Below are 68,422 nucleotides of genomic sequence, written 5' to 3'. Positions count from 1 at the left end.
ATTTTGTTTGAATAGTTTGAGATGATTAAAAAATAATAAATGTTTATAATTTTTTTTTAATCTTAATCACTAAAAATGTATATAATTTATAAATGCAGTTGATTGAACTTAAAATTATAGGGAAGTAGAGAAGAACAACATTCTCTTTAACTATAACTCAATTTTTTTATTAAACGTGTAAAGTTATAATTTAGCTATCAACGTATTAAAAAAATATAAATTAAGCAGAAAAATATTCTTTTTAAGTGGTAAAAGAGAGTATTGTTCTCCTTAGATGTTTTAAAGTTGAGTCTCAAATTTAAGTAGCTACGTCGGTGTATGCATTGTTACTTGGTAAGGAAAATTTTGAACATATATCTTATAATCATTTTAGATCAATTTTTTGTGTTTTTAAATAATTTAAGAAAAATTTAAAAACTAAATAATTGGACAAATAACACCATTTGAAGTAATGTTTGTGAAACTATTTTTTTTATTAAAATTACATTTATTGTAATGGAACAATGTTTTCTGAAAATTAAAAATTATTGAAAAAATATTTTTATGTTTGTACAAAATTTAAAAGAATCAATTGATTATATTAAAATATGGGTAAAATACACCGTTTCTCATTAACTTTACTCTCATATTTTATTCACGTACTTTCATTTTGTTAATTTACGCATTTAACTTTTAAATTGGTTTTGTTTTGAGCATTATAAATTATTTTATTATTATTTTGGTATGATGTGTTTTTATTATTATTTAATATAAAAATAATTTAAAATATAAAATAAAATCAAAAGGTGTGTAACACCCTAAACCCGATTGGGCCTAAAGTGTCACACTGAGCCACCGAGGTAACCCCTGATTTTCAAAACCTGATCATTTTCTTTTCAAACATACTGAATGATATCATAATAAAACATAAATAATTATTATAAAATCATTTTACAAAACTGGAGCTCTGTGACACATAATTTAAAACCAAAATAATACAACATTGAGTTTAATAAACTGAATACATGAGTAAGGTTCTATGAATACACATGGCCACTAAATCTACAATACATTACTCTGTCGGAGATGCTGGAAGTCTTGCTATGACGGTGCTCCACGAACTGCCCAAACTACTGACATGTCAACAAAAAAATCCGAAGGCTGAGCTTACAAAGCCCAACAATATAGTCGCTAATATAGAGCAACATAAGAATTTCATAAACATAAGCATGCTAAAGACATGACACTAAGTAGTAGGTACATGCATGACCTAGATCAAGTGCTACCTACTTAAGGCTTTAATACTCTATCACTGAAGTACATGTCTCACGCTTCCCTTAGTCCTCGGCTAAGGGTCTCGCCATGAGAACACCTCTAAAGAGTCTCTAACCCTAACGACTGAACATGCGACGCATTATTTGAATGCAAACCTGACATACTGTGCATCATCTGGATACAAACCTAACTAGTATCTGGTCTCACATAGCTCTCAGACACTAGTTACTGAGGAACCCCGGTGTCACATAACATCAACGTAATTCCAACAAAAAATCAACGTAATTCCCATAAAACATACTGAATGATCTCCTGGTCCTCACATAGCCATCAAGTAGATCACTAAGGGAACCCGATGTCACATAGCATTGGTACAATTCCCGCCTAACTAAAACATTAGCTCGGTCTCATATAACCTTTAAGCCAATCTCTGACATATCTGACGTACAGAACATATGAGACTAACATGCATGATTGACACAAACATGAGAAAGGTCTAGTGGTGTGGTAAAAGAAATTTTATGTGCATTTCAGGACAACACACTAGCTTACCTTGTATACTCAAAAGCCTCGGGGTAAGAATTGAAATTTACGTGTATCGAAAGCTTACCTAACTGAACTAAAATGACATAACTACCCATATATATCTAAGGCCCACATACCACATAACATGGACATCGCTAATAAACTCCTCACGAGTATAAGTGCCTCACACCCTAGTTAGCCCTTAAAGTGCCTCACGCACTGGTAATGCCCCACTTAGGCAACTAAGGTAACCTAGGTATAACTTAACATAGTTGTACTCACTAAAGTGAAGTCAATGACACTCAACTACTATCTCGCTCGTTCTCTAATCTAGAACGTTATACGAAGGCATACTTATTAACTATGGAACTGGCTAGCCTGATACTTGGCTCGGTTCATTTCTGAGTAGCGGTACTTTATTCAATCTTATCATACTTCCCTTTAAAACCTCTTGAATTGAAAAAGACATTACTCTTCCTGGTTTCATTGACATTATCGAAACTCATGCTTTTCGCTACCACTAAATCTGACATGCTCATCGTATCGCTTATCGAACATCTCCTGTAATGATCCTCAGTACCAATTATCTGTATATGTCCTCGATTGAAGATACTTCCACGTATTATGCGTAATATGGTTACACCTGATGTAGCCTATCTTTTGAGTATTTTTTGGTATGCACTCGAACCCTTAAATAATTTATTTAGGCTCAAGAAACACTCAAAATTCATCCCAAATGACTTGGTTTGGTTTCTAAACTTATTTTGAATCTTTAGAGAGTTATTTTGGGTCATAATATAACATCCCAAACACCGGGTTAGTGACCAATTTGAAAGGTTTTAAAATTTTATGATCAAATTAGATAAATTAAAAAGTTTAGGGATTTAATTAAAATATCTTTGTGTATGATTGAATAGAAAAGAATGGAAGTTGGAAGGGCATATTAGTCATTAGACAAGGAAAATAATAAAAAATTTGTTATGGTTATTTTATAGCCACATGGAGCTTGTGGAGGGAAATACAAATATTTTCCAGAAATCTTTTCACCCTTCTTCCTCCTCTCCAGGTGAGCTCCATAGCTAAGGTGAGTTATGTTTTCAGCTGGTGATTTCTTGAAATTCGTGAATGGTTTTGATTGTTGAAGCATTAGGAAGGATTATGGAAACTTAAAGGGATGTAGAAATTAAAAGAATTGTAAGTTATGGAGGATTGAAAATAAGAGGTTTCTAAGTGAAATTTGAGATTAAAATTGACTTATCATAAGTTATAATAAGAGATTTTAGTGGTTAGAAAGGCTTTATAACAAAGTTGAAAATTTTGGTATGATTTTTTATTCCAAGTATGCTATTGAGAATTTAGATGTTTAGAAGTATTAAAGTGAAATAAGTTGGTTTGGAAGAGTATAGGTGAGTTTAAAAGCTTTAAAGAAGTGTAGATGAGAAAGTTAGCCAAGTTTGGATAAATTTTTGGGTTAAATGAGTTATATATGGGCTAGGGGTATCGGTACTGTATGAACAATACCGATACTTCAAAAAGAAAACGAGCAATATTTGGGGTATATGTATCGATACTGTTTGAATAGTATCGATACCATAAGCTAAAAGTTGACAAATTGTTCAAGGAGTACCGATACCGAAGGGGTAGTATCGATACCAAGGGTACCAATACCATTATGCAAGTATTAATACCATTTTAGAAATAGAATTCCAGAATTGGAAAAGGGTATCGATACTCAAGCACAGTATTGATACCACAGTAAAGGAAGTATATGTATTGTATATTGGGTATCGACACTACTCAAAGAGAAAATGTGAATTAAGTACTTCTATTAGCTTAGGTTATTGAGGATTGATTCATAATGTTTAGAATTATGATATTCACATCGAATTTACATTCATGTAGATATCGAACATAAGCAAGTTTTTGAACAGTCGACGAGTTAAGATCGATCGAGAGAAAGATAAAGAGTTATAGGAGTTGGTTGGACTAAGTGAGGCTAAGGTGAGTGCATACTTTTAGAATGTATGTATTGCTATATGGACATTAGACTTGTGATAAGTCTGTTTCCGACATATTGAATACATGATTGCATGAGTTAAAGCATGATTATGATTTGTACTGTGTGAATATATATTGTTTGCATTACATGATATGATATGCGACATGAACCTATATTATATGTGTTATAAGATAATGATTGAAGTGAACATATGAGAATGTTACATGAACTATGTGATAAGAATCTATGAGATTATATGTCTATGTGATATAAGTCATATGAATTGTGATAAATGGTATAGCCCATGTTATGTGATAGGAGAGCTGAGGGTATAATTGGTATGCCAAGAGTCGAGGGTTCTACGCGGTCCTTTGGATTATATATGTGGTCCTTTGGAACATATATGCGGTCATTTAGGACATATATTTGGTCATTTGGAACATATATATGGTTCTACGAGACAATTCTACATGGACTTTCGGGATATATATATGGTCCTTTGAGACATTTTATGCAGCACTTCGGTGCATTTATACACGGCACTTTGGTGCATTTTATACGAGCTGTGGTGACAATATTTGTGCACAACCTCAATGCACTCACATACCTTAAGTTCTCAATAATTTACCATGGGCTAATAAAAGATATAATATGAAATAACATTGAATATTGTGACAGGTTATTATTTATTAAATGTATGTCCACGTATGTTTTGTTGAATAAATATATGATGATTATTATTACATTATGATATTATATGATTGTATTTTACAAAATTTCATTATTGGATTATTATATATTATGCCTCACTAAGTTTATGACTTAGCGTGTGAGTGTTTCACACGTAGGTCAAAGATACAAGGAGATCCAAGTTAGGGCAAGTGAGCAAGACATCATCGATCAGTTGAAGATCAGATCATAATTGATTTAAACCGTATATATTTTGTTACATGTTATTTTATTGGCAGGTAAAAGAACGTTTAAATCAAACATGCTCTGATCGGTTTTGTAATCCTTTTGATTATACTTATGTAAATTATTTAGTTTTATTAAAATGAAAGTTTAAAACTTTTATCTATATTGTACAATAAATCATTTTGAAAAGTTAATGTGACATCTCAAATTCGTATACGAGTCGGATACGGGTTGAGGTGTTACAATAAGGTGTCATAAAAACACTTTCTTAACACCTAAAATGTGATTTGATCTTGATTTCAAAGATAAACCCTAATATGATCAACTACACAAGTCTTAGCAAAATACTTGAAATTTTTGAAATCTTAATACTCCAAAGGATTAGAAATACGCTATCTTGATGATTGAATCCTGAAATGAACATCTTTTAGCTAGCAAGCACTTTCCTCAAGGCTTGAATGATGAAGACCCCTCTTTTCTTTTCAAAAATAAAACTCAATGCTTGAATCTTCAAAATGAGGTTGTTGGGGGTTTATTAGGACAAAAATGTAGTACAAAAGAGCTAAAGATCTTACATTGCTATGGAACTTGGAGAATGAATGAAGGAAGAAGAGATATGGAGAATATGGAGAGGAAATAGGAGAAACCCAAATCCAAGCTTGATATAAAACATTAAATTTCAACTTCAATTTCCATCAATGGCATAATTATATTTTTAGTCCTTGGCATTTTGTCTCATAATAAAAAATCCCCATTTTAAGGCTAATTGGGCCCAAAACCAAACCTAATTAAGCCCAATGACTTAAATTATGACATTCACAGGGTCGACTTACCCCTTGGGTAAACTCGAAACTACTAGCCTATAATTTAGGGTGTTATAACTTTCCACTCCTTAAAAGATATTTCGTCATCGAAATTTACTTGGTCCGAACGACTTATCATTAGACTAAACACTTAAAAATATTGAAGCACCTATATTCATATCAAATTTGAGTATGAGGAAAGAAGTCCTTATACTCTAACATATGACCGTAAGTCGCCAAATCGACATATGATTTTTAGATGGCGCTACCAATGCCTAACTTTGAGCGAAAACCTTTGAGAAGCAGGAAGCTAAAGAATCACATTCTCGCTATCTAGTATTGTATGCTCAAAACTTACCACGAGGATGACGTTGCTTCAAGATTCACTGCTATCGTTAAATCCTTTTTAGCTAACCTTACTAAATCGAGTTAACTCACTGTATAACCCGATATCCTCTTTTACTTGTTGAACATAGGCAACTCATCATGTTGTACCTTGAGATCTTACGACACTTGCTAACACTGTTTTGATACTAACTACTAAAGATATGATGACAATGCTCGACTAATGTCGATCTCTATGCTTCTGCTACGTAACTTTAATTCAATACTCAACCATAGTACCTGACTTTTTCTCATAAACATTACGACCTACGTTTGTTATGCTCACCTGATCGAGCATTTAAGGGGTCACAACTAAAAATCGATCACTTATGTAGAGCAATTTGCAATATCTGGCTCTCCTGGAGAGCACACGACACAAACGGAGGTCTCAAGCAACTACAATATGATTGGGGCTTTTGAGATTCTATATCTGACACTCACTATCGCTTACCATCATTAAGCTAACTGACAATGACCAATTTCACACACGATACTTAACACACTTGATTTTCTTTAATCTGAAGCACCCAAAATATGCAATACTATACAACGCTACATATTGTTGGGTGTGATATATAGCTCGCGCTCATATACAACAGGAATACACTAATGATGAGGCTTGACTCACTTAGTTAACTCACTTATTGCTCGTGCACGAGTGCACACTGATGAAATCATAGAGGTCTTTGCACCTCGAGACTCGCAACTCACTATTTCACCTAGGTACCCTTAAAACTAAGAGTGGGAGTGTTGAGTTAATCGAATGACGAAATTGGCCAAGAGGGGGGTGAATTGGCAATAAAAATTTTGTGGAAGCTTTTGCAGAAAATTGAAAGCAATTGCACAGCGATTTACAGTGGTTCGACTTTCTCAAACAAAGTCTACGTCCACTACCTTAGCTATCCACACTAAGGATTTTCCAACAAATTCACTAATTTGTTCTTTCTTTTGAGGCCAAAGAGATAACCTTACAATTCTCTCAAGAGTATACCCCAACTCTTGAGAACACTCTTTTCTCAAAGAGAAGATTACAAATTTGCAAACTTACAAGAAAACCTCACAAGGTAAGATGTTTGCACAATTCTAGAACAAAGAAAAGAACACTCAAAGATGAATACAATTGAGCACAAAAAGTGTTCTTGAAAGCAAAATGAATATTGAATGAAAATGGGCTTGAAATGCTCAAACTTGAGGTTTGATGCTTTCTCTTTGATTCTCTCTTGATTCTAGTTGCTTGATGTTTCTTGTTGTTGATCAATGGCTTCTAAGCTTGCTTAAATATACCTTGAATCACTTCTGAACGTTGGGGATAATTAGAGAAGATATTATAGCCGTTTTAGTGTGAAAACATTTAATAAAACAGCTTGGACAGTGGGGGGAATCGGTTCCCTATCATAGGGAATCGGTTCCCTAAGTGTAAAATTCAAATATTTCGACCGTTGAACAGGGGGGAATCGGTACCCCTTGGGGGGAATCGGTTCCCTCCGAGCATTCTGGAAATCTCGGAGCCAAACCATTCAGGGGGGAATCGGTTCCTCCTATGGGGGGGAATCGGTTCCCTCTGAGTATTCTGGAATTTTTGGCTTTGAATTGGTTCGAAATACTTTGTAAAATATTTTGAAATTGTTTTATGATTAAAACTTAATTTTACACTTAAGTAAGGATCAAAAATGATTTTTGAAATATTTGGAGTAATGTTTTGATATTCGAATAGTTATATCGAATATACTTAGAAAATCATTTTGGAAAATCTTAAAATCCATTTAACTTAATTTGTTATATCGAAATATTAAAATGTTTCAACAATCTCCCCCTTTTTGATATAACAAAACATTTTAGTAATTTTAAGATTTTTGAAATCAAGTTTTGAAATTAGAAATTACTCCCCCTTACTTTAACACTTATTCTTCTCCCCCTTTTTGTTAAATCAAAAATTCATTGTAAAACAAGGTTTTGTAAATCATTTAGACAATTGATTTATTAATTATAAGCTTAAGCTGCTAAGATCATAATCAAAAGAGAGGTTAGCCATTAGTTTCATAAATCAATATTCATAAATAATGTGATATGGCAAAATTGGTCATATTGCTAATGATAATGTAAATGATGCAAAAATAAAACACACCAAACATATAAGTTCACACCATTCATATATCCAAAATCCAACAATCCACAAAATCAAACATATCAAAATGTTGAAACAATATTCATTTTGTTCAAAGTTTTAAAACTAAACATAAAATCAAGCATCCGGATCGGTAGGAGGAAAACGGGCTCGCATGGCGGCCATCTCGTGTGTGAGTTCATTGATACGAGCGTTGGTTGATTCATTGTTTGCACGCATCTCCCGAAGAATCTCTAATTGTTGAGCTCCCATTGTGGATAAATGAGACTCTATAGAGGAAAAACGCGAGTCCATGGTAGCGTATCGGTAATCGAATGTCTCCATAAAGGATTGAAAATATGGAGGCATTTGATGCGTTTGTTGTGCTTGCTCCTCGGGCTGCTCTTCGGGCTGATCAGGTTCTTCTTCAACTTCATCAATATCCCTCATTAATTGTTCAAACTCGGGATCTTCGTCAGCTTCGGGTGGAGGTTGTGAAGAACTAGCTCCCGGAGTAGAAGAACGAACCCATTCACCGGTTTCTTTGTCCTTTACCCATCCCGCTCTCGTTAAGGAAAGAAGATTTATTTGTTTCTTAAGAGGAAAAACGGCATCTAGACTTACTCTAAGCCCAGCTTTGGAAAACAGATTACTCAAAAAGCAACCGTAAACTAGAGATGAACAGTGTTTCTTGTTAGGAACAAGATTTACGGTTTCAACAATTTCAGCAAAAATAATCTGAGGTAGGTTAATTTTAATACGGTTTTCGAAACAATGTAACCACCAAAGATCCAAAGCTCTAAGAGTAGAATAACGACCTCCGGATGGTCGAAACCACCAAGAAATCATTAGATGAAGAAAACGCTCATGTAGGTCTAAGACACTCGCACTATCTCTTCTTTTGTAACGAGAACCTAAAATTTGTTTTTCATTCGAGATACCATCATTATCTAATCCAAATGTATTGGCTATATATGCTGGGTCAATATATAAGAATTGTCCTAGGAGGTAGGAACGAATTCCTATAGTTTCTGTTTCAGCTTGGTTTTTAACACATACAGCATTAGAGTAGAATATACGAACAAGTTGATGGTAAACGATGGGTTCAAGATCAAATAGTTTATCAAATTTCCATTCTTGTAAAATGGGAAGATATTTAAAATCGATAGCTAACATAGCTTGACGAGAAGGAATACGTTCTTCCCGGATTTTGTAAGAATCGAAATATTGATAATACCAATATCGGTGATTTCTAGACCCAGGATGATTGAAACACGAATTTTGGATAGTCAAGTTAGGATCAGTGGGATTGGGATTAGAAATTGGAATAGAAGGAGGATTTTGAGGTGGATTTGGTTGACGACTAGAACGACTAGATGAAGACCTAGGACGTTTAGGATTTGACATGGTGAAGGAAATCGGAATAGATATAATAACCTGCAATTTTAAAACAAGTGTATGCAATTCAATTAATCCCAAAACTCAAATGAGTCCTCAATATTTCAAGATTCTCTAAAACAATCCTAATGGGCAAAGTTTTTGAAAAACTTTTGAAAAATATGGTTTTGAGAAACAATATATGTATAGTTTTTCATAATAACAATATAATTTGATCAAAACACAATAATTTGAAAAATAACATTTTTTTTTTTTATTTCGAAAATTTAAAAAAAAAATTTGAAAAATTCTTGTGTTTTTGATGAAATTAGTTGTAACATCTAGTTTCTAATCACTAAATAATCAATGCCCGATCACTATTTCAACCTAGAACTAATTGAAACTAATCCTATGTTCAAAAATAATGAAATAAAGAGTTTAGAAAAATTTACCTTGAAATATGAAGATTGAGTGGATTTAGATGTTGTTTGCACGATTTTAATGATTCCAACAGGTTTGGAAGATGATTTATGAAGCAAATTCCGATTAATATCGTTGATTTGAGGTAAAAATGGAGATTTGAGGGGTTTAGAGGGTGAAAACGGCGGAAGAAATAATAAAAAGAGGGTTTGGGATTTTGGGGTTTTCTGTTCGATTTTAACAGAACCCCAGGGGGGTATCGATTCCCCTGTGGGGGGAATCGGTTCCCCTTCAAAGGAGGAATCGGTTCCCTCAAGGGGGGAATCGATTCCCTCTGCACCAAAATGCTAAAATCCGATTTTTTTTAAGCACAAAATGCTAAATTAATCTTTTCTAGTGGTATTGGCAACTCATATATCAAAAAATTAATTATGTTCAAACAATTAAATTAATCTTTAATCGATTTTTGAACATAAAATTAATTTTCACTAAAAATCACAAACTCCCCCTAATTAATAGCAAGAATGCAATCAAAATTATTATAGTAAGCATTTTTCAGTATTTATTAAAAGTGCTAAAATTATTTTAAACACTAAGTGAAGATAGGTCAGTTAAACCTAATTCTCTCCTAAGTGTCCAAAATCTTTCCTTGTCTAAGGGTTTTGTAAAGATATCCGCTAATTGGTGCAAAGTATCAACAAATTCTAGAACTACATCTTCCTTAGTGACATGGTCTCTAATGAAGTGATGTCTTATTTCAATGTGCTTAGTTCTAGAGTGTTGGATGGGATTTTTAGTGAGACAAATAGCACTAGTATTGTCACACTTGATAGGAATAGTACATATTTCAATTCCATAATCAAAAAGTTGTTGTTTCATCCATAAAACTTGTGCACAACAACTACCAGCTGAAATGTATTCAGCTTCAGTGGTAGATAATGCAACACAATTTTGTTTCTTTGAAAACCAAGAAATCAGCATATTTCCAAGGAATTGGCAAGTACCGGAGGTGCTTTTCCTATCTAATTTGCATCCTCCATAATCCGCATCAGAAAAAGCATGCAAGCTAAAACTAGAGTCTCTAGGATACCAAAGTCCTAAACTAGGAGTGTCCTTAAGGTATCTAAAGATTCTCTTAACAGCTAGTAAATGTGATTCCTTAGGACATGATTGAAATCTAGCACATAAGCAAACACTAAACATAATGTCCGGTCTACTTGCAGTTAGATAAAGCAAAGAGCCAATCATTGACCTATATAATTTAACATCTACACATTTACCTCCTTCATCTAAGTCAAGCTTTGTTGAAGAGCTCATTGGAGTGTTATGAGGTTTCCCATTTTCCAGTCCAAACTTCTTGAGCATATCTTTGACGTACTTAGCTTGATTAATGAAGATGCCATCTTTTCTTTGCTTGATTTGGAGTCCCAAGAAAAATGAGAGCTCCCCATCATGCTCATCTCAAATTCACTTTGCATTAGCTTAGAAAATTCTTGACAAAGAACATCATTAGTAGAACCAAATATTATATCATCAACATAAATTTGAACTACTAATAAATCTTTACCTTTTCTCTTTAAAAACAATGTAGTGTCAACCTTTCCTTTTAAAAAACCTTTTTCAATTAAAAAATTTGACAATCTTTCATACCAAGCTCTAGGAGCTTGTTTTAAACCATAAAGAGCTTTTGTCAATTTTAAAACATGATCCGGAAAATTTGAATCTTCAAAACCTGGAGGTTGTTCCACGTACACTTCTTCTTTTATAAAACCATTTAAAAATGCACTTTTAACATCCATTTGATATAATTTAAATTCATTGAAACATGCAAATGCTAATAACATTCTAATTGCTTCCATCCTAGCTACGGGAGCGTATGTTTCATCATAGTCTATGCCTTCTTCTTGAGTATAGCCTTGAGCAACAAGTCTAGCCTTGTTCCTCACTATATTACCACTTTCATCAAGTTTATTTCTAAAAACCCATCTAGTACCTACAGTAGATTTATCACTAGGCCTTTCAACTAATGTCCATACTTTACTTCTCTCAAATTGATTTAATTCTTCTTGCATAGCCATAATCCAATGTTCATCTTTTAATGCTTCTTTGATGTTCTTAGGCTCTATGCATGAAATAAATGCAACATAATTACAGATATTTCTAAGAGAAGATCGAGTAGTTACCCCTTTTGATAGATCACCTATAATTTCACCATCCTTGACATAGTTGTACTCTCTTGGAAAAGATACTTCCCTTTCTTCAATGGTTGGATTCTCGAGGGGATCATGAGTTTCCTCATCTTTTGTTTCTTCCTTTGATGATGATTCTCCAACGTAATGTCTAACGTCATTTGCTTGTACAATACCTACATCATCATTAACAGAAGAATCCTTCCTCGGAAGGGGATTATCATCGAAAACAACATGTATAGATTCTTCTACAACTAAAGTTCTTTTATTAAATACACGATAAGCTTTAGAATTTAAGGAATAACCCAGAAAAATTCCTTCATCACTTTTAGCATCAAATTTACCAAGATTTTCTTTACCGTTGTTTAAAACAAAACATTTACATCCAAAAGGATGAAAATAGCTAATGTTAGGCTTTTATTTTTGAGAATTTCATATGGAGTTTTCTTTAAAATTGGCCTAATCATTACTCGATTTACAACATAACAAGCGGTATTTGTGGCTTCCGCCCAAAAATATTTTGGCAAATTATTTTCACAAAGCATGGTTCTAGCCATTTCTTCTAAAGTTCGATTTTTCCTCTCAACAACTCCATTTTGTTGAGGGGTTCTAGGTGCTGAAAAATTGTGGCTAATACCGTTAGAATTACAAAACTCAATAAATCCAAGATTTTCAAATTCAGTTCCATGATCACTTCTAACACTAGTGATAGAGTAACCTTTTTCATTTTGGATTATTTTTGAAAATGTGATGAAATTTTCTAATGCTTCATCTTTAGTACTTAAGAATAGAACCCAAGTGTATCTAGAATAGTCATCTACCAAGACAAATGCATATTGTTTTCCTCCCAAGCTAGTAGTTCTAGTTGGCCCAAAAAGATCTAAATGGATCAATTGTAATACTCTACTAGTTGATACATCATTAATAGATTTAAAAGAAACTCGTTTTTGTTTTCCTTTAGCACAAGCATCACAGATTTTATCATTATCAAATTTAAGCTTAGGCAACCCTCGAACTAAATCACCTTGAATTAGCCGTTGCAAAACACTCATACTAGCATGACCTAGTCTCCTATGCCATAACCAACTATCATGCTCATCCTTAGCAACTAGGCATAAATTAGTCATATCAATAGAATCTAAATGCACCATGTAAATGTTTCCTATTCTATGACCAACAAGCATAATCCGATTAGATGCAATGTCAATGACTTTACAACCATTAATTTCAAATAAGACATTGAATCCTTTATCGCATAATTGACTAATACTCAATAGATTATGCTTTAATCCATTCACATATAAAACATTTTTAATTTGTATGGAAGAGGTATTACCTATTGTACCAATACCTTCAATGTGACCTTTTGAATTGTCTCCAAAAGTCACTTCTCCTCCATTTTTGGCGTTAAGCTCAATGAACCGGCTTTTGTCTCCGGTCATATGTCTTGAGCATCCACTATCAAGGTACCATGAGTTTGAATTTGTTTCCCGTGCCTTGTAGCAATGCTCCTTTCCCTACAAACATAGATTAATTTTTGATTTTTGGTACCCAAATTCTTTTGGGTCCATATTCATTAGTTTCCAAAATCCTAGTTCCCTTAGGTATCCATTTTTGTAGGATATCTTTATCTTTAGTAGTAATGAGTCCTTTAGGAACCCATATACTTCTAAATATTTTACCATTTAGGGTTCGTTGAGGATTTCTATGATTGTAGTTTCTAAAATCTTTTCTAACAAAGTTGGATTTTGAATTTTCTCCTTTTTCAAAACGTTTTGTTCCAACTTTTTCAAAAGAGATTTTAAGATCATCAATTTTCTTTTGATGATCATCATTGACCTTTGAAAGTAAATTTTGCAAATCTAAATTTTTCTTTTCAAACTCTTCTAGTTTGATTTGCAAATCTTTAATTTTACTTTCAAGATCATTGTTGGTTTTGGATATGAGTTTATTTTCATTTTTCAATTTTGAAACATCATTTTTATATTTTAAAAATAATTTCTCATAATCCGAAGCCAACCCATTATATTCCTCTAATAGCTCATCATAAGATAAATCATCAAAATCAGATGAGTTAGAGGTTACCTTAGAATCTTCCCCGAATGCCATCAAGCACAAGTTTGCTACTTCTTGTTCCTCTTCATCGGAACCTTCTTCATCGCTCCATGTAGCCACATGAGCCTTGTGCTTATTCTTTGATTGACCCTTTTTCTTCAATTGTGGGCAATCATATTTGACATGCCCCGGCTTTTTGCATTCATAGCAAATGATTGGGTCCTTCTCTTTTGGTTCATTTTTGAGGCCTTCGTTTCGTTTGAATTTTCTTCCTTGGTAAGGTCATCATTTTTCTGAACCGTTTGGCAAACAATGCCATTTCCTCGTCATCATCATCATTAGAATCACTCTCATCTTTTGTGGATTTGAGAGCAACTCCAATGTTTTTCTTCTTCTCCTTCTCCTTTGGTGTCTCTTCAACTTTATCAAGGTCCACCTCATCTTCAAGCATCATCTCATGAGTGAGGAGTGAACCGATAAGTTCTTCAAGAGTTAAGGACGATAAGTCCTTAGACTCGATGATTGCCGTCTTCTTTGATTGCCATGATTTTGGGAGGGAGTAGACTAACTTCCTCACAAGCTTTTCATTTGAGATGATCTCTCCATATGATTTGAGACCATTGACAATCGTTGAAAATCTATCCGTCATAGCTTTGATGTCTTCATTTGGTTTCATCCTGAAATTTTCATAGCTATGCGTTAGAATACTAATTTTGATTTCTTTACTTCATCTGTACCTTCATGTGTGACTTGAAGTTTGTCCCATATTTCTTTGGCGGTTGTACACGATGAAACTCTTCCGTATTCATCTGGTCCAAGAGCACAAAAAATAATATGGATGGCTTTGGAGTTGAGCTGGAACATTCTTGTCTCTCCTTCACTCCACAACCTTGGATGAGTGAGAGGTTTGATGTATCCTTCTTCTACAGCATTCCATGCTCCCATGTCACTTGCTTGAATGAAGTACATCATTCTATTCTTCCAATAGGCATAGTTAGCTCCATTGAAGAAAGGAGGCTTGTTGACGGGCATCGAATCAAGACCGGAGTCGAAGTTTGAAGTGGAGGCCATTGATGACTTTGTAATCGATGTAACTCTTCCCGGATCGACTCAAGAGGCGATTAAACCTTCAAATGAGTTAGTCTCTGATACCAATTGTTGAGTTAATCGAATGACGAAATTGGCCAAGAGGGGGGTGAATTGGCAATAAAAATTTTGTGGAAGCTTTTGCAGAAAATTGAAAGCAATTGCACAGCGATTTACAGTGGTTCGACTTTCTCAAACAAAGTCTACGTCCACTACCTTAGCTATCCACACTAAGGATTTTCCAACAAATTCACTAATTTGTTCTTTCTTTTGAGGCCAAAGAGATAACCTTACAATTCTCTCAAGAGTATACCCCAACTCTTGAGAACACTCTTTTCTCAAAGAGAAGATTACAAATTTGCAAACTTACAAGAAAACCTCACAAGGTAAGATGTTTGCACAATTCTAGAACAAAGAAAAGAACACTCAAAGATGAATACAATTGAGCACAAAAAGTGTTCTTGAAAGCAAAATGAATATTGAATGAAAATGGGCTTGAAATGCTCAAACTTGAGGTTTGATGCTTTCTCTTTGATTCTCTCTTGATTCTAGTTGCTTGATGTTTCTTGTTGTTGATCAATGGCTTCTAAGCTTGCTTAAATATACCTTGAATCACTTCTGAACGTTGGGGATAATTAGAGAAGATATTATAGCCGTTTTAGTGTGAAAACATTTAATAAAACAGCTTGGACAGTGGGGGGAATCGGTTCCCTATCATAGGGAATCGGTTCCCTAAGTGTAAAATTCAAATATTTCGACCGTTGAACAGGGGGGAATCGGTACCCCCTTGGGGGGAATCGGTTCCCTCCGAGCATTCTGGAAATCTCGGAGCCAAACCATTCAGGGGGGAATCGGTTCCTCCTATGGGGGGGGAATCGGTTCCCTCTGAGTATTCTGGAATTTTTGGCTTTGAATTGGTTCGAAATACTTTGTAAAATATTTTGAAATTGTTTTATGATTAAAACTTAATTTTACACTTAAGTAAGGATCAAAAATGATTTTTGAAATATTTGGAGTAATGTTTTGATATTCGAATAGTTATATCGAATATACTTAGAAAATCATTTTGGAAAATCTTAAAATCCATTTAACTTAATTTGTTATATCGAAATATTAAAATGTTTCAACAGGGAGGTCATTTAGGACATATATTTGGTTATTTGGAGCATATATATGGTTCTACGAGACAATTCTACTTGGACTTTCGGGATATATATGTGGTCCTTTGAGACATTTTATATAGTACTTCGGTGCATTTCTACGCGGCACTTTGGTGCATTTTATACAAGCTGTGGTGACAACATTTGTGCACAACCTCAATGTACTCACATACCTTAAGTTCTCAGTAATGTACCATGGGCTAATAAAAGATATAATATGAAATAACATTGAATATTGTGACAGGTTATTATTTATTAAATGTATGTCCATGTATGTTTTGTTGAATAAATATATGATGATTATTATTACATTATGATATTATATGATTGTATTTTACAAAATTTCATTATTGCATTATTATATATTATGCCTCACTAAGTCTGTGACTTAGCGTGTAAGTGTTTCACACGTAGGTTCAAAGATACAAGGAGATCCAAGTTAGGGCAAGACATCATCGATCAGTTGAAGATCAGATCATGATTGATTTAAACCATATGTATTTTGTTACATGTTATTTTGTTGGCAGGTAAAGGAACGTTTAAATCAAACATGCTCTGATCGGTTTTGTAATCCTTTTGATTATACTTATGTAAATTATTTAGTTTTATTAAAATGAAAGTTTAAAACTTTTATCTATATTTTACAATAAATCGTTTTGAAAAGTTAATGTGACATCTCAAATTCGTATACGGGTCAGATACGGGTTGAGGTGTTACAATAAGATGTCATGAAAACACTTTCTTAACACCTAAAATGTGATTTGATCTTGATTTCAAAGATAAACCCTAATATAATCAACTACACAAGTCTTAACAAAATACTTGAAATTTATGAAATCTTAATACTCCAAAGGATTAGAAATACACTACCTTGATGATTGAATCCTGAAATGAACATCTTTTAGCTAGCAAGCACTTTCCTCAAGGCTTGAATGATGAAGACCCCTCTTTTCCTTTCAAAAAGAAAACTCAATGCTTGAATCTTCAAAATGAGGTTGTTGGGGGTTTATTAGGACAAAAATGTAGTACAAAAGAGCTAAAGATCTTACCTTGCTATGGAGCTTGGAGAAGGAATGAAGGAAGAAGATATATGAAGAACATGGAAAGGAAATGGGAGAAACCCAACTCCAAGCTTGATATAAAACTTTAAATTTTAACTTCAATTTCCATCAATGGCATAATTACATTTTTAGTCCTTGGAATTTTGTCTCATAATAAAAAATCCCCTTTTTAAGGATAATTGGGCCCAAAACCAAACCTAATTAAGCCCAATGACTTAAATTATGAAATTCACGGGGTCGACTTACCCCTTGGGTAAACTCAAAACTACTAGCCCATAATTTGGGGTGTTATAACTTTCCTCTCCTTAAAAGAAATTTCGTCATCAAAATTTACTTGGTCCGAACGACTTATCATTATACTAAACACTTAAAAATATTGAAGCACCTATATTCATATCAAATTTGACTATGAGGAAAGAAGTCCTTATACTCTAACATATGACCGTAAGTCGCCAAATCGACATATGATTTTTAGATGGCGCTACCAACGCCTAACTTTGAGCGAAAACCTTTGAGAAGCCTGAAGCTAAAGAATCACATTCTCGTTATCTAGTACTGTACGTTCAAAACTTACCACGAGGATGACATTGCTTCAAGATTCACTGCTATCGTTAAATCTTTTTTAGCTAACCTTACTAAATCGAGTTAACTCACTGCATAACCTGATATCCTCTTTTACTTATTGAACATAGGCAGCTCATCATGTTGTACCTTGAGATCTTACGGTACTTGCTAACACTGTTTTGATACTAACTACTAAAGATATGATGACAATGCTCGACTAATGTCGATCTCTATGCTTCTGCTACGTAACTCTAATTCAATACTCAACCATAGTACCTGACTGTTTCTCATAAACATTACGACCTACGTTTGTTATGCTCACCTGATCGAGCATTTAAGGGGTCACAACTAAAAATCGGTCACTTATGTAGAGAAATTTGCAACATCTAGCTCTCCTGGAGAGCACGCGACACAAACGGAGGTCTCAAGCAACTACAATATGATTGGGGCTTCTGAGATTCTACATCTGACACTCACTATCACTTACCATCATTGAGCTATCTGACAATGACCAATTCCACACACGATACTTAACACACTTGATTTTCTTTAATCTGAAGCACCCAAAATATGCAATACTATACAACGCTACATATTGTTGGGTGTGATATATAGCTCGTGCTCATATACAACACGAAGACACTAATATTGAGGCTTGACTCACTTAGTTAACTCACTTATTGCTCGTGCACGATTGCACACTGATGAAATCATAGAGGTCTTTGCACCTCGAGACTCGCAACTCACTATTTCACCTAGGTACCCTTAAAACTAAGAGTGGGAGTTCCGAAACAGTTGCATTGGAATATGCACCCTGCTAATTTACTCATCCAGGGTACTTAAGGCATTTATACCCAGTTAGCAACTGAAGTGTCGTGACACTAATTGAGGTATATCCTAATGTTTATAGCAATAAAATAATCGACATACTGGCTAGAGCGACTTGGTGTTCTCAACACTCTCGTGAAGATCCTCATCTCCCACGTTGAACTTGGTATTCAAAATTCTCTGCTAGTCGATTACACTAGCCCTCGAAGAATAACTAAGGTAAATTTTGCTTAACCTACTAAAGTCAACCTAGTCAACACTTGGGTTCTCACTCTAAGATCCTCTAAATGAAGACTTTTCCTATTTAGTTCACTTACCACCACAAAAGAATGCATGCACCCATGCTCACTGAAGCAACATGAAAAGCTTAGACATTTGAAAACATATCTGGCATCTCATCTGCATCATCGACATCCTGACTCTACCCTTATGCTATCTGACAAGAGGGATCATATATCGTTGAACTAGAAACAGATCGAACCACTCCTCTACTCTCCTATCTGAGCATAGGACCAACACCAATCGAACTAGGACAATCCTTCACCATATGTGCCAAGGATACGCATCCATAGCACTTTTTAGAAAGCTTGAAGCACATTCCTCGATGGTTTTTCCACAATGCTCGCACTCTGGATACCTCAAAACACTATCAGAGACTCAATAGCTCGAAACATACGGTGAAGCTGGCGGTCTCCTTGAACTAGCAGAGAGAACCATATCTTTAAACTATCTATGTGCTCCTCGCCAATATATTTTCCTCTGAACTCATCTAAGAACTGATCCCACGTAGGCATATCTGGTTATAGAGCCATCTCTATAGTCTTCCACCAATCAATAGCATCACCCTTGATCAAAGAGGTTAGGCACTCTAACTTACCCCCTGGATAAGATAAAGCTACCTCAGAGTTCTCATGGTCACCCTCAACCACTGATCGACAAAAATTGGATCATCATCACCTGAACCGTAGAACTCAACTGTATTATACATCCTTAGTCTCTCTACTAGGGTCTCTAATGACACTAACACACTCTGGGTAGTCGACTGAACAATCTACGCTCTAAGAATGATGTTCACTATCTCTCTGAGAGTGGAGGGCAAACCTCTGAAGAATGTCTCATCTACGACTTCTGAGTCTAACGAAATCCATTGATCTTCTGCCCTAGGTAGGAACTCCTTAATAACACTGACTGGATGAGAGGCTCGACTCTCTATCCTATCCTTAAAACCATGCTCGAAACTAATAACCATCGCAATACACTACAAAACAGATTAAGAAAAAAAGCACCATCAGGATTTCAGACTTATACAAGTGTTTTAAGTACCTAGGTGTACATATTCACTGACACCTGACTAAAACCGACCACTAGGTCCTATGACTGACTCAACCAGGTGTTCTGATACCACTAAATGTAACACCATAAATCCAATTGGGCCTAAAGTGTTATATTGGGCCACCTAGATAACCCCATATTTTTAAAATATATTCATTTTCTTTTCAAACATATTGAATGGTATCATAATCAAACATAAATAATTGGTATAAAATCATTTTACAAAATCAGAACTCCGTGACACATAATTTAAAACCAAAATAATACAACACTGAGTTTAATAAATACACATACCCACTAAAGCTACAGTAAAGTACTCTATCGGAGATGCTGGAAGTCCTGCTGCGATGATACTCCACGAACTGCCCAATCTACTGACCTGCCAACGGAAAATATTCGAAGGCTGAGTTTACAAAGCCCAACAGTATAATTGCTAATCAAGAGCAACATAAGAATTTCATAAGCATGTTGAAGACATGACACTAAGCATTAGGTACATGCATGAGACACTAAGTATTAAGTACATGCATGACCTAGATCAAGTGCTACCTAGTTAAGGCTTTATTGCTCTATCATTGAAGTAGAGGTCTCACGATTCCATTAGTCCTCGGCTAAGGGCCTCGCTATGAGAACACCTTTAAAGGGTCTCTAACCCTAATGACTAAACATGCGATGCATTATATGAATACAAACCTGACGAACTGTGCATATTTTGGATGTAAACTTGACTAGTATCTGGTCTCACATAGCTCTCAGAAATTAGTTACTGAGGGAACCCAGTGTCACACAACATTGGCATAATTCCCATAAATCATACTGGATCATCTTATGGTTCTCACATAGCCATCAGTTAGATCCCTGAGGGGAACCCAGTGTCACATATGATCGGTACAAGTCTCGCCTAATTGAAGCATTGGCTCAGTCTCACATAGCCTTCAAGCCAAGCTTTGATATATCTGACGTATAGAACTGATGATACTATGCATGCATGACTGACACAAAGATGAGGTAGGTTTAGTGGTGTGGTAAGAGGAATTTCACGTGCATCTCAAGATAACACACTAGCTTACCTTGAATACTCAAAAGTCTCAAGATAAGAACTAAAATTTATGTGCATCGAAAGCTTACCCAACTGAACTAAACTGACATAACTACCCATGCATATCTAAGGCACACATACCACATAATAGTGATATCGATAACACACTCCTCATGAGTGTTGAGGCTTCGCACCCTAGTTAGCCCCTGAAGTGTCTCACGCACTGGTAATACCCCACTAGGGAAACTAAGGTAAACTAGGTATACCTTAACATAGTTAGACTCACTAAAGTGAAGTCAACAACACTCAACTATTAACTCGCTCGTGCTCTCATCTAGAACATTATGCGAAGGATTACTTATTAACCGTGGAACTGGCCAACCTAATATATGGCTTGGGTTTATTTCTGAGTAGAGATACTCTATTTAATCTTATCGTACTTCCCTTCAGAACCTCTTGAAGTGAAAAGGACAATTTAATCTTCCTGTTATCACTAACATTCTCGAAGCTCATGTTTTTCGCTACCACTAAATTTGGCATTTCATCATACCGCTTATCATACATCTCCTAGGTCCTAATTATCTATATACATATTCAATTAAAGATACTTTAGCGTATTATACTTATATGGTTACATCAGATGTAACATGCTCTTACGAGTGTTTTTGGTATTCATGGTCATTTGTTTCCCTTACGGACTAAATCTTACTATTACGAATCGTCCTTAGGTCTTAAGGACAAACGGGTCAAATCTGACCATCCAAAGTGAGTAGTACATATATTTTACTTGTAGTATCGATACTCTAGGGTCAAGTTTCGATACCCTTATGAGTATTGGTACCAAAAATACTTTCTGTTGTGAAATTAGGGCCTCTGTATCGATATTGTCACCCTGAGTATCGATACTTATTGGGCAATGTCGATACTCCCTATGGCAGTATTGATACCCCCAACAAAAATCTCTAATTTTTTCCACAATTTAACTAGTAACAATATTGTTCATCCCAATATAGATACTCGAACCCTAAAATAATTTATTTAGGCTAAAAAACACTCAAAATTCATCCCAAATGACTTGGTTTGGTTTCTAAACTTATTCTAAATCTTTATAGAGTTATTTGAAGTCATAAGGAGTAATAAAAACGCTTCCTTAACACCTAAAATATGATTTGATCTTGATTTTAAAGATAAACCCTAATATGCTCAACTACACAAATCTTAGAAAATACTTGAAATTTATGAAATCTTAATACTCCAAAGGATTAGAAATACACTATCTTGATAACTGAATCCCGAAATGAGCCTCTTTTAGCTAGAAAACACTGTCCTCAAGGTTTGAATAATGAAAACCCTTTTTTCTTACAAAAATAAAACCCAAAGCTTGAATCTTAAAAATGAGGTTGCTCAGGGCTTAAGGACGAAAATGAAGTATAAAAGAGCTCAAGATATTACCTTGTTAAGGAACTTGGAGAGAAAAGGAAGGAATAAGATAAATGAAGAAGATAGAGAGGAAATATGAGAAACCCATGTCCAAACTTGATATATAACCTCAAATTTTAACTTCAATTTTCAACAGTGGCATAATTAAACTTGTAATCTTTGACATTTTGTCTTTAAAAAAAATCCCCTTTTAAGGCTAATTGGGCCTAAAACCAAACCCAATTAATCCTAATAACTTAAATCATGAAATTCACGATGTCCACTTACCCCTCAAGTAAACTCAAAACTACTAGCCCAGAATTTAGGGTGTTACAAGCTGGTTGTCCATTGTTCGTCAACGTTAGATTCCATTGTTGAAAGACGTAGATTATGATCATTCGTTCCCAAATTTCATCAATCTCTTCGTTTTGACCCCTTAAGTCTGAATCTGACCTTCATTTTGTCACAACATGCTCTTAATCCGATAAAAAATGAGAAAACTGAAACATCAACCGTCATTAATTATCGTAGATGGTGGCCGTTTGGTCCCAGATTTCATGGGTTGTTTCGCCTCGACCCCTTGAGTTCAAATTTGACCTCCATTTTGTCGGAATATGTTCCAAATTCCACGAATAGAAGATCAAAAGTGAGAATCTGAAATGTTTCAGTCGAGATTCACATGTTTTGGGGAATTTTCCGACGAAACAACCAAGAGATTCTGACTCAAGAGGTCGAGGCGAAGTGACCCATGAAATTTGGGATCGAACGACTTTCGGTTTCGAAGGTCGATTGTGGGTGGTATTTTTTAAATCCCTTTTAAATTTAATAATAAAAAATACTATTTTATTATTTATTTTAAATTATTTTATATTTTAATAATAAAAAATACCATGTCATACCAAAATAATAATAAAATAATTTAGAGTGATCAAAACAGGAGCAATTCGATAGTTCAATGAGTATATTGGAAAAATTGAAAGTACAATGAGTAAAATAGGAGAGAGAGTAAAGTTGAGTGAAGAAAGATGTCATTTTACCCTTAAAATATATTTTACTTTCAATTTTTTTAAACTGTTTGTAGAATCGAACCCTTGCAATACTGTAACTCTTAAAATTTGGAGAATCATACACTTAATTACTTGAACAAAGTGTTTAATCAAACACACAACATCTTATTAATTTGAAACATGGTCTTTATTCTTAAACCATGTTTCAAAGCTCTTCCTCAAGCTCTGAACTGTCCTCGATGAATGAACCTAGTGAGCTACTATGTTTGCGCTGTGGAATGCCACTGATTTTTTCCATTTCTTCCCCACTCAGTGACCAATCAAATATTTCCAGGTTCTCCTTCATCCTCTCCCCGTTGAAGCTCTTCGTTATCACACTCGCCCCTTGCTCGTACACCCATCGTAGACAAATCTGTTACGAGTACGCACACAAGATTTTATGGAGTCAACTTAAAAAAGTATATATATAACTTCTATACTGGTATTGGATGTTGACTCACCTGTGCAGTTGTTTTCCCTTTGGCCTGGGCAACCTCTTTCAAAACAAGGCATTCGAAAATCCTGTTGTCTCCCCATGGTGTGCCTTTGGACCCCAGAGGGGAATGAGCAGAAACATGTATACCCTTTGCCTTGCACAACTCCATCATCTCCTTTTGCTGCCTAAGTGGGTTTATCTCCACCTTTTTTATACCAATTACATTGTTATAATTCGTTCTTTCGGTTGCATTCTTGTATCCATGTGTTGGACTAGAGTAACATAGATTTCGGGTTCTCACCTGGTTGACGGTTGGAGGGATTTTCGCGGACGAAAGGATTTCATCGAGCTTTCTGGCGGAGAAATTCGAGACACCGATGGATTTGGTGAGACCGAGACGTTGACACTCTTCCATCGCACTCCAAACCGATTTGGTATCGATGACGGACACTTCTTGTTTCGGAACCGGGAAACGACTCGGGTCTTTGTTGAACTTTAACGGCCAATGTATCAGATAAAGATCAAGATATTCCAGCTGAAGATTCCTGCAAAACGAATGAATTTACATACACAGAATGAATGGATCAAAAAAAGAAAGTAATATGTAGCATCACTGGTACTCGAGACTCATTTTGATGGCGGGAATGACCAAATCTTGTTCAGCAAAAGTACACCATAGCTTGGAAGTGATAAAGAGTTCATCTCGGGACTTGATGAGGCGAATTTTTATAGCCTCGGCGATTGCTTCTCCGAGTGGCTGCTCTGACCCGTAGATGAAAGCCGTATCGAAATGACGATATCCAGCTCCGATTGCCTCGACGATGGCTGATTTAACGGTGTCCGCATCGGCTGGTGGATACGAAGCAGTCCCCATGCCAATGACTGGCATGGTTAAGCCGCCACCAAGTGAAACCGTTGGAACTTTATTCTCCATAAATTTTTAGAGTTCAAGATTAACACTGTGTACAGCTTAATGATTGAAAATCATCACCTAAATAGAGTCCTAATCACACATCAAGATGATTAAAGGATTTACAATTTTCCACCGTTGATCCTTTCTTTCCTTTTTTATTTTTGACGTTAATTAAGATGCTGGTGAGAGATTTGTCTGGTGCAACAAACACCATCTGCTTCATTCATTGCGCCTTATGGACAATAAAATTTGGGGTCCATGTATTTTTGCCCTTTTTTAACTTTGCTTTTGGAACAAAACAAGTGTCTTTTATCATTTCTTATCTTCGCTGCCAAATCAAGGTGGAAATCGACACTGAGAAAATTACAGCCGAAGCTACGTCCTGGATGGATCGAAGGGACCAGGTGCGAGCGTTTCATTGTGTCGAGTCAAGTCAAAAAATTTCGAGTTATTTAAGTTAATGAGTCTTATTTTACAACTCGAAGTTGACTTGAAATTTTTACGAGTCCATTTTTCAAATTTCTATTTAAATTTAATTATAAATATTTATAATATTATAATATTATTTGATTTCAATTTAATAGCTTTATATAACCATATATAAAATACAAATATATTTCTTCATATTTTTTTCATATGTGATATACATACCATACAAAGTCGAAGGACTCGACTCAAATTTAAAAATCAATCTACTAATTACTAAAAAATTCGAGTTGTATTTTACAACTCAATTTGAACTTCAAAATTTTTTGAGTCGCTTTGAGTTTATAAAATTATAACTTGAAGTTAATTCAAGTCGAATTTTTTCGAGTGGAATCAATTTGAAAAAATCGATTTTTTTTAGTCAAATCGAGTTTTGATTACCATTAAAAAGACCGATAGGACAATTGTCCCTTGAAAATTTTAATTGTTTTAATATATTTTTTATATTTTATATTTACAATTTATTTATTTATGAAATTATATAGGTTCTTATAATTTCATCTCGTAACAGAAAATCTTATATTCGTTTTATATTTTCTTTTAAAATTATTTGGTAAAACACATAAATTTATTTATTATACGGATTGTTGTTGATATCAGTTATTCTCAGCAAGTAGCTGAAACTGCCGATCATGACTCATGAGGTCCAAAGACCATCTGCCGTCTACATTTATAAATTTAATGTAATGTAATGTAATCTTCAAAAAAATTAAAAATAAACGAAAAAATCATCAATTGGAAAACTAGTTATTTAGAAATGTAATATTTAAAAATAATTAATTATCGGATTGGAGATTTTATTTTATATTTACTAATTTAGAAAAATGTGTTACACTGATTTATAGATTTATTAAATTTTGATTATTGATGTTATAGATTAATATTATTGATCGTTATATTTTAATAATTTGGTTGTTAATTTTGATTAGTTTGATGGTATAACAAGTTAGTTAAAAGTTGTTAATTTTTAATTTGACTTTTGAACTTTAGATAAAATATTAATTTGATTTTAAATTTTAGATAAATATCAATTTTTTTTTTTGAAAAATGGTTACTTTGTATTAGAATTCACAAAGTACACCACCCCAATGACCTCATTAAAAAACCTCCCTAATCCTAAGTAGAGGAAAAAAAGTGATCCTTGGGATGGAAGAAGGTCCAACATGAACCCTAGAACAACTAGAACAACAACCGGGAACTACATCACTAGAACAACCCGAAACAGACTACATCAATGTAGCTACACACTACCCCCTGAATGAAATTCAAAAAGGAACTACACACATCCAAAACAAAGAACAAAACCATGCTACAATCTCCGAGACATAAGACAGTTGAGCATATGCCTATCATTGGTTACTATACAAAACACCGAAAAGGAAGATCCAAAATCAAAAGTATAATGAAAAGTCCTTCATCCACTACTGAAAGTGCCAGCACCAACAAGTAAGCACCGAACCAAACGAGCACCAAGTAACCAAACAAGAAGATCCAGCTTTTTCTCTGTTCTCAATTCAGAAACACTACCCAAAATGGACCACCCTAAGCTAGATCAAGCAGCACTATAAAGCACCACAAAGCATCTGCAACAACAAGTTCCTTCACCGCTACAGTGGTAAACGCCCTCCTTGCCAACAACGTGCTTCCCACCTCTAAATCCATTCTGTTTACCACTGCTACTAACACTAAAACTTGCTTCTCTACCCTTGAAACCATGGTACTTCCTTTTCACGAAGAATAACCTCTTAGAAATTTTAAGACTGAAACAATTCGCCCCCCTCGAACTTGAATTTTGAGACCTCAGCAATGGGAACCTCTAGACACCTTGAGCACTTGGATATAGAATTGGACGCCCATCTAAAATTATGTTCCCTAGACATTGGCATTAGCCCAAACTCTAATCAATAACGTGCTACTCCACTAACCCAGAACTCGAAAAGATGGTAACAATGAGCATCCCTTCTTCATAGACACCCGAAACATCCACTTTAACTCCTTCATGCGGCGTACCACCTTCCAAGAAACCATAAACATTATCATACCTCTGACTACTCGACACATTCTGCTCCTGCCCATCCAAACCTCCCTCGAGACCCACGCCTTCTTTCTCTAACAAAACATGATGATGTTCTCAAGCACCAAAACTTGCTGCCAACATTCCATTAATCGAAAAGATTCTTCTGACTCAACGCCTTGAACTACGCATCCCCCATACCACCTTTCTCGGGACCAGAATCTTCTGCACATGCCTCTATGAAACCAGAAGCCTCCGCCATTACATCGGCAACTGCAAGCCACGCTCTGCCATCGACCAAGGATCCGATAATGAAAGCACTAGCCTCACAAAATTATTGTACTTCCAAAGGAAACAACTCCCAAAACACATAAACTACTAGTAATCTCAGACCATGACTAAATGGCCCATCAATTGACACTATGGGCGCGACAAAAGACTATTAGCGACAGCACCTCATTTCCATAACCGGAACACAAACCAACAACTGCAGCAGAACCCTCCTGCAACCTAGGACACATCTCATCACCGACAACGCTGAATTTGTCGCTCCACCACCGTCTGGAGTGCCAACAAGGAACACACAATGCAATACACAAACACAGGAGCGGGCAATGAACAACATCTAATAGCAACACCCAAGAACGTTCAAATCAAGCTAAAAAATGATGAAGGGTAACAACGTCGACGAACTCCGACCTTACTGCTTAAAAGCATACTTATTAAAAAGTAAAAACAACAAAAGAAAGAAAAGAATCGGCGGCCAGCAACCAGCCTTGAGGGCTGGTGCTGCCGCATTTGAGTAATGATTTTAGGTGGGTAGGGTTTTCTGCTCTTTATCAGTACCTACATTGATCGCTCTCACTCCCTTTGAGTTGAAAATGTGTTGTTCCTCGTATTTAGATCATTTAGAGAGAATAATGTTTCCTTTACTTGACCAAAGTCTTTCATCGTCACTGTAACTCACTGTCATCATCGTTGGTCATTGTCGGTTGACATCGACCACCGTCATCGTTAACTGTTAAACCGTAAAATATTCAATCATCTCCTTTTTAGCTTCTGAAACATAATTCGATGACCTTTTTACCGAAAAATATATCGAACTCAACAAATATAACATTGAACCATTTGAATTTTTTAAAACTAAATTAAAGTTGTAAAATTTTTAATATTTGTAAACCCGAAAGAAACATGACGAGGACAAAAAATTTAAGGCAACTCTCGCAGCTTTTCATCGCAAATCTACGCGATTCTACACGACTTTGAGTAAGGACTAGTGTCAATTAAATGATTCAGCTTTCGCATTTTTTTTGGTGAAGTACAAAAATGTTACGGAAGAAGGCTATCAAATAGAGCAAAATCGCAATTGATAATTTGAGAAAATAAGAATGAAGATAAAAAAGACACAAAATTTACGTGGAAAACCCCTAAATAATATAGGGTAAAAACCACGGGCAACGGTAGAAGAATTTCACTATGAGAAAATAGAAATTACAACCTCTCTCGATCTACCAAGGAGAAAACAATGATAATTCTCTCTTGATAAAAAGGAGAAAACAACTCTCAAGAAACTCTCTAAATTCTCTCTAGTATTGGAAGAAAGCTAGAATGCTTTGGGATGATTTTGAAGCTAAATGAGCTAGAGTATTTATAGGTGAAACTTAAAGACTAATTTGTAAATACCCCAAACTTTAGTGACTAAACTTTGTAATTTTCTCTTTCTCATTTTCAACAATTACAACCCCTTTTTTGACTTAGCATATTTTGGTGGATTTAATTTTTTTTTCTCTAACTTTCAACTTGCACCGAAAGGTGCATTGAATTTTCAACAATCTCCCACTTGAAGATTTGATTAGAACAATCATATCTTCACACCATTCTTTCTACCTTGTACCTTCATGTTGCTTACGTTTCTGACAGGCCACAAGAGGATCGACACCAAGTAAACTTATCAGCATTTATCGCCTTTGTCAAGAAATCTGCTATGTTCTCTTTGGTATGGATTTTCTGCATATTTACCTTCCCTTCTTCCACCTTTTCATGAATGAAGTGGTACTGTATTTGTATGTGTTTTGTTCTTGAATGAAATGTTGGATTCCTTGCTAGATGCAAGGCGCTTTGACTGTCACAAAACATAGAGACATACTCTTGATTGTACCCAAGCTCTTCCAATAGCATCTTCAACCAAATTGCTTCTTTACTGGCTTGTGTAGCTGCTACATATTCTACCTCTGTTGTGGATGTAGCCACAACTGACTACAATTTTGAAACCCAGCTTACAGCTCCACCAGCAACTTTGAACACATATCTTGTAGTAGATTTGTTTTTATCCAAATCGCCTGCATAGTCAGAATCTACATACCCATTGATTAGTAAGTTTGATCCTCTGTAACATAATGCAATATTTGTGGTCCCTTTGATGTATCTCAGGATCCTCTTTACTGTATTCCAATGCTCTTTTCCTGGATTCGCCATGTACCGACTAACCACTCCCACTGCTTGTGCAATGTCTGGTCTTGTGCATATCATAGCGAACATTAAACTTCCCACTGCTGATGCATACGGTACTCGAGACATCTCCATCCTCTCTTCTTCACTACTAGGACTCATACTGGAGGATAATTTGAAGTTAATATGAAGAGGGGTAGAAATTGGCTTACAATCTTGCATGTTGAATCGTGACAAGATCTTCTTCAAGTAATTCTTTTGTGAAAGCCAAATCTTCCTATTACTTCTGTCTAGGTGAATTTACATCCCTAGAATCTTATTTGCTGATCCCAAGTCCTTCATTTCAAATTCCCTAGCCAGTTGTGCCTTCAATTTTTCAATATGATCTTTGTTGGGTTCTGCAACCAACATGTCATCCACATACAACATCAATATAACAAAATCGTTATCACCAGACCTCTTGCACAAGGGTCTGCATTAAGTCTGTTGTATCCAAGGCACATAATGAAAGAGTCAAATCTCTTATACCAACACCTCGACACCTGCTTTAGACCGTACAGAGATTTGTTCAACCTGCAAACCAAGTTCTTCTTTTCTTTTTCTTCAAAACCTTCAGGTTGGAGCATATAAATTTCTTCTTCAAGATTTCCATGAAGAAAAGCTGTTTTAACATCTAGCTTCTCTAGATGTAAGTTCAATGTAGCACACATTGCCAAAACTACTCGAACTGTTGTTAGTCGAACCACAGGAGAAAAAATTTCATTGAAATCAATACCTTCTTTCTGAGCATATCCTTTGACCACCAGTCTTGCACGATACCTCTCAACTTGATCGTCACCATTTCACTTGATTTTGAAGACCCATTTATTACCAATTGGCTTCCTTCCTTGCGGTAGTGGCACAATGTCCCATGTATTATTTTTATGAAGGGCTTCAATTTCTTCTTGCATCGCCATCATCCACAGTGAAGCATCTGAGCTGTTGATTGCCTCCTGGTATGTTGATGGCTCACCGTCCTCTGTTAAAAAGCAGTATGCAATATTACCTTCTATAACATAATCTGAGTGCCAATTGGGACGTCTTCTCACACGATCTGATTGAAGAGTTGTTCGATCTTCAGAACTCTCTGGTTCTTGTTCATCATGTGCTGGTTTTTCTTCAGAAGAATCTCCTTGTTCAAACTCTTTTTCCACATATATCTGAGTAGTCTCTGACTTTTCAGCGCTATAATCGTCTTCTTTTCTTTGTAGTTTACCTTTTACAAAGATAACATCTCTGCTGATGATCACTTTGCGGGCAGTGGGATCCCACAAGCGATACCCCTTTACTCTATCACCATACCCCAAGAATTTGCATTTTCTAGATTTTGGATCCAACTTTGAGATTTCTTGGGAGTTGTACATCACGTACACAATACTTCCAAATACATGGAGGTTTGAATAATCAGCTGGTTTACCAGTCCACATATCCATTGGTGTCTTCAGCTCTATTGCAGTTGATGGAGCTCGATTCACCAAATAACAGGCGGTATTGACTACTTCTGCCCAGAATGATTTTTCTAGGCCTGAATCCCTCAACATTGCTCTTGTTCTTTCTAACAAGGTTCTGTTCATCCTCTCTGTCACTCTATTTTGTTGAGGAGTGTTCGCCATTGTGAACTGTCTTTTGATGCCTTCTTTCCTGCAAAAGTCATCAAATTCTTCGCTTGTGTATTCTCCTCCATTATATGTTCTGAAACACTTGATCTTATTTCCAAAATCAAGTTCCACCCGCGATTTGAAGTTTTTGAAAGTTGAAAACACATCTGACTTCTTCTTAATAGGGTACACCCAACATCTCCTAGAGTAGTCATCAATAAATGAGACAAAGTATTTTGCTCCGCCTAGGGATGTAACCGGTGCTTGCCATACATCAGAGTGAACCAATTCTATAACACTTTTTCCTCTAGAATTTGACGTGTTGAATTTCAACCGGTGCTGCTTACTTGTTATACAATGCTCACACAAAGGAAGTGATACATTTGTTAAGCTAGGAAGTAGCTTTTGCTCCACAAGGACTTTCATTTCTTGTTCTGACATGTGTCCAAGTTTTTGATGCCATAGCATTGCAGAATCTGAACAACATGAGGCAACAGAGGCTTCTGCTTCTAGCAAAGTCTCTCCCTTCAGCATGTACAAGTTTGCTGCTATCTTTTCGTCTTTCAGCACCACAAGCGCTCCACGGAACACCTTCATGATTCCTTTCCGTGTTTCAATCTTATTTGTATTATTATCCAACAATCTGTAGGATAATAAATTTTTCTTTAGGTCTTTCACGTGCCTCACATCTCGAACAACTTTAATTGTTCCATCATACATCTTCAATTTGACGGTTCCAACGCCAACGATCTATAAGGCATGATCATTGCAACTATACACAGATCCTCCTGAGACAGGTTCATAATGATGGAACCATTCTCTTCTTGAGGTCATGTGATATGTTGCTCCCGAATCAATGAGTCATATATCTGCAAATCTTTTTCTGCCTTCCACAGTGGTTGACGCTTCACAACATAGAGCATCTCCATCATCTGAAGTGTTTGCGGTATTGCCTTATGGATTTGAGTTTTTATTTAAACTCCAACAATCCTTCTTCAAGTGACCCTTCTTTCCACAGTTGTAACACTTTAAATTCTTCTTGCTCCTTGACTTCGATCTATCATGTTTGTGATTGCTGCTTTGGCCATGTTCTGTTGATCTCCCTCTCATCGTTGTCATCGTTGTCAACGCTTCTGCTTGTTGCAGATTTACTTGTCTGTCTTCCTTGTTCTTGCGCCGATTTTCTTCTTGTAGAACAGCAGCTTCAACGTCATCGAAGACTAGACTGGTGACATTATTGTTTGTCAAGTTAATGATGAGTTGATCATACGAATCCGGTAGACTTTGAAGTAGAAGTTCAGCACGTTCTTGTTCTCCTATTTTACAGCTTAAGGATGTAAGCTGAGAAAATAAAGTGTTCAGTGTATTTAAGTGCTCCGTCACTGAAGTAGATTCTGATATCCGGAGAGTGTATAATTTCCTCTTAAGGAAAATTTTATTGTGCAACGATGTGACCTTGTACAATTTGGTGAGATGATCATATATCTCCTTAGGTGTATTCTTCTCATCGATGCTTGACAATACTTCATCTGCTAATGCTAGATGAAAGTTTGTCATAGCATTCCCATCCATTTCGATCCATTTGTTGTCGTTTGTGAAATCCACCGGCCTTTCACTGATAGCTTCTAGACAACCGTCTTTCCTCAGGATGGCCTTCATCTTTAATTTCCACAATAAAAAATTTCTCTCATTGAATTTTTCAATATCAAATTTCGTTGCCATAGCTTCTTTTACGGATAGCTCCCACTATTTCACTATCGTGAATAGTTCTCTGGAACCTTCAAAGAATGGGTAATACCTTCTTACTTTCTTATGTTGGAGGATCCACCTTTTGGTGGCAACCACAAAAACAGTAAGCATATATTACACACTCTAATCTAGCTCTGATACCAATTGTTGCGGAAGACGGCTATCGGATAGAGTAAAATCGCAACTGATAATTTGAGAAAATAAAAATGAAGATAAAAGAGATTTAAAATTTACATGAAAAACCCCTAAATAATATAAGGTAAAAATCACGAGCAACGGTAGAAGAATTTCACTATGAGAAAATAGGAATTACAACCTCTCTCGATCTACCAAGGAGAAAACAATGATAATTCTCTTTTGATAAAAATGAGAAAACAACTCTCAAGAAACTCTCTAAATTCTCTCTAGTATTGGAGGAAAGCTAGAATGCTTTGGGATGATTTTGAAACTAAATGGCTAGGGTATTTATAGGTGAAGCTTAAGGACTAATTTGTAAATATATTAAACTTTAGTGACTAAACTTTGTAATTTTCTCTTTCTCATTTTCAACAATTACAACCCCTTTTTTGACTTAGCATATTTCGGTGGATTTAATTTTTTTTCCTCCAACTTTCAACTTGCACCGAAAGGTGCATTGAATTTTCAACAAAAAATAGTCCCTATACTATAGAGTGTTATTTTGTTGAGTCCTCCGATTAATAAAGTTACAAAATGATCTCCTAACTATAAGGTGTTACTTTGTCTATTCCTCCTACTAATAAAAGTAAAAAAATGATCTCCTAACTATAAAGTGTTGTTTTATTAACTCCCTCTACTATTAAAAGTTAAAAAATTGTTATTTGAGTATTCAAATGTTTTAAACTTGTCCTATTTTATTAAAAACTTATGATTATTTGAGTTGGACGTTAACTTGTTGCTTGGGATATGATAAAATTTGATTCCAAAAATCATTTCAACTGTTTAGTCTTTTGAGATTTTGAGTTTAAATTTTATCATATCTCAGTCAACAAGTTAACTTCTGACTCAGATTGCAGTCAATTTTTTAGCGAAAATGGATGTGTTTGGAACATATGAATAGTCGAATGACCAATTTTACAATACAACATTTCTTATATGATTTTCTTAAACAATATTACATTTATATTTCATCCAACAATAATTACAAATTAAATGGTAAAAAATTATATTTAAATTATATTGAATAAAAAACATTGAGTGGTTTCAGCAATAAAAGGAAATATTATTATCTTTAGACAACCTGAATTTAAACATCTATATATATATATGCAAGTTTATGTTTTTTTTAATGGTAAAGAAGAAAACCAGGAACTCAAAGTCTTCCTTGCATCAACACACCATGGACGTCCCTCTGCAGTAGCGCCGCAACAGCAGCCGGAGGTTGCTGGTAAACTCTAAACCCAACCGCTTCTGTCCAACCAATAAGAGCCATAGAGTCCGCCACTCGATTTCGTTCCCGAGGCACAAACGAAAACGTCAAGTTCCGATATCTTCGCCGAAGCTGCCGAATATGATGAACCATCAACAAAGGGTTGCTCCTGCCAGATCTTACATTAATGGCATCAATAACTTGCTTGCAATCCGACTCCACATTCGCTATCGGCAAATCCAAACTCTCTGCCAGCTTCAAACCTTCAAAGATGCCCCATAACTCCGCATCAGTGATCGAGCAATTACCAATCAGCTTGGAAAAACCCACTAATCCACCTTGCTTCATGATCTCGAATCACTCCACCACAGGCAGCATAGCCAGAATCCGTTGTCCGCGCTCCATCCGTATTCAGCTTAAATGTCCTAACCGGAGGGCCTTCCCACGGTCTAACCCGGTCTGCTCTAGTTATCGGCCTTAGAGCAGCAACATGATTATTTGCCATCGTTGAGAATGCACCATCTTTTAAGCGAAGACTTTGCACAAGAACGATCTCTTCAAAAACGTAGTCCGGATCAAACAGAATACGATTTCGCCTGCACCAAAGGCACCACACTATTGCTCCAAAGGTTAAATCCTAATCAGCCGAGTCATTGGGAAAGCATCCTTGCCGACTAACATTGGTGATGCAGGGGGATCCGAGACAGATGATGCTGAGCTGTCAGATTGCACGTTGATGGCGCTGAGATACCATGAGTTGGCAGATCAGCGCAAAGGCGGGAATTGATTGTGACATGTTCCTCATTGGGGTCGTTTTGAGTATGTTTCAGTCTTTTGGCCATAACTTTGGCTACAGGTGTCAGAATCGCGCATAAGACCCCAATCCGGAAAGCTCTTTTCGACGCGCACGCTCCATGTGGCCTTTTTTTCAACCTCAAATTCTGCCGTTTTCCCCTCCGAATCACTAGATTTAGTTATTTTTTACTATTTATGGTAATATTTCGATTGTTAATTAGGAAGTCAATTTAAATCCGATTTAGGCCGGATTTTTGGGAGATTGCTTATTTTATTTCAAATTTTAATTTAGAGTGATTTTCGGGATTTTGCTATTTTTGGCAAAATTCTAATAAAGACGATTTTTGGCTATAACAGTCCGGCTTGTGGACTGCTTTTTGGATTATTGATTTTATAATATTTTATTAAACCCTAGAGACTTTTTTTCTCTGGTTTTTGGGCGAATTTTCTCTTGTGAATCGTCTGTCGGAGCTAGCCTACAGGATAATCACTATTCTGTCTGGCGTCAGTTGGTGTCAGAGCTTCAACATCTTCTTGGGAAATTTCACCAGTTTCAATGGCTGGAGGTCGTGGTCGTGGTCGTCGTGAGCAGGTTCCGAATGAGGAAGCCCAACGCCGTGATCGCAGCGTTCAGGATGTGATGATTGCGGATTTGCAGAGGCAAGTCGCAGAATTAACCCAGCGCCTGACGGCGCAGGATTTCGAGGATCGTGAGGCCTCTGATCACGATACCAATTCCACTTTCGAAAACCCATATCACAATCGCGCAGGATTCCGGGGCGCAGGATTCCGGGAGCACCGTGGTCGGGAGGAGCGTCATGGAGACCTCGGTTTTCGGGTCGATCTCCCTGAGTTTTCTGGTACGTTACAGGCCGAGGGATTCGTGGATTGGATTAATGAAGTGGAGCGTATTTTTGAATATAAGGAAGTCCCCGATCGTGTGAAAGTGAAACTGATCGCCATCAAACTCAAGGGCAGAGCATCTGCGTGGTGGGAACAGTTACGACGTTCACGAGAAAGACAGGGCAAAGCCAAGATCACTGATTGGGAGAAGATGAAAAAGAAGATGAAGGGCCACTTCCTTCCCTTCGGCTACACGCAAACCTTATTTCAGCGACTTCATGCATTGAGGCAGGGCGCGCGATCAGTCGATGATTACACGGAGGAGTTTTACCAATTGGTCGCCCGGAACGATTTATCTGAGACGGAGGAGCAGATGGTGGCGCGATATTTGGGGGGTTTACGCCAGCCCTTGCAAGATGTCCTCAGCCTTCATTCATTGTGGAGTGTTTCGGAAGCATACCAGCGTGCACTTGCTGTTGAAAAACAGCAAAACAGGAGACCAGTGATCAGGAGCGATCACAACAGTCGACCAGTTCGCCCTCAAGAGTCCCGTCCTGCTCAGCAGCCACCGCAGGGTAATTCTAACCCTACTATTAGATGTTTTCGTTGTGGTGAACAAGGGCATAGGGCGACTGATTGCAGGAAGCCTGCTAGTCAAAAGGGCAAAAATTTGTTGATTGAGGAAAACGTGGAAGACGAGACTGAGGAGATTGGCGAACCCGTGTATGACGATGATGAGATCGATGATGTGCTGTATGGAGATGGTCATGAGACTCTGGTCGTTCGCAAGAGTCTACTTACCCCCAAGGGCGATTCAGGGGACGATTGGTTGAGAACCAATATTTTCCACACGACTTGCACAGTTGCAGATAAAGTCTGCAAAATGATCATTGACAGCGGCAGTTGTGAGAATGTAGTGTCCGAGGAGGTTGTCCAGAAATTGCAGTTGAAGACGGACCGTCATCCTAAGCCATACAAGTTGTCATGGCTAAATAAAGACAGTGAGGTAACAGTTGATAGGCGATGCCTCGTGTCTTTTTCAATTGGTAGAAAATATTTTGATAATGCCTGGTGTGATGTTGTGTCTATGGATGCGTGTCATATATTGTTGGGTCGACCTTGGCAGTATGATCGCAGTGTCATTCATGATGGACGGAAGAATACATATTCCCTTAGCATCAAGGGAAAAAAGATTGTGTTGGCACCCCGGCGGGAAGGACTTACTCCTACCCCAGTAACCCATAATACTAATCTGCTTTCTATGTCCAGGTTTTTAGATGAGATTGAGCATGGCGGCGTGGTCTATGCCTTGCTACCTTGCGAGAACAATGCAGTAGACGTGGATACAGATTTACCAGTAGAGGTGCAGCGGCTGCTAGCAGAATTCTCTAACTTGATGCCAGAGGATCTTCCTCCTGGACTACCACCTATGAGGGATATTCAGCATCAAATTGACCTTGTTCCTGGGTCAAGTTTGCCAAATCGACCAGCATATCGCCTCAGTCCCAAGGAGGCCGAAGAGTTGCAGCGACAGGTGGAAGAGTTATTGGAGAGGGGCTATATCCGAGAGAGTATGAGCCCATGTGCAGTCCCTGCTCTGTTAGTGCCAAAGAAAGATGGTTCTTGGCGTATGTGTGTTGACAGCCGAGCGATCAACAGAATTACAGTAAAGTACCGGTTTCCAATTCCCCATCTAGATGATATGTTGGATCAGCTATCTGGTTCTAAGATCTTCTCAAAAATTGACCTTAAGAGCGGTTACCACCAAATCAGAATAAGGCCTGGAGATGAGTGGAAGACGGCATTTAAAACGCCACAAGGGTTGTATGAGTGGATGGTCATGCCTTTTGGGTTATCCAATGCGCCCAGTACATTCATGAGATTTATGCATCAGGTCTTGCGGCCTTTTATGGGGAAATTTGTTGTAGTTTACTTCGATGATATCCTCGTTTATAGTCCGACATGGACTTCACACTTCGATCACCTCCGTGCTGTTTTGAGATGCTGAAAACGGAGTGCTTGTTTGTCAATCAAAAGAAGTGTTCTTTCTTCACTACTTCTGTGACTTTTCTTGGTTTTGTTGTGTCTACTGATGGTGTTCATGCAGATCAGTCAAAGATAGATGCAGTCTTGGAGTGGCCCAGACCAAGAACCTTACATGACATCCGAAGTTTCCATGGCTTGGCGTCTTTTTACCGTCGATTCATTAGAAATTTCAGTACTCTGATCGCCCCTATCACAGAGTGCCTCAAGGGGCGTGATTTCCAGTGGTCTGAGGAGGCAGAGGCCAGTTTTCAACTGGTCAAGCAGAAGATGACCGAGGCTCCAGTTTTGGCACTTCCAGATTTTGACAAAGTGTTCGAGGTAAATTGTGATGCATCTGGCGTTGGCATTGGTGGTGTTCTGAGTCAGGCAGGTCGTCCGGTTGCTTTTTTCAGTGAGAAGCTATCGGGATCAAAGAAAAATTATTCCACTTATGATCTGGAGTTCTATGCCATAGTTCAGTCCCTGAAGCATTGGCGTTACTACCTAGTACAGAAGGAGTTTATTCTGTTTACCGATCATGAGGCCTTGAAGTACATCAATGGCCAACACAAGCTGAGTAGACGTCATGCCAAGTGGGTAGCATACTTGCAAGAATTCACTTTTACGCTGAGGCACCAAGCAGGGAGTTTGAACCGCGTCGCAGATGCCCTGAGCCGTCGTACCTTACTTCTCACCACCATGAGTACTAAAGTTGCAGGATTTGAGACGTTCACAGATATGTATGCAGCTGATCCTTCCTTTGGAAGGATATTTCAGGAGGTAACTGAGGGTCACCGTCATGATTTTGTTTTGCATAATGGGTATATGTTTCGTGGATTACAATTGTGCATTCCAGATTGTTCATTGAAGCAGCAAATTATAAGTGAACTCCATAATGAGGGACACTTTGGCCGAGATAAGACATTGGCCCTTATCTCTTCTGAATTTTATTGGCCCAAGTTGACTAGTGATGTGGCCCATTATGTGGACCGTTGTTATGTGTGCCAGCGGTCTAAGGGAGTTCTCACCAATGCGGGATTGTACACTCCCTTACCTGTTCCTGAAGCTCCTTGGTTCGATGTCAGCATGGATTTTGTACTAGGCTTACCCCGCACCCAAAGGGCCTCTGATTCTATCTTTGTTGTGGTTGACAGGTTTTCCAAGATGGCTCATTTTGTAACTTGCAGAAAGACTATGGATGCTGACCGGATTGCCCATCTCTATTTCAAGGAGATTGTGCGTTTACATGGTGTTCCTCGATCCATCACTTCAGATCGTGATACTAAGTTCATCAGCCATTTCTGGAAGAGCCTGTGGGGGAAACTGGGAACACATTTGAATTTCAGTAGCGCCTACCACCCCCAGACGGATGGCCAGACTGAGGTGGTGAACCGAAGTTTGGGAAACCTTTTAAGGTGTTTGGCAGGAACGAAGCCGAAGCAGTGGGATTTGGCATTGCCTCAGGCAGAATTTGCCTACAACAGATCAAAAAACAGAACCACAGGTTTAAGCCCATTTGAGATTGTCTATGGTCAGAACCCATCCGGGGTGTTGGACTTAGCCCCTATTCCACGTATAGGACGTTTCAGTCCTAAAGCAGATGAGATGGCAAAGTATCTTCGGGGTATCCATGAGCAGGTGAAACAAACCATTCATGAGAGCAATACCAAGTACAAGACTCGGGTCGACAATCATCGTCGTCAGGTACTTTTTGATGTTGGTGATTTTGTTTGGGCTGTATTAACTCGTGATCGTTTTCCTGTTGGTGAGTATAATAAGCTTAAGGATCGGAAGATTGGACCTTGTGAGGTCGTGCAGAAGATCAATGATAATGCTTACAGGTTGCGACTTCCCAGTCACTTGAAGACTTCTGATGTCTTTAATGTGAAGCACCTGAGTCATTGTTTTGTGGATCCTGATGACACTACTCTGAACTCGAGGACGAGTTCTTTCCAACCCGGGGCGACTGATGCAGGGGGATCCGAGACAGATGATGCTGAGCTGTCAGATTGCACGTTGATGGCGCTGAGATACCATGAGTTGGCAGATCAGCGCAAAGGCGGGAATTGATTGTGACATGTTCCTCATTGGGGTCGTTTTGAGTATGTTTCAGTCTTTTGGCCATAACTTTGGCTACAGGTGTCAGAATCGCGCATAAGACCCCAATCCGGAAAGCTCTTTTCGACGCGCACGCTCTCCACATGGAGCTACGCTCCATGTGGCCTTTTTTTCAACCTCAAATTCTGCCGTTTTCCCCTCCGAATCACTAGATTTAGTTATTTTTTACTATTTATGGTAATATTTCGATTGTTAATTAGGAAGTCAATTTAAATCCGATTTAGGCCGGATTTTTGGGAGATTGCTTATTTTATTTCAAATTTTAATTTAGAGTGATTTTCGGGATTTTGCTATTTTTGGCAAAATTCTAATAAAGACGATTTTTGGCTATAACAGTCCGGCTTGTGGACTGCTTTTTGGATTATTGATTTTATAATATTTTATTAAACCCTAGAGACTTTTTTTCTCTGGTTTTTGGGCGAATTTTCTCTTGTGAATCGTCTGTCGGAGCTAGCCTACAGGATAATCACTATTCTGTCTGGCGTCAATTGGCAACAACCTAGTCCTGTAGCAATAAACTGCAAAATTCAGCAAACCGATGTGGCTTTATCAAGCTTTGCCAAACGGATCTCGCTGCTCGACAATCTCCAATAATATGAAGACCCGATTCAACTGCCGCTTCACAAACTCCACATCTTGTCTCCATTGTTAGACCTCTCCGCCATCTTTCTTCATTCGAAAGCAATTTATCCTTTATCGACAGCCAGAGAAAAAGTTTAATTCGAGGAAGTCTCCGATAACTCTTGATCGGATTCCATGCGAAGTTAACATCTCCTCCCTTACCGATGTTGCTTCGCCGAGTATACGCACTACGAACAGTAAACTGCTTGCGCGTGTCCCACTTCCATGTTGGGATGTCATCCTCATCGTCCTCATTAGGCGTCTTAATAGCATCTATATAACCAAGGACATGAGGGTGGAACAAAGGCTCTAATAAATCCCATCGCCATTCACCATTAAACGCCACATCTTGCACCTTCATTGTGATATTCGTGCAAGCTAACGGATCCAAACACCACTCTTTTAACGGACCAAGATCCTCGATCCACACATCATTCCAAAAGTCCACAACCGCTCCATTCCGAACACTCCAACACACTCATTTCCTCACATCATCCCACACCAACGAGAGAGCTCTCCACAATCTCGAGCAAGATTGCGAAGAAATACTCAAAGGTGTTATCTCGGACATCTTATACTTTGACCGTAAAACCCGGGCCAGAGTTGAGTTCTATCCGATATAAGACGGAAAGCTACTCTCATGAGAAAGACTTCATTTCGCTTATTCAAATCTTTAAACCCCAATCCCCTATTACTAACCAGTTTACACACCTCCTCCCACTGAACAAGATTAACCTTTTGCTTCTCACCAGAAGCACCCCATATGAAGCGTCGAATGAGCCATTCAATATTGTTACAAACGCCCTTTGGAAGATAACACGTCTGCATGGTGTAAGAGGGTAAAGAAGAGAGAACCAACTTAGCCGACACAACTCGCCCTGCAAAGGAAAGATGACGAGCTTTCCACCCACTTAATTTGTCCTGAACCTTATGCACAATATAATGCTAAGTTACCTTAGTAACACGATTATGCAATAGCGAAATCCCAAGATATCTCCCAAGATCATCCACACACGAATACTGAAAACCACTGCTTATGTCAGATCGTAAATGTTCCGAAACGTTATGAGAAAAGCAGATCGTTGTTTTGGCAACGCTGATTTTATGACCCGAATTGTAGGCGAAATTCTGAAAGACCTGTTGAATGACATCTAACTGAGACAAGGAAGCCTCGACAAACAAGAGGAGATCATCGGAACTCTGTTGAAAATAGCCCGGGTCCATTCCTAGAGAGCTTAATCGATTTCCAATCCCCCGCCTCTACTTTATTGAAGATAGCTTGGGACAACCTTTCCATACAAAGCACGAACAAGTATGGAGAGAAAGGGTCACCCTGCCGAATACCATGCGTAAGACAGAACTCTGTTGTTCTATGTCCATTCTAGATAACCTGGGTAGTTGTGGTCGATACACAACTCATAATCAAAGATCGTACTTGTGTAGGAATCCCAATATCTACGATAGTATCATCAATAAAACCCCCCACTCAAGGCGATCGTATGCTTTCTCTAAATCAACTTTAATAACCATCCAACCTCTGTTCCCTTTCTTCTGTTTCATCGAGTGAACTACTTCATGTGCAATAAGTATATAATCGGAGATGCTACGACCGGGGATGAAACTTGTCTGTGTATCAGAGATCCACTTCGAGAGATAACCTTTAAGTCGATTAACCACAACCTTTTTAATAATCTTTAAGATAACATTACACAGGCTTATAGGACGGAATTGCGTGAAATTTTCAGGATTTGGGATCTTCAAAACTAGCGTTAACAACGTCCGATTAATCTCAGAAGGAATCTCTCCTTTCCTAAAGCATTCACAAACAAACCGGACCAGCGAATCCCCTACAATCTACCGATTCTGCTGAAAAAAGAAAGCATGGAGACCATCACATCCCGGAGCCTTTGAAGGGCTTATTGAGAAACCGCACTCTGAACCTCCTCATTCCCTACAGCCATAGACAAATTTCGAATATCCTCCGAAGAGAGTGGAGCAAATTGACCCCGTACGTGGTATGTATAACCACCATCATTTTCACTAGAGAAAAGATTGGAGTAAAATTCAACCGTTATGCGCTGTAGAATCGTCGGATCAGAAGACCATTCACCATTAACCAGCCACAACGAAGAAATCCGATTTACACGCCGTGTATTATTAGCGAAAGCATGGTAGAACTTTGTATTTCTATCTCCTTGCAAATAACAATTGCATCTCGACTTCTGGAACCACAAGCTCTCTTCATTATCAAGCACAATTACCAACTCTGAGACCAAATTTGATTCTAAATTCGAAAGAAAAGCAGAATCACGATGGGCAAGTGCACGATCAATACCTTGGATTCTAGAAATTAGCTGCCGTTTTTTCTTACCAATAGAACCAAACATGGTCTTGTTCCAATCCATATGTTTCGATTGCACTACACCAATAGATTCCGTCACCTCAGCATTCGCCGGCCACCAGGAACGCAAAGAATCAGCAAAATCAGGGTAATTCTGCAAAGCAAACACAAAAAGGAGGAGGAGGGCACACAAAGTCAGTACTACACGACTGATAAAAAGGCCTGTGGTCGGAGCCTAATCTCACCAGATGTGTGGTAAAAGACTCCGGGAAAACATGCAGCCAAGCCTCATTAACAAGAAATCTATCAAGTCTTTGTCGCAAGGATCCACGAACCCAGGTAAACCAGGGACCTTTAAACTGACCATCCATTAACCCATTGTCAAACACAAAGTTACCAAAACCTCGACCTACGCCATGTCTACCCGAAGCTCCCCCATCCCAATCATCCACCGGCAAGATGGCATTAAAATCTCCTCCCAGCATCCAAGGAGTAGAAAGCCCCGAGTTGAGGCTAGCAAGAAAATCCCACAACTGATGATGAAAAGAAATGTTGGGGCTAGCATACACAAATAATATAAACTGCACTCTCCATGTTACCAATGAAGATCTTCGTGTGAATAAATTGATTCGATACCCGAACATTTTCAATATCTAACCCTGGATTCCACAGCAGCCAAATGCCCCCAATGAAACCTCGGGCTTCAACTCGAAACGAGTACTGATATCGCAGACTTTTGATAACTTTATTCGCACGGGTACCACTAACACGAGGCTCCAAGATTGCAACCACTAGTGGACATTACTGAACCATGAACTGTTTGAAATAACGACGAAAACCAGGATTACTAGCCCTGACATTTCCATGTTATACAACTAAACATAAAAACAGAAATCAAGAGAGGCTTACCCCAGCCCCGGTGACCTCTTTTTGTTGCATCCCAATCGGCATTTTCCCTTTCGTTACAGCAACGTCAATCAAATTTGTAGTAGATTGAACCCGTTCCGAAAGCAAAAGGTGTACAGGGAGCTTATTATAAAGCTATTTTTTTATTTTCACCCTTTGCCTCCTCTTTCAAACACCCCTTTCGAACCACTGGCTTTATGGACACCACTACGCTATCTGATTGAAAGTTTAGGATTGCGATTCCCTTACTCAATACGAACAGCAACATGCTCTCCCCTTGAATATTCGACACTATTAGAGGTATATGCAATGTATGTATATAAGTTGAGTCGGCAGCAGTTAAGAGTTTGTTAAGCTGTTGGAGGTGGTTAGCTAGGTTGTTAGTATTAAATGCTTGTAAAGTTGTGTATTAATAGCTTGCTGGTGTACTGCTTGTAATCATCTGTTTTGTTAGTTCTGGGTGAATTCGAGAAGGTTTTTTTTCCGCTGCTTGCTTCATTCTTGATGCCTTGTTCTTACTATGGATCTTGCGATTGGATGTGCGAAAAGTTTCTCAAACAAGAAGGTCAACATTATTCTTGATGAGACTAACTTTTTTCTATGGAAGCAACAGATCTTGTTAACAATTCGGAGTCACCGTCTTGAACGACTCTTGACTGGAGTCATGCTACCTCCACCAGAGACTGTGCTGGATGATGATGGTGAGGAACATCTTAATGAAAGCTATGAAGAATTTGTTGCACAAGATAGTGATGTTACTTCTTGGCTGTTATCGACCATCAGCCCTCATCTTCTTCCTCAGTTCGTGAGAGCAGAAACAGCTGTGGGAGTTTGGAGAACAGTACTACAATTCTTTGCAAACAAGTCCACAACAGCGCTAATGAACCTTCACTACAAACTTCACTCGTTGAAGAAGGGCAATGACAGCATGCACACATATCTTACATGGGTGAAAGAGGTGTGTGATGCACTTGCTTCTTGTTGGAGTACTATTTCTCATGTTGAGCATATTGTTACAATCTTGAAAGGTTTACCACATGAATAGCATCCATTCATGGCGGTTATAACAACCATGAAGGAAATATTGTCACTAGATAACATTTACCCGATGTTAATGGATGTTGAGTCACAGTTAGCTGGATTTAATGAACAAACTAATATGTTGCCGGTTAGTGCCAATCTTGCTCAAGGAAGTATGGGTCATGGGGCTTACAATACTCACAATCGTCAATGTAAACACCAATTTTTCATTTTACTTAAATTATTATTAAAATTATTATTATTATTATTATTATTAAATAATATTATTATATATATAATATATTATTATTAAATTATTATTATTTACAAACGGGCCCAATGAAAACTGGACCGGCCCAGTTACAAACAAAACAGAATCGGCCCAGATCAACCAGAAACCCTAAAACATTTAGGGTTTCAGCTAGAGTTTCTAAACCTAGCTCCAGTCGCCCCAAGCTCCCAGCCGCCTAAGCTTGCTGCCGTTAGATCTGGCGAGATCCAGCGGTCCAGAGATATCCAGCAGGAAACCCTAGGGTGATGATACCCTAGGGACACGTCCCAGCCGTCGCCGTTGATTCCAGAAGGCCACACGCCCGCTGCCGACGCTTCAACTGCAAGGCGTCACTCCAACCGTTGCTGTAATGCCACGACGCCTCGCCAGAAGCCTCCAGAAGCCAGCTGCCCCCCCCCCCACACGTCGCGGCTATGGGGTGAGTCACCAAATAGCTCGGTGACTCACCGAACTTCCCCCTCTGGACCGGTCCGAGCATGGCTCCGTGGTGGCTATAAAAGCCACCGGATCCTACAAAACGAACAAAAAAAAGGAGAGAAGAAAAGACACAGAGCAAGAGCAACGATCGGACAGCCACAAAGAAAAAAAAACAATCCAGCAACCACAAATCACTAAAACAACAAGGAAAAGAGAGAAGAGAAACTTACCGAAGGAATAGCGGTCATCAGAGCCTCTTTACATCGTCGGAAAGTCAAAGGTCGAAGGTAAAAAAATGTAGATCTACGCATTTCAGTAGTTTTTTAGGCTAAAAAACCTCCGGATTTAGCTTTATGGGAAACCAGGCTTTAATTTGGGGTGGTTTTGGTATTTTCCGGCCACCGGATGTGGTGGCCGGCGGCGGGTTGGACGGTGGCCGACCGGAGAATTTCCCTCCGGTGAGGGAAATTAAGAGAGAAGGAAGAGAGAGCTTCTTCTTCTCTCGTTTTTGAGAGAGAAGAAGAATAGAAGAATGAGGCTGCTGGCCCTTCGGGCCAGCTATGAAGGGTTATATATATCCCTTCCCGAACGACGTCGTTTTGGGAAGGGGTATATGCGTAATTTACATGTATGGCTAAACCCTTTCCGTAGCCATCCGAGTTTTGTAATTATTTATTTTAGTCACTGAAACTAACTTCTGAATGTTCTAATTCAGTCTTCGAATTTTATTTTATTATGTTTTAATCCTTACCAGTATTAAATAATATATTTAGGATAAATATCATATTTAGTCCCTAATAATTTTAATATTTCTATTTTAATCACCGATTAAATAAATAATGGTTAATTACACTACTAGTATTTATATTTTATGATAATTCTAACCATGTCTCTTAAATATTTATATTTTATAATTTGATCATTAAATTTTATATAATCTTAATTTTAACCATAAGTTTTATTATTTTTACATTTTTAAGTTCACATATTTATAAATATGATCCATTAGTTTTTAATATTATTACTTTTAATTTCTTTCATTTTAATTATTATTATTTTATTTTATTATTACGTTTGATATATGTTTAAATTATTATCTTCATGATTATTTTATTATTATTATTAAGTTATATAAATATATTTATATAATATTTATTTATTTATTCTATTTGTTTATTAAATAAAAATCCTATTTATAAATTTAATTTTATAAATTACTTTTAATAAAAATAAACATATTTTGATATGTATTTATTTTTTAATATCTAAGAAAAGAGCTGTCTTAAAATACCTAGAAGTCCTTTTCTGATATTCTTAAATAAATAAATGTCATATTTTTATAAATCATATATTAATATATTTTAATTATTTTTAGATAAATGTTTTATTAATATTTATTTATTTATTAACATTAAGAAAAGAGCTGTCTTAAAGCAACTAGAAGCCCTTTTCTGATATTTCTAAGTAAATAAATATCTTATTTATAAAAATAAAGGTATATATTAATATATTTTCTTAAAAATTATAGTAATAAAATTTGAAATAACATTATTATAAATTAAATATATTTGAATTTTTAAAATTCTATTAATAGACAATTTATAATTAAAAAGTACCAATTTTGGGCGTTGTAGGGGTGCTAATCATTCCCTAAACGTAACTGACCACGAATCCCTTTTTATTAATAAAAAGAACGAATTTTTGGTTATAAACGCAGATCAGTTCATCTTTTAACTGATGTTTTCTTAAAAACTCTTTTAAAAGATAATTTTTAGGTATTCGACCTACCTGACCCAAAAGGCCGATGGCGACTCCCAAATTATTTATTATTCACATTATTTTTTCCCGCCAAGTAAAAAAATTCGTGCCCGGACGAAAAACGGTTACGACAGCATGGCGACTCCGCTGGGGATGTCAAACTTTAAAATTAATTATAAATTGTCTCTATTAATTAGAAATTAAAAATTCATTTATTTAATTTTTAATTCTTTTATTTCAAATTTTTTATTACTTATTATTTTTATATTATTTTATTAATATTTTTTTTTCAGGTATTAATTATTTTATTTATCTGTTAGAGGTTTGAACATTTCTCCTCACACACAACACTTGCATTGCATAACATAAGCTTTCTAATCAAGCTTGTCCCTTTTAAGTGGGAGTGAAAGCGACGTCTTCGTGAGAATTTATTCTCCGTGTCAGACCTAGCAAGTAACTTTCGGGGTTCATATGCTCTATGTCTTCGTGAGAATTTATTCTCCGTGTCAGGTATAGAGAAATGTGTCCCCTTGAATTGAACTCGATCCACTAAAGTCTGTAATGGACTAGGATTGAGGGTTTGACAGCCCAAAGGGGCATCAACAAGGACAGTTCGAGTACCTTTACTTCTAGAACTAAAAACCCTGCATATAATGAACCCTAGAAATTCTTCTGATCTAAGACAATACTGAACCTCTGTTCATAGGTATACACAAAGGAGAAATAAGCTCTAGCTTTTAATTTATGTTATTTCCTTTTCTTTTTCTTGAATAAATGCATGCAAACAAAGCATGGAACTAGAAAGCATGAGGTTAAGATTTATACCTTGATAGATAGATTTTTTCCATCAGTTGGTACTGACTATTCTATTTTTTCTTATTTTTTTTCATGCATGTTACATTGCTCTAATCTGTTCATATTGATTCCTTTTGTTTACATTGCATGATCATGGCATAACCAAAAGGTGTTTACTTGAAAGACTGTTCATCATATTGGAAAGAAATCATAAATGGACAAAAAGTTCTATGATCAAACAAAATATGATGCGGCCAAGAAAAGACATCCCGAGGGAACTCCGAGGATAGAAGAAAGCTATGCACCTAGAGATCATGTGTCCATTAAGGAGCAAGAAGAGATACGAGAAATAAGAGAGCAGATGTCCAAGATGATGGATAGAATATCTGTTTTGGCCAAAAGAGAAGAGATTCCTGCACAGAAAGAGAGAAACCTTAATGAACATAATCCTGCAATCTCAAATATGCAAGGGACTTCTGATCCCAATCAATTGGAGAAGTTACAGACAATCATCATCCGTATTCACAAGTCATCTGGAGATACCAAAGAAATGATGACAATCGTAAAAGCTCTCAGAGAAGAGAAGAAATCATGTAACCTGAAATCATCGAAGTTTAGTAGGCTCCCGATATCTAAAACTCAGGTTCAATCCAAGACAAAAGGCGGTTCTCATGTTGATGTTATACCTATATCATATAAAGAGTTGTATGAAAAGTTACTTGAAGCACGAGAAGTTGCTCCATATTACATAAAACCATTCCAACCTCCGTATCCAAATTGGTATGGCATCAATGTTCATTGTGAATATCATGCCGGAGCTCAAGGACATACCATCGAGAATTGTCTTGCCTTCAAACGTCGAGTCCAAAGTCTTTTGGATCATGGAACCTTACAATTTATGGTAAATGATCGACCTAGTTTGATAACCAAAGGTCCTGCTAGATTAATACCAAAAGTCTTCAAAGGTAAGGGTATCAATAGGGGCGCCCAGAAAGAAGAAGATTTACTGAGGTTCGAGGCTCAAATACGTCATTTAAAGATGGAAAACAATAAATTGAGCACCAAAATGGAAACCATGCAGAAAGATTTCCAGAAGATCAATCAAGCTTTTCTAAATGATGGCATAGGAAACACCTCAGAAGATTGAATAACAGGGGTCACCAAATTGAAAAAGAGTTGCAACATACATGAAGATCTTGTCCAAAAACTTTTTGAACACAAATGTTATCTCACAAGGGAAAATGAGCAACTCCGAGAATTGACACATGAGATGAAAGAACACCAGAATGTCATGGAAGAAGCTACAGTCCAGACAAGCAATATGGCTCATAAGCTGATAAACTAACTTGGTTTTAGAGAAGAAAATAAGAAAGTTATTCCCTATATGTAAAGTTTTGTTGAAGTTAGGACTGAAAGTTGTCCCCTATATGTAAAAGTTTTGTTTAATACACGGAGACTTTTGTGTTCAATGAAATCTTTTCTAAGATGATCACTCTTGAGTAACACCTTTTCATATATGCATTTTCATTTTGCATCTTTGCATTTTTCATTTTGCATTCATACTTTTATGTTGGCCTTTGAATTGCACATTTTGCATTCTTATTTTTCCATTTATGCATTTTTCACATTTTTATTTAAGTACTGTTGTGTACTTTAATTATAAAAACATGTAAATAATTCATGAAAGGTTCTGTAACAGTAAAAACCAAGACCATTCATTCATATTACTTCACTATCATCATGAAAACAATGGAGCAATCTTATAAGGGACTACAAGACCAGTGGCCAGAACAATTGACAGGGTTACCTCGGGATACAAGGAAAGAAGCGTCAGATTCAGTACCAGATGGATCAGATCAAATTATTCAGGGAATGGAATATGATAAAGAAGAGATAACTGCTAAAGAGAAATCGTACTATCAGATTGAAGAGTCGAGAAAGATAACATACCCTAGGGCATCCCACTCAAACCCAAAGAATAGCCTCATTAATTATTCACAATATGAGGAGAGAGTCAAGAGGACAGAGAAAGCAATCAGAAACATGAAAGATGTTGATACTTCCCACAAAGAATTAGAAGCAAGAGAACTCAGCTTGGTTCCAGATTTGGTTATTCCCCATGATTTCAAAATGCCAAATTTTGAAAAATATGATGGCACCAGTTGTCCCTTAATCCATTTGAGAATGTTTTGCAGAAAAATGGAAGGATATTTAAGTTCTAATGATCTGTTAATTCACTCTTTCCATGATAGCCTTATTGGCCCAACAGTAGTCTGGTATAATCAGTTGACCCAAGAACATATCAAGAGATGGGTTGATTTAGCTGATGCATTTTTGGGACAATATCTATATGTTAAAGGCTTAGCTCCAACACGTATGGATCTTCGAAGAGTAAAGAAGAAAACCAATGAAAGATTTCAAGAATATGCCTTAAGATGGAGAGGAGTGGCAGCACAAGTTCAACCTCCCATATTAGAAGAAGAAATATCACGTATGTTTCGTGATTCCCTTCCAGTGCCTTTCTTCAAGTTAATGCAGGCAAATCCGACAAAGGAATTCGAGAATCTTGTGACAAGTGGAGATTTAATTGAGAATGTAATCAGTGAAGAAAATTCAAAAGTCACATCCAAGAACCCGACGGATCAAAAAGTGAAAGCAGATGATGTAAATGAGTGTCGTATCCAGAGTCCTCGCATTTGCAAAAGAAAAAGAGCAAGAAACTGTTTGGATCGACCAAAGAAAGTCATGCGATCAAGAAAAACTTTGGAAGTGTTCCAAACTTCCATTTCAGACTTGTATCCTCATTTGGTTAAAGGTCAATACATCACACCAAGACCAACTAAAGTGACATCAAACCCTTCTGCTCATAGCTATGATCAAGATAATGTTTGTAATTTCCACTTGGGGGTAAAGGGGCATTTTACAGGCAATTGTAGGCCACTTTTAAAAGAAATTGAGATGCTGGTTGACAAAGGGGTTTTGGCACAAGAAATGATCAAGAAATGGGGGGCAAATAAAGAAAAGAACCATGATCCTATTATATACCCAACATTATAGGAATAATGAGGCATGATGCATAAACAAGTGGAAGTGTTATCTACCACTATAGTACTTTTCTATTTTCAGCATCCTGTTTAAACTTGTTTTTTGTTCCTTTCTCCGCCTTTTGTGCAATAAATAAATTTGTGTTGCTTATTAAGGTTATGAGCATTCAGTCAATTTTGTAATCTTGCAGTTCTTTGAATATCAACTGGATTAAAAATTCTGCATGATTAGAGTTATAATCTTTGACAGAATATCAGGATTGAAAACCAGAAAAACAAGGACCATTGACCTTACCTCAGAAGAAATACCCCCAAACACTATCCTATTACAAATATGAGATAGCCTACTCCTATTGAAAGAAATTACAAAAAGGCTTGGTATTTATATATAGGAGCGTACAACATGGGGCATCATTGATGTATTACATTACAAAACCAATTAGAATATTTTTCTATTAATGGCGTTCGATGATGAACATAAGTTTTACAAATAGGTAAATCTAGTTTAAGTTAGTTGCTTGGGAATTGAACTCTAACAAAGAAATTTTCTGAATTCCACCAAAACACCTAGACTATAACAGGTTCTTCTTAACAAGCTTAAGAAATTGGATTTGAACATCCATGTTATATTATTATACAATAAAGCTTGAGTTGTCCCTCTAGAGCAATTGGTTAATCGCCCTGGATTTATGGATAATATTCAGCCAACCTATTATACTATTATATGCAATAAAGCTGTCCCTCTAGAGCAATTGGTTAATCTCCCCGGCTTTATGGATAAGTTTCAATTAACCTGATAAAGGTGATTATTATATACAATAAAGCTGAATTCAGCTAGTCAAAATGGCAAATGTGTTAAGAGATGGACTAAGGGAGTTGTGAAACACCTGTTATAGTCAACTTCACACAATCACTCAGAAATTTCATTTTTAGACCGATATTTTTGCACTACTTTGATTAGATGAGTCTAAACGAAAGATTCCAGAGAATTGAAATGGAAGAATTCTAAAAGGTCTAGTGATTGGCAATCCTAGTTACGTCATTTTTTATGCATCCGGTTAAATACCAAGTCCTTAAAGTGAGGCATGTGACAAAGTTCACAAAGAGATAGAGAGGAGTGACATCTTAAATAGATGTGAACATAGAAAATAGGAAAGCCATCCTGAAATCAAACCAAATCTTGATACTTGTCAAAGAATTATAATTCTCAAACTTACAGAGTTGTTGATTCTTTTGATATTCTTTGAATTCATGCTTATGATTTGATTTTATTGTGAACCTATGATAGGCAAAATTCTACAAAATTCTTTCATTCTTCAATAAAGAAAGGAGAAAAAACATTTTTAAACAAGACAGTCTCAAATGAGAAGGTCCTTGAAGCAATTATTGCTTATTCTACCTCTGTTGTAGAAAAGGAATGAACGAGGCCAGAATAATGAAGCACTTCACATTTTTGAAGGCAAGTGGTCCAAGAAGTCAGAAAGTCTGGAGAATTGAACTCATAATGTTCTCTTGTGACATTATTAGCAATTCATCAAGAAAGATTATCACTTATCTCATGTTGAGGGCGATAAGCATCACCAGACAAATTATTTTCCCCAGCCATCAATCCTTGTTCTCTAGAAGATTACATCACAGAGCTATAAGTCCCATTAAGATGTATTATGGGAATAAACAAGTCACCATTTGCACTTTGGTTATACCATGATGCTGGCTCAAGTCTTGATACATCATTGCTACTTCTTCTATGTCGATCATTTTCTTTGTCAAGATTATATCCATTATATCCTTCAGAAGATTTCTAAATTTGAATTTGAGGATTTATGGCGCAGAAAAAGACATTGGAACAGAATCTACCCTTATAGGCCTTTTATATTGGGTAACATTGGTTACATGATTCCAAAAGATGAGATAACCAGTTTTACTATCAGCCAAACCTTTCCATGGTTCGAGAAGAGTGGGATATTGCAGTACATATTTGGAATAATAGAAAGACAGTCGTTATAGCAGTCATTGCAAGAAAATGCACCAACAAAAATCCTCGAGTCCATCTTGATGACGTTTATTTCTTCCAGTAAGGTTGTTACATTGGATGTCACTGACAACAAGGTCGAATTCGACAAATCTACTCATCAACTGCTCTTACCGATCATCATTCAGTTCTTGCACATATGTTTTCAAAGATATGCCAAGACAGTAGAAGGCAACCTCTGCATCACTGATTCCAGAAAAAAGAGACAGGACATTGATATCACTGGGGAACATATCTCTAGCAGATCCTCCTCCTCGTGTATAATTTTTAGGGAAACCTAGAAGCATTTCCACATCATCAGGTTTAAGTGGAACAATTTTATTCCTTCCAACCCATACCAGATTCTATTTTCGGCACTCGTCAAGAACATACTTCTGGACACTCGAAGGTGACTCATCGTCATAAGTTTCAAGAGCCTTACGGATCCTTTCTGTCAATTTGGCACTTCCTGTACATGTTTATAAACAGTTCAACTTTATCCCAGGAAGGTCACCAGTTTATTATCAATAAAAAAGTATCATGTATGGTGCGTGGAGAAAACAAGATAAGAGGAAATATGTTCTCAATTGGCAGATTATGAATATAGCCCCTTTTCAGTGTAGCAGTATTAAAATGCCTCAAATCTACAAATTCTGGCTCTACATCGAATAAGTACTGTGATATTCCAGTCCAAACTTTAACTAGAGCAAGTGCCATGTTCTCATAGTAAAAATAAGGAGACCCAATAGCATCTTCTGAAAGTATTCTTTGAGTTATATGATCTGGTTTGGTATGAACCTTAAAACCAATCATTGGATTTGAAAGATGAATTAGCTCATAATAGAAATAAGAAGACCCAATAGCATCTTCTAGAAGTGTTATTTGAGTTATCTGATCTGGTTTGGTATGAACCCCAAAACCAATCATTGGAATTGAAAGATGAATTTGCTCATAGTAGAAATAAGGAGACCCAATAGCATCTTCTGGAAGTGTTCTTTGAGTTATATGATCTGGTTCGGTAGGAACCCAGAACCAATCATTAGAATTGAAAGATGAACTGCATGATCGTCTTCATTGAGAAGCTTCTTTTCAAGCTTCCTCTGCTTCTTCCTTTTCAAAAATCATAGCCCAAGTTTCGCCTTTGCTTGTAATTGGGATAATTGCATAATGGCTTCCTATCTTCTACCATAAGATACAGAAAATCTTAGCCATTTGATGAACTTCATAAGAAGTGCGTCAGTAGCCTTAGCCATTTGATCAGCACATATAAAATCTGTCAATTCTGCAATTGATGAATCTGAACCACATCTCTCCATGGTTATTGAAGCTTCAGCCTATGAGAATCCCATTTTTGTCAAGTGTAACAGTTTATTCTCTTCATCAGAATCAGAATTCAGGATTTCCTCGGTATCAGAAAAACTATCAATATCTGTGAAATCAGCTTGAAAGATCATTTTCAGCCTGAAATCAGCTTGAAATCAGCTTCATAACCAGATTACAAAACACTTAAAGTTTTTGGGTGTCTTTGCTTTCCCTATCTTCGACCATTTCAGAAACACAAGCTGGATTTTCAATCTCAGCCTTACACGTATTTGGGTACTAACGCTCAGCATAAAGGATATCAATTCTTAGCTCGTGATGGTCGAGTCTACATATCGAGGCATGTGGTGTTTAATGAGGCATGTGGTGTTTAATGAATGGGTGTTTCCCTTTGAATGAAGAAGCAGTAACACAGTTCTTACTGACAAAAACATATGTTGCTCTCAGAAGCTTGAAATTGTCTCAAATGTCAAGCAACTTGGAAACATGCAAGGTGACAAAAGTCTGGATCTTCATGAGACCCCGAGAAGTGAGTCACAAAACTATTAGGGCAGTACAAATATGCATGAAGATCCTGATATGCATATGGGTGACAGTCATGTCTTGCATGTCAGTGGTAGTGCCAACATTAATCAGCATTCAGAACAACCGAGTAATGAGGAAGAACACTCTGATGGGGCAGATGCTGCTGAAATCTCAGGAGTACATGATGATACCAGTAGTCATGATCAAGGAGTGGTAGAGGAACTCAATCAACACACTAGAACACGTCAGCTACAAAATGTTCACCCAATGTTGACAAGGAGTAAATGTGGTGTTTTCAAACCGAAAGCGTTCTCAAGTTATTTTGATGATAAAAATCCCTACGAGTGTGCAAGAAGCACTGCAATCTTCATAATGGAAGAATGCAGTTCAGGCTGAAGTTGATGCCTTATAGAAGAATGAGACTTGGTCATTGGTCAAGCTCCCTCCTGGAAGAGCAGCATTTGGTTGTAAATGGTTGTTTAAACTAAAATGCAACCCTGATGGCTCTATTCATCAGCATAAGGCTCAATTAATGGCCAAAGGGTTCACTCAAGTTCCTGGACAACTTTTATGATACTTTTAGTCTGGTGGTTAAATTCTCTACATTGAATGTTATTCTTGCTTTAGCAGTATCTAATGCATGGGAGTTGAGGCATATATATATAAACAATGCCTTCCTCAATGGTGATCTTAAAGAGGATGTGTTTATGCAACAGTCATCGGGCTTCGAACGGTTGGCCGATGATGGCTCTCCCTTGGTGTGCAAGCTGTAGAAGGCTTTGTATGGGCTAAAGCAAGCACCTCGCAATTGACACTCCAAACTAAAAGAAGCATTGTTGGAAATAGGGTTTTAAAGGTCTCGAGCAGATTCATATATGTTTTTCAAAGACAATGGTGTTGATCGAGTATATCTATTAGTGTATGTGGATGACATATTGATCACAAGAGGATCCTCGCATGGGATTAAGTCAATTGTTGCTATGTTACAAGGAAATTTTTCTTTCATGGATTTGGGAGCATTGAGTTACTTCCTATGGATTGGAGTATTATGGGGTGGCAAGTCACTTGTGCTTAGACAAAAGAAGTTTGCATTAGAGTTACTGGAAAAGACTGGTATGAAAACTGCAGCTGTGCGTTCTACACCTATAACTCTGTCTTGCAAACTATCATGTGAGGAATGAGAGTTATTGGAGGATGCGAGTGAATATAGGAGCATTGTTGGCTCGTTACTTTACCTATGTCACACTCGACCTGATTTATCATTGAGTGTAGGCAAAGTTGCTCAGTTCATGCATGCACCCTAAGTGACTCATCTTTCTGCAGTAAAGAGAATCCTTTGGTACTTAGCAGGAACTGTGGATTATGGATTGTTGTTCTTGCCAACTGATACTAGAGTGTTGGTCTCAGCCTTTGCAGATGCAGACTGAGGCGCGAATCTGGATGATCGAAGGTCAGTATCGGGCTATAGTGTGTTTATTGGTAAATGTCTTGTTGCATGGAGTTCGAAGAAGCAACGATCAATGTCTAGGTCAACTATGGAAGTTGAATACAAAAGCGTTGCTGATGCTAGAGCTGAAGTTACATGGATTAGCACTTTGTTATCTGACCTTGGTATTCATCAACAAGGGAAATCGGTGTTCTGGTGTGACAACACGAGTGCAGTGGCTATGAGTGCTAACCCAGTATATCATGCACAATCCAAACATGTTGAGCTGGATGTTCATTTTGTAAGGGAGAAGGTGGCAGCTGGGCAAATTTATGTCAATTATGTCCTGGCTGCACATCAAGTGGCTAATGGATTTACCAAACCACTATCGAAAGAAACATTTAAGGAGTTTTGAAGAAAAGTGTGTGTTGTGTTGGGATGAGGGAAGGAAGGTGAAGATGCAGGGAGAATATTAAAGGTATATGCAATGTATGTATATATGCTGAGTCAGCAACAGTTAAGAGTTTGTTAAGCTGTTGGAGGTGGTTAGCTAGATTGTTAGTATTAATTGCTTGTAAAGTTGTGTATTAATAACTTGCTGGCGTACTGCTTGTAATCATCCTTTTGATGAATGAATATTCTCATGTTTTGTTAAAGACAACAGACACCTGAATAGAAGCAAGTTGTTCCCGACCTCGATCTAAAGAAACAACCTGAAAATTCCTCCTTCCACCTTCTGCAGCAACATCACTCACATTTACTGATTTTGTAGGACCCCCACAATTATCCCGTCGCAAATCCATATCAACAGTTTGTTTACCCTTAGAGCCCGTCCTAGGTACCACCCTACTATCCTTTTTCGGAGTTACAATCTCACGACGGGGCAGCTTCAACTGAGTCTGGGTATTAGGATTGACATTCTCAACACGCTAAAACATTGAAACGGGAAGCAGTCTTCAAGGGTTCTCCACGTGCAGCTAAATTGCTAGCCTCAGTCGGGACTGTAGGATTCGCATCAGTATGGGGGAGATTTTTTATATCTCTCCTCGGTCAGCTTGCTTTTGAATTTTTCGAGTCCTCCGCTTTCGCTCAGGAGCAAACATCCAAGGTCCATAAAGATCCCCGATTTTTGTAGTTGGTTCCTTCTCCTAAACTTGAACACGGACCATAGAGTAATTACTTCCACTCTCCGGAACAACTTCAGTAGAACAGCAGTTCTCATGAGCGTGTCCATACACTCCACACTTAAAACAAATATGAGGAAGGCCTTCGTACTCTATTTTGTGAACAAAATCATCAATGTCTAGACAAGGAAGCAAAGGCTTTGACTAATCAACCGCCACGGCTAATCTAGCAAAATTCCCCAGCTTCCCCGTCGTTTTATTGTAGTCAACTTTGATAACCTGTCCAATTTCCGAAGTCAGCAAACTAAAAAGAGATTTCTTGTAGTACCTATAGGGTAAACCCGGAAGGCGAATCCAAACCATCACATGTAAAGGATAGTTGTCCGAAGTATCAAAATTTCTCAACCACGGCTGAACCGTCAGATAGCTTGCAAACACCATCCAAGGGCCCTCTGTCAGGATTCGGGTGTAATCACTTTCTAATTCTAGACGAACTAGGTAATAACCGTTGTCCAAGTCTATAATTTGAAACTGTTCCTGTGGTTGCCACAAAAGTTTGATCTTGTTCCAAAGCATACGATATCCTATCGTCTTCCCGAGCAATCGAACAATGATCGAGCGTCTCATATTATATTCAATAGATTCATGCACTCTTTTCGAAAACCTAGTTTTCGGATATGGTCCACTCCTATCAATCTGCACATCCCCATCTTGCAGGATTACATCACCTTCGCCGAAGATAACACCCGTCGAATTGTTGCCTGCTGCAACAACCACCGTAGCAGCATAAGATTTCGTCGGCGATACCGAAACCGCGTCCTTATTTCCCTCCATAGCCTGATCAGAACTTCCTTTGTCTAATGTTCCAGGGGCCAGACTAGCAGCAGTTTCAATCTCCATCGCAGAATTGTTTTCAGCGAACCAGAGGCCGGGGATATTTCCCTAGTCGAAGGGTCTCCCTCCCTTTCTTGGGCACCGGTTGCGTTTCCTCCGGAACATGTGATTCCGGACATTCATGAGATGTCGGAACAGAAAAGGTAGCCGTCGCCAGTGGCGGGGAAGAAGGATGAACCATGCACACACCCAAACCCTTACAAACCTCCTCCAAAAATTTTGGAGCGCAATATTATTTGTATTCACAAATATTTTAATAATTTTATTGCAAGCGTATTCTTTATTAATAACCAAGAAAGATTATTAACAACACTATTTATTTAAAGATTTTATAAAATTATAAAAAATCAACACCCAAATTACTTTTATTTTAAATAGATAAGATCCGATTAATTCAAAAATATATAAAATTTAAATATTAATAAATAGAAAATATTTTGATAATTTATTCATCTGAATTAACCATTGAAAAACTAATAATAGTATATAATTTAATCTGTCTAAATTGAGTGGATAATATAGGGCAGACCCTAAAATACAAAAATGTAGGGCTAATCGGGTTGAAGTTGGGCTCTAAAATTCCTTATCAACGGGCCCATATATGCCAATATAACCCATATTTCACCCTTAATTGCCTTCCTTTTTTTTCTAAAAAAAATCAAAATTTTGATCTCCATGGTATGTCTATAATAATCTTTTTATAGACTTTAAATATGTTACGAAATCGATCAAAGAAATACTAAACTTATGCACGATGGAGTATTAATTTAAAATCTAAAATTTAAAACCGTGATGTTTATTATCAAATTTTCATCTATCATTATTATTTAAATGTATTTTTCTTATAAACCTGATTCATATAGCGTAATAATTGATTACGAGTATAATTATTTAGATAATAATACATTTCTTGATTAGTATGTCATTGTCCAAAAGTGTACATGTGCATGCGCATGGATGTGTATATAAAATAAATCCTGAATTCTAAAAGTAGGGCTTTTCTCCATCTGCTCACCATGTGGGGGAGATTTTATAGCAATAGTCCACCAAGCCAACACATGGATAAGACAAACCCCCTTTTGTGAATATAAATACAAAGTATTTTAACCTTTTCTTCGGATTATTACGATGGAAAAAGCTTCCAACTTGGTTTCTTTTCCTTCTTTTTTTTATTTTTTATTTTGGGAGATAAGCGTTGGAGCATAAAGTCACTTGAAATTAACGAAAGTGCCATTCATTTGGTATTTGCTATCTAACGGAAAAAGAAAGGAAGGTGCATTGAAAGGGGGGGAAAGAGTGCTGCATGTGGTCCTGCCATATACAACTAAAAGTATGAGAAAATGGAAACCTTTTGGTTCATTTTCACTCTCTCTTCTTCCTCCCCTTGGCTCAACTTGCGAAAATACAAAATATAATGGAATAATGGCGTAACGTTAAAATTAGTCTAAAATATTTACATAAATAATGGTTTTAACTCCTATTCTTTTTTTAATATTTTAGTTCAAATGTTTCAATTTTTTTGTAAAAATAACTCATGTTGTATGGAAATTGTTAGTGACTAAGATCAACATATCGTTGCTGATGTGGTATTTTCACACGTGCTTAATTAGTGACGTAGCATATATCATATCACCTGAAATGAATACATGTCATCCGAAATGATGACGTGACATTTATCACGTCATAAATTATGTGCTACATCATTAATTAAATATATAAAAATATCATAGTAATAACATGTGTTAATTGATAATCTACTAACCATTTTTATATAACATGAGCTATTTTGACTAAAAAAACTAAATCGTTTTGAGCTAAAATGCTTAAAGAAAAAAGAATTTGGACTAATTTTTATGTCAACATTAGGACTAGTTTTATCATTATGCGTAAACCGATAGATTTTAGATGGTCTTAGCTCTGTTGTTGTGTCTGGTGTCTCTCTCTATCTCTCTGCAACCTCTTGTGATTTATCTGATAAAGTGAGTGTTTGAGGAGGACTACTGCCTGCGTATAGCCATTTCAACTATGGCACTGAAAACCATGGTGCTTTTTATAATATGAGCAATCATAAGGACAACAAATGCAATGAAAATGACATCCCTTTTTCTTTTCTTTCATCATCCACACTTTCTTTCCATCCAAACATTGAATTTGTGTTTGAAACCTGAATACCATGTGGCCAACATTTTTGAATGGTTCTTCCTATTTTCTAGCTAAAATGGTCCCCCATTATATTCCATGTGCCATTCATTCATAAGAAGACAGTGTCCTTTCTTCTTCTCCCTTTTAGACATAGCTAGCTACCCTTCAATGTATACAAATTATGCCTAAAATCTAACCCATTTTTGGGATCCTCTCTTTCTGTTCTTCCTTTTTCATTCCTTTTTGTTTTGCCTTGCTTCTCTTGAAGCATAAGTAAAGCCCATCAAGACAAAAAGAAAATCATGTAATTTAGCATTGATTTTTCAAGATGCGTATGTCCTTAAATGCCTGTATTGTTCATTCAGGCCAATTCCCAAGACAAAGATTCGAGTACACTGATATTTATAACATTTACATGGCATCCTTGCAATGAAAGATAGGGAGAATCCCAAGGCATAATATTTTCTTTTTCTTTTCATATAGATGTTGTTGCACTTTACTACATCACATTAAATTGCGTCATCTACTTTTCTATTAAACAAATGAAGATCTATTCAGGGAGGTACTACGCACGTTTTTTATGTGAAGTGCATGAGAAATTTGGATTAAAACAAAGAGATTTTAAAGGCTAAGAATCTCTCACTTTCGTTGTATGATCAACTTGCCGCCACTCTACTTCCCCTTCTGTTGTGGCCGAGGACAGGTAACTCATGGCAAGTGAGGTCTCATCAGCTGGAACCGCAGCTGTTGGTATTTGGAATTGGTGCTTGCAATCTTGACAAGTGATTTGTATGACAGTAGCGCTTATCTTTTTCGTTGCTTGATCTTTCAAGACTTGAGCCTTTTCTAGTTCACCTTGGGCTTGTTGCCTTATCTTTTTAGCACTAGCAAACTCAAGCTCGGCCATCTCAATCAGATTCTTTGCTTCTAGTCTAGCCTTTTCGGCATAGGTGTTCTCGGTCATGGCCAACGTTAGCTGCTCAGTTGCGAACTCCTTCAACTTAGTAGCTTCCGATGCTGTTTCACTGGCATTCTTTTCCCTAAATGTATCCAGACCAAGCTTGTTGACTTCACTCCTCGACCCTATCGAAAGCTTCAAAAAAGTCTCGCAATTATCATCTGAACTCAACGGTGACTGAGTGGTTGATGATGGTAGAAGCTGAAGTTCAAGGTTGTGTTGCAGTTGGTGTCGGTGTTCATAAGTAGACGCACTGGTGTTCAAGAAAGTAGCGGTCATGCCAAAGTTGGCATCGCTTGATGGACTAGTGCTTGAATTCGTTCGAGAGGAACAGCCAGGGTGCAGTGCTTGCGATTCAGGCCGTTGAACTCCAAGTCCTCGACCGGTGCAAGCATCTTGGTGTTCGATGAATCTCTCCACCCTGAAACAACAAAAGAGCAAAACAATGATTTAAAATATAGTACTAAGTAAATTATGGTTTACTGTACAACGTAATTTATTTCTTAAAAGTAATTATACTTTTATGTTGCGGATGTAAGTTTTGGTATTAGGGTAACTTTAAAAAAGTTACCATTACACTGTGTTTTCGCGGCAATTTAATACTTCAAAAGAACATCGGATTACCACTTACCAGTTAAAAGGGAGCAATCGAGTCTTGTTCATGTAGGGTTAGAGAGGAACAAAGCAATATAAAACTGATCAAAGTATCTATATTATGGATTACGTGGATGGATTTCGTTTACAATATTAAAACGCTCAAAACTAAAAAGCATTATAAATTTTAATATGTTCGTTCGATATTATACTTTAATTATTTTTTTTATATATAAGGCTAAAAACCAGACAAACTAAAGACCTGTTATCGGGAATAGGAAATGCGGTGGCCATAGATTTTGATTCGCGAAAGACTAGGTCACAAGCAAATGGAAACATGAGGTCATTTTGTACTGTAGATTAAACCATCCTTGGATTTTGTTTTAGCTTGAAGAACCCAACAAGAACAAGAAGAGTACTCGATACTTTAACAGCACGAAACTTTTTTTAAAAAAAACCCAGTGAATATATATATATGTCTGTGTGGGTTTTGTTTATGGAGGATAGCTATTTTTAGGGTTTGAATACGAAAGGAGAGAAAAAAGTATCATAATTACATACGATATATAAGAAAAAGGAAAGTGAAAAAACGTGTGGGATGTTTCTGAAAATCTAATACAAGGGAAAGAAGGAAGAGGATAAGGGTAGTAATAATAATAAGGTGGTCGGGGTTGTTGTATACCTGGAAAAAACACGACCACAGTCACAAGAATGGCCTCGGGTGCCACAAATCTTGAGATGAGCCTTGTAATCCGACTGAACCGCGTAACCTTTGGAGCATTTCTCGCAAACCCACTTCTTCTGATTGCAGTGCTTCCTCCTGAAATGTTTCTTTATGCCGACCAGATCTCCCAGGGCGTGGCAAGGGTCATGATGAAAGCAACTCGGCTCGGGACAAACATAAACCCTCTTCTTCACCTCTTGCGTTTCTCTCTTCAGCAGCTTCCAAGGCACCTTGTGCCTTCTCCTATGCATTTGAAGGTTCTGGTCTCTCTGAAACCCTTGGTTGCAGATCTCACAAACGTACCTGTCTGATTCCAGCAGCGTTCTTGGTGATAACGAAACGACTTCTGCATCCGGATCTACATGAAGAATCCGATTGAATTAAGAAGGAAAAAAAAAGGTATTAAATTAGCTACACAAGTTCTTTTTTACCTGGGGTGCCTGCTGGCCTTCTTTTTCTTTTCTGACTGACCCCATTTTCAGAGGGAAACACTGGAACACTAGTGTGATCCAACATGTAGTGGAAGATGAGTGGGAATGGAGAGGAATTCAGGCTTTACTGATAATACCAATGGAATGGATTGAAAGAGAAAGTAAAAATAAGAAGAAGGAAGGTTTATTTAGAGAGAGAAAGGGAAAGAAGGGTAGGAGGGAACATGATGGAGAAAAAGTTTGCCATTGCTTTCTGCTATCAGCTTTCTTTTTAAGCTTTTTGAAAGCTTTAAGGACCCGTTTTTCTAGAAAAGAAAGGTTTTTCTTTTTCTTGGATTTATTGTGTCATTGAAACCCACCTTCAGAAGTTGCAGTTAATGTTGAAGGGAAGCAAAGTCTTTGCTTATAAAGTTTAGAGAGTTTGAGCCTACCTCCACCATCACACAAACCCTCAGTTTTTATTCACATCACAAGCTAATTTTGTATGAATTCCATTTTCATGTACTTTTATCTAGGGTAAGCTACATCACTCATTTATTTTCACAATTACATTTTGGTTATTTAATTATTTTTTCTTAAAGTTATATTTAACGCTATATTTTAATTTTATTTCGATAATCTATCATTAAAAAATAAACATAATTATTAACATGAAATTTTTTATTTTCAACGATGACGTGACATATTGAAATTATTGTTAATTTGTTAAAGACGGGTGGTCAAAACTGAACCAAAACATAACATTACATATAATTGAACTACCCTAAAGAAATTATAAAAATAAGTGGATGATTAAATACATAATTTACCCTTATATTTATCATACGCGGACCGAGTCGATCCTTACGTGACTTTTAGAAATATGGTGTGAGTTGAATGCGGCGGTTAAAAGTAGGGGATTAAGTTGGTTTATCAATTAACCAAAGCTGTAAACATAAATGAGAGCCAACTAAAAACCTGATTTAATGATTATTACTGTTTTGTCTCAGAGGGCAGCTTGTCTAAAGGCGAAGGAAGCAAGATTTGTCACTTTCAAGATGGTGTAATCTTTGCTGGAATAAATTTTTACCCTTTCCCTTCTCTCTTCTTTTTAACTTTCAAATTTGACCTTCAAAAAACAGGCTTTCAAATTTGAAGCAGACAATGGCCTTTCCATCATTACAATTCCTTTCTATAATGGTAATAACAAAAGGAATCCTAATAATTTTAGTTGGTTAAAGGTCAATCAACTAATTAGTTACAAAAATTATGGTGGCACATGTAATTATATATAATTCATCTATCAGTATTAACATTGTTGATGGAGAAAAAATAGAATGACGAATTACAGTAAAATGATGAGTTATAAAACCTTTCCCATTTTTTCTCTTGCATTTCTTTTTTATATTCTCGTTCCCTTCAAACATGTTTTGGAACTTCTCCTTACTCTAGAATGTAGAACAATGATGTTATGTATATGTCGAGTTTTTGTCATGTCTAAAGTGAGCCCCTGTATTGTACTCTTGTCTAGTCTTTCCGGCGAAGCTTAGGAAAGACACAACACCTTGTACCCTTTGATATATGAAACGAACAAACTGAAGCATCTGAGGCTGATGTTTTGCAAATGATGAGGTGTGAACTATATTGTAGGTCCTTCTTCTATATCTCCATTTTTATTGTGTACATCTAATGATTCATCCTTCTCAATTTGGACGAGGAGTCATGTGTACAAATAAAAGTATTCCAATATTCATCGGTAGAAGGATAATGAATCATCTCAACACTCTACCTGGTGGAAGGATGTATAATGGTTCATCATGTCTAATTTGATCGAAGAGATATAAATGATTTATCCGATTTGATTTGGACCGACAATTTGATTTGTACAAAAGGATGTATCTTAAATTGAGGTATCCAAGAAATCCCTACCATGAATCTAATAGTGGAGGATCATAGTTCTCACAATTAGATTTTGATGGTCCTATTGGCCACCAAAGCGACTCACGTTATTGTTTCAATAATTTTAATAAGCAAAGTAAAAAAGCCATTACTTGAAATAAACCGAATCAAATATTTTAATTAATTGATTCCATGAGTGTGATTTTAGGATCGAGAATTGAGCGACCAAAAATTAGTTGACCCTATTCCCATATGTAATAGGGTAAGAGGAAGTAGGATAGTAGGCTGCCCAACGCCAGGTTGAGGAAGACCTCCGTTATGAATTGCCTTCAGTGAGACTTGATCCCACGACTACAAGGTTGAACGACCAAACTAGTGAAAAAAATAGTGATCATTATTGTACACTTTACGTAAATTCTCTCAAGAATCTATTGGCCTTTAGAAAAGAAATGATTGCAAAATTGCATATAATAAAAAGATCTTTGGGTGGATTTGATGCTCAAGTCAAAGTTTCATTGAGAATGAATGTCCCTTAATTAGGCTTTTTTTTTCCAAACCCATGCTTCAATCACTTTAAATCATCCTCATCTTATTCTATTGAATTGCCAAAAGATAAACCTTGATTTGCGATATCTCCCTCGTCCGCCTAATCTCTATCCTTTCTAAAAGCGAATAATTAATCCGTCCCCAAATTATTTAGTTTCCAATTACAAACATATCCCATAGTTATCGCATCTAATATAACTGTTGAAGTACGATCCAAGTGACCTCGGTGATAAATGAATTGTTGTTGTTCTTTGAGATCTTGAGTTCGAGCATAAAAAATGTCAAGGGTGTGAGCGTTCAATGTTAAATGGTTGTTAGTTATATTTGAACAAATATTGTATTATGCTTACTCCAGATTAATAAAAAAACTCTAACTGGTGAAGCATTTTTGAACAGGTACCAGTGGCTGATCCATTCATGACTCATGCCCATCCTGAAATTTAAATTTTCTTCGATTAGTCACATATTTTATTGATGGTATCCACCCTAAAATTTTATTTATGCTCAACCATTCAAAAATTTTATATTGTTAATACATATGTGTCTACCCTCAAAATTATTTCTAGATCCGCCACTGATAGATATTATGTTATACTTACCTCGTATTAATAAATAATAATAATAATCTAACTGTTGAAATAAATAATTAAACAGATAATTGCGAGTCAAGACCGCAAACTTTTACACGAAACTTGTTACGATTACTCATATAATATTTTAACACTTTATGCAAGACCTTAATGTTCTAATAAAAATTAATTGTAACCTAATTTTTAGGTTTAATGATATTTTTCTTCTTGATCTTATTAAAAACTTATTTTGACTCTTATTTTTTTATTCTTTTAATATTTTTTTCAATTTTTATAGTTTTTTAATAATTTAAATATATATATATATATATATATATATATATATATATATATATATATATATATACAGGGTCATGGCTAGGTTGTTGGAGGCCCTGTGCAAATTCTTGTAAAGGGGCCCTTAGATCTCGAACTTATTTTTATGAAATAATAAATGACTAATTTCATTAACTTAAAAACAGGGGCTCACTTGCATTGTTTTTCCCAAAAATAATTTTGCTTGTTAATGAGATCCGAACTTAAGATCAACAAAGTCATGGACCCAATGATCTAACCACTACTCTATACCTATTTTTCTGCTTCTTAATGGCAACAACTGATAGATATACTCTATTTCGGGACTCTTGTTTTATGAGACCCTGCGTCGTCGCGCACTATGCGCTGGCTCAGCCACGCCCCTGTGTGTGTATATATATATATATATATATATACATTGATTAATCTAAGAAGATTACAAAGTAGTATATTTTCTAAATACTCTAAATCATTTGACAATAACCGCTCAATAACCCTGCTGTAGTTGCTAATGCTCGAACTTGTGACTTCTAAGAACACCAACAATTCCTTTAACCACTGAGGTAAGTTGGTTCGTGCAATTTAAATATATATTTTATATACTTTTTATTATTTATAACTTTATATATCATAATTTTAAATATTTTTATTTTTTAAATAATCAACTTAATCTTATTACTGTCTCCTTATGTGTTGCATCATTTATTTCTACACAACCATAAAACAGTGAATATTAAATATGAAAATCAAGCAATTGCAGGAGGTGACAATTAATTAATTGTGTGTTTGTTTGAGTACATAAAATTTTCCTTATATATAATTCATTTTCTTGTTGAAAAGGGATATTATGTATGCTTTTATTAGATGAAAGATACAAAAATATAAATAAATAATATGTGCCTTATTAAATAATCTCTATAAACTTAAACAGAAAAGAAAGAATGCACCATATTGATGTCAAACGATATACAACTCAAAATTTGAAAAGAATTTTAGAAACACAAGCAACCAACCCCCTTACATAACTCCAGGGCTGACCCTGGCCAGGGCAGGAGGGACGCCGGCCCAAGGCTCATAAATTAAAAAATTCTTTATATAATTTTTTTAGTTGTTGATAATAAATTTAAAAATATAAAATAAAATAATGAGACTCATAAGTTTATTAAGATGTTAACAATCATTATTTAATTTTTATATTAATATTAATAAATTGTTTCACTTTTCATAGAACTCTAATTTAATATTTATTTCCCAAAATTTAAAAAAAATCAATTGAATCTCTCTAATTTTGATATTTCCAAATTCCCACCATTAATGAATTAAATCTCTTTCTCGATTTTTCATATCAATGAAAAAATTT

The 68,422-nt window shown here is 36.7% G+C and overlaps 3 protein-coding genes across 3 annotated transcripts; all 3 read right to left on the bottom strand.

Moving 5' to 3' along the window:
• Positions 1 to 23,616: 23,616 nt before the first annotated feature.
• On the bottom strand, positions 23,617 to 24,975 carry LOC120124831 (D-galacturonate reductase-like). Its single transcript, XM_039143408.1, has 4 exons — positions 24,617 to 24,975; positions 24,298 to 24,541; positions 24,022 to 24,201; positions 23,617 to 23,933 (listed from the first exon to the last, which is right to left on the bottom strand). Exons 1-4 carry the CDS (start codon positions 24,928 to 24,930, stop codon positions 23,727 to 23,729), a joined length of 945 nt encoding a protein of 314 aa, XP_038999339.1. The 5' UTR covers positions 24,931 to 24,975; the 3' UTR covers positions 23,617 to 23,726.
• A 17,973-nt stretch (positions 24,976 to 42,948) lies between these two features.
• On the bottom strand, positions 42,949 to 44,324 carry LOC120125042. Its single transcript, XM_039143553.1, has 3 exons — positions 44,283 to 44,324; positions 43,619 to 43,906; positions 42,949 to 43,527 (listed from the first exon to the last, which is right to left on the bottom strand). The coding sequence occupies exons 1-3, from the start codon at positions 44,322 to 44,324 to the stop codon at positions 42,949 to 42,951; spliced, it is 909 nt and encodes a 302-aa protein (XP_038999484.1).
• A 17,263-nt stretch (positions 44,325 to 61,587) lies between these two features.
• On the bottom strand, positions 61,588 to 63,978 carry LOC120124924 (zinc finger protein SHOOT GRAVITROPISM 5-like). The gene is made up of 3 exons (XM_039143479.1): positions 63,755 to 63,978; positions 63,282 to 63,681; positions 61,588 to 62,426 (listed from the first exon to the last, which is right to left on the bottom strand). The coding sequence occupies exons 1-3, from the start codon at positions 63,837 to 63,839 to the stop codon at positions 61,676 to 61,678; spliced, it is 1,236 nt and encodes a 411-aa protein (XP_038999410.1). The 5' UTR covers positions 63,840 to 63,978; the 3' UTR covers positions 61,588 to 61,675.
• Positions 63,979 to 68,422: the final 4,444 nt, after the last annotated feature.

Source organism: Hibiscus syriacus, unplaced genomic scaffold (assembly GCF_006381635.1).
Source record: "Hibiscus syriacus cultivar Baekdansim isolate YM2019G1 unplaced genomic scaffold, ASM638163v2 tig00110429_pilon, whole genome shotgun sequence".
Taxonomy (NCBI): Eukaryota; Viridiplantae; Streptophyta; class Magnoliopsida; order Malvales; family Malvaceae; genus Hibiscus; species Hibiscus syriacus.
The sequence above is the reverse complement of the archived record's forward strand: the minus strand, read 5'-3'. Positions and strand labels throughout refer to the sequence as shown.

Excerpts from the sequence above, each read along its gene's own strand:
- LOC120124831 (XM_039143408.1), bottom strand. The coding sequence starts at position 24,930 with ATGGAGAATAAAGTTCCAACGGTTTCACTTGGTGGCGGCTTAACCATG. Across the intron at positions 24,542-24,616 it reads GCCATCAAAATGAGTCTCGA|GAATCTTCAGCTGGAATATC; the intron begins GTACCAGTGATG and ends TTCGTTTTGCAG. Across the intron at positions 24,202-24,297 it reads TCCCTCCAACCGTCAACCAG|GTGGAGATAAACCCACTTAG; the intron begins GTGAGAACCCGA and ends GGTATAAAAAAG.
- LOC120124924 (XM_039143479.1), bottom strand. The coding sequence starts at position 63,839 with ATGTTGGATCACACTAGTGTTCCAGTGTTTCCCTCTGAAAATGGGGTC. Across the intron at positions 63,682-63,754 it reads AAGGCCAGCAGGCACCCCAG|ATCCGGATGCAGAAGTCGTT; the intron begins GTAAAAAAGAAC and ends TTCTTCATGTAG. Across the intron at positions 62,427-63,281 it reads TGTGGTCGTGTTTTTTCCAG|GGTGGAGAGATTCATCGAAC; the intron begins GTATACAACAAC and ends TTGTTGTTTCAG.
- LOC120125042 (XM_039143553.1), bottom strand. The coding sequence starts at position 44,324 with ATGCCGATTGGGATGCAACAAAAAGAGGTCACCGGGGCTGGG. Across the intron at positions 43,907-44,282 it reads AAGAGGTCACCGGGGCTGGG|TTGTGGGATTTTCTTGCTAG; the intron begins GTAAGCCTCTCT and ends TTTCATCATCAG. Across the intron at positions 43,528-43,618 it reads AGTCTTTTACCACACATCTG|AATTACCCTGATTTTGCTGA; the intron begins GTGAGATTAGGC and ends TTTGCTTTGCAG.